The sequence below is a fragment of the Benincasa hispida genome, chromosome 11 (genome assembly GCF_027475165.1).
Source record: "Benincasa hispida cultivar pf3 chromosome 11, pf3_genome.v1.1, whole genome shotgun sequence".
NCBI lineage: Eukaryota > Viridiplantae > Streptophyta > Magnoliopsida > Cucurbitales > Cucurbitaceae > Benincasa > Benincasa hispida.
Window position 1 is genome coordinate 88,890,058 of NC_143488.1, and position 72,089 is coordinate 88,962,146.

Genomic DNA, 72,089 nt, shown 5'->3' on the forward strand with positions numbered 1-72,089 from the left:
CAAGATGATGGGAATATTTGCGTCGACCTCGTAGTTTAGGATGATAAAGTCAACGAGGAAAATAAACTTATCAACTTGCATGAGTACATCTTCAATCTTTCCTTCGAGATGCTAATAGGACCCCAATTATATGGCAATATCAAGAAAGAAAGAATAGAGGAGAGGTGGTTGAATTGGTTAAGGATGACTTCCAATGTCGTTGGGAGAAGTGGATGTTTAAAAGAAGAAGGAAACGGAAAGAGGGGGATAGGGAATTCTGAATATCAAAAATGAGGAAGATGAGCTCTCAAGAGTGGGAGTTTGGAAGATGTTGTCATGGAGAAGCATCATAATGTGTCGCTCATCGTTTACTTCCACTAGTCGATCGTGTAGAAGAGCTCAACGATCGTGTAGCATTTGGTAGGCAACCGTATAACATTTGGTAGGCGATCGTATAGCAATTGGTAGATGATCATATAATGACTGGTAAGCGATCGTGTAATAGTTTATAAGCAATCGTGTAGGAGTTGGTGAGCGATTACGGAGGATTTAGTAAGCGATTGTTTAGTAATATTGAGCGATCATGTGAAACTTGTAAATGATCGTTTAGCGTTTGGTAAGCGATTGAGTATCAATTGTAAGCGACCGATTAGTCTCGTTTGATTCTTATCGTTTAATAAAGAAGGGGTTCATCGTTTAATTGCTTTTCGGGAAGATTGTACCAACCTGTGACGTTAATAAAGAATTTCAAGAATCAGTTTCTTAACAAATTGGTATCAGAGTAATCACCTGGGTGAGCATGGTTTAGAAACGTTTTGAAGAGAAACTGGAGTTACTAGAACAAGAAATCTTTGAATATAGAGTCGAAATACAGAAGGTGTCAATCATAAAGGAGAAGTTGGCGTTGATAGCGAAGAGCATTGAAAGATTGGAATTGCAAGCAGAGAAACATCAAGAAATGTTCGTTTTTTTATGTGGGAATGGCCAAAGAAAAAGCAAAGGTGACGGAAGAGGCAGAAGGATCGAATGCCAAAAAGGTGTGCGGAACAAACAATTCGGTGGAAACATCCGGTGAAGAAGCAAATGGCGACCAGAGTGAATTCAAGAAAGTGGAAATGTCGATGTTTAGCGGAAGCGATCTAGACACGTGGATATACAAAGTAGACCACTATTTTCAAGTTCATAAGTTGGCAGAATCTAAGAAGATGACGGTGGCGAATATGAATTTCGATGGCATCACATTAGACTAGTACCGGTCGGAGGTAGGCAGAGAGCTGTTTGAAGATTGGGAAGACTTGAAAAAAAGAATGATGGCATGATTTTGATCTTTAAGAAAGGGATCAATCAATGGGAGATTCGTGACGACTAAACAAGAAACGAAAATGGAAGTGTATCGATTTGTGGAGGTGCCGAAGTCCATTGTCTCGGACCAAGACAAGAAATTTGTGAATCACTTTTGACAAGAGTCGTTTCGACTGTCGGGTACCAAACTCCATCACAGCTCAGTTTCTCAACCTCAGTCGAATGGTCAAACAGAGGTAGTGAATCACAGTGTGGAAGTGAATGGGAAGTGTTGCTGTGGTGAGCGATTGAAAGAATGGATGAACTGGTGGCATTGGGCGAACTATTGGAGTAACACTATGTTTCTACTGGTTTGACCCTTTTTCAGATTGTGTATGGACAACGACCTCCAATGTTGATTTATTATGGGAATGATCGTACGGCCAACACAATTTTGGGCTAAAAAATGTGAGATAGAGATGCGGCATGGCGTGTGCTTAGGGAGCACTTGAGGGTGGCTCCAAATAAAGTGAGGAAGTTTGTTGAGAAGGAGTGACATGATATTGGAGTTCTACAAAAGCAGAATGTGAAATTATCTCCCAAGAATTACAGAGCACATTAGTTAGTGGACAAAGTCGGATCAGTAGCTTACAAGCTGAACCCTCAGACAGTAGTGTCGATACACTCAGAGTTTCATGTGACACAGCTAAAGAAATGGGGTGGACAACCAGAGCTAAAGAAAGGTAAAAGTAGAGGGGAGAGATAATGATACGACCCCAATTATGTGGCAATATCAAGAAAGAAAGAATAGAAGAGAGGTGGTTGAATCGATTAAGGATGACTTCCAATTCTGTTGGGAGAAGTGGAGATTTAAAAGAAGAAGAAAACGGAAAGATAGGGACATGGAATTTTGGATATTAAAAGTGAGGAAGAGAAGCTCTTGAGAGTGGGAGTTCAGAAGACGCTATCGTGGAGAAGCCATCGCAGTGTACCGCTCATCATCTACTTCCACTAGGCGATCGAGTAGCAGAGCTCAGCGATCGTGCAACATTTGGTAGGCGATCGTATAGTAACTGGTAAGCGATCGTGTAATGGTTTGTAAGCGATTGTGTAGGAGTTGGTGAGCAATTTCGGAGGAATTAGTAAGCGATTGTTTAGTAATACTGATTGATCATGTGGAACTTGTAAACGATCGTTTAGCGTTTGGTAAGCGATTGAGTATCAATTGTAAGTGACTGATTAGTCTCCTTTGATTCTTATCGTTTAATAAAGAAGGGGTTCATCGTTTAATTACTTTTCGGGAAGATTGTACCAACCTGTGATGTTAATAAAGAATTTAAAGAATCAGTTTCCTAACAAATGCGTTATCGACCTATCAGCAAGTTGCAAGGTTATGGTGGTGGGCCTAGCCTCACCGATCCCTAAATTCTTGAAAATAGAGAGCGACATCAAGTTGATGCTTGCCCCAAGATCACATAACGCGTGGCCGACTTCTTTTCCCTCGATTGAACATGAAAAGGTGAAACTGCCCAGATCCTTCAACATTTCAGGAATATTGTTCTTGAATAATGTGCTACACTCATGTGTTAGTGAGACAGTTTCATACTCACCCAACCTTCGTTTCTTTGCGAGGATGTCTTTTAAGAACTTCACGTAGCTAGGCATCTGTTCTAATGCTTCAACGAGAGGTGTATTGATGTGAAGTTACTCTAAGACTTCTAGAAATCTTTTAAATTGCCTGTTGTCATCTTTTTTTTTCAGCCTGCTGAGGAATGACGGTGGGACCTATAAGATTTCTCTTGCTTGATTTTTTTCATTGGACGCACCAATTGCTTGTGACGCAAGCTCTGATGGTTTGGGAAGAATTTTTCTTATGTAGTTGTTTGGGGTGCAGAGTTGAGGTCATATGTCTGTGTTTAGGGTACAGAGTTAAGTTCATATATGGAGTATCTTGTGTAGTGTTTTTAACTCTAAATAATTTATTTTTATGATAACAATTTTTGTTTCGAAACTATTTTATTCAATAATTTTACCTATCTTTTATGTTGAATAAAATATGGATTGCAAATTTTTTTAAAAAAATTAAAAGTTTTTTTTTTTTTTTTTTGTAATGAATAATAATTAACCATTACATTTATTGCAGGAATATAGTTAAATAAAATATGAAATCAAAGAGAAAGCAAAACTTTTGATTCCTAATTTTTCTCCATGAATTTCATCACCATTTTTCTTCTTCTTCTTCTTCTTCTTGCTATATATTTTTATTCTATCGTGATTTTTTTAATTGGATCTCCCTCCAACATCTTAGTAGCCAATGGAATTTCACCACATTTCTTTAACAATTTCACTTTCAATTCCTCCAAATTTGGAGGATCATCAGAGAATAAATATCCATTTTTCAATATTTCTTGCCATAAAATGTTTTAGGAAAAGGATCTCCATTTTATGGTTTTTTTTATGTGATACATACTATTAAACTACACATATAATTTTCCAAATATTATTATACTCATTTGATATGTGAATTCAATTAATAAAAATATACTTTATAAATTTCTACATATAAATATTGCACTTAACATAGACAATCCTATTAATTATATAATAAATAAACCTATAACATACTTTAACAGTCATCGACCTTATACTAGTCGAAAGTGGTTGTCTAAGTTGATTATCGAAGATGATTTTCGTTGGAGTTGTAGTTAGAGGTGATTGTCAGAGCCTAAAGTTGGTTGCATGTAGGTGGTATTGGATTTCATAGCTAGAATTTTTCGTCGGAGGTGGTTTTTGGAGCCCGAAGTTAGTCGTCGAAGTTGGTCGCAGAAGGTGGGAGTTGAAGTTGTTCATCAAAGATGATTTTTGCTTAAGTTTGTAGTCAGAGGTGGTTGTCCAAGCTCGAAGTTGGTTGCATGCGGTGGTATTGCAATCGGTTGTCAGAGTTTTGTTGTAATAAGTGGTTGTTGAAGCTCGGAGTTGGTTGTCGGAGTTGCATGCTCGAAGATGGTCATCGAAGGTGATTTCGTCGAAGTTTTTGTAGTCGGAGGTGGTTTTTAGAACTACAAAGATAGTTGTTGGAGTTAGTTACCAAAGTTTGTCATTGAAGGTGGTTGCCGGAACCTAAAATTGATCGTCAGAGTTGGTCGTGCAAAGGTAGTCGTTGGAGTTGGATCACCAGAGTTGTTATTGGAGGTGGTTGCCAGAGTTCGAAATTGGTCACTGGAGTTGTCATTGGAGGTGATTGTTAGAGCTTGGAGTTGGTTCCCAGAGTGTGGCAACGATAGTTGTCGACGGTGGTTGATGAGTGGAGCCATTGAAAACTTTGGAAAAAGAGAGTTGGGGTGAGTTGGTAAAATATGCCAACTCAACTCCACCAATATTTAAAGTTGGTAAGCCTAACATTAAGTTGGTATATTGGTTGACTCATGAACTTTAGAGGTGAATTCAAACGTTTTTGGATTGAATGAGTTCAACTAAATGAAAACTTTATAGGCTGGATTGGTTTTGTGTTTACCTAAAATAACTCAAACCAACAGAAACTTGTTGTTAATTTTGAAAAGTAGATTTTATTAAAATACAATTATATATATGTATATTTGTTTCAATTTTACTTTACCTTCAAGATTTTTTTAATTATTTACTCTTCAACAACTATTGAAAAAAACTTTTTTAACACTGTGGAATGAAAATCTTCTTAATATAAATTAAAATTGAGTTACTAATCTTGATTCTCAACTATGAAAATGATTAAATAATCTTTTACATATTTACATTTTATCTCTGCAAAAATTTAAACAATGAGCCGAGTAACCATAATCAACCCTATTCAAAGGATTTATGGTTGGGTCAGGTTGGATTCATTATTAATAAGGGTTGAAAAGACGTACAATTTAAACAATTAGATTTGATCAAAAAAATGTTTCAACCCAACCTAACCCAACCCACGAACACCCGTTAATGCACTCATTGAAACCTTTTAGTATCATGCTACTCTAAGCATCGAGATTTCATTGGACATGTTCATCAAGAATTAACCCATGTGCTATCTTCATGTTCAAGACTTTTCGGATATCCATCCACCGAGGCATCTTGAGGTATGATAGTTTAAGAATCCATGTCGAGTTACTTATGCATACGAGGTGGCAACTTGACCCTTTATATAAAATTTTGGCCAATGTGAAAGGGTGTAGGGATAGTACACCCATGTTGTCCAACATTGTTCATGAAATTTCATTCTTGTTGGAAGATGCCTAAGACATTCGTTGCTCTCCCACGACATGACATACACATAACACATGTGTCATAGTGTGACTCACTTTGATCTAAAGGTAGATCCAAATAGTAATGTTTGGTGGGCCAAAAATTATGTTATATAAATAAAATTAAAAAAATCCACTACAAAAAAGGTCAAAGGCCTAAAACCCTATTCACCTCTACATCGCTTTCAACTCAAAGAAAGTAATTGCTGATAAGAATAGGTTATATTGAAGTTACCTTTATCATTGGGTTAGCCCGACCCAACCCTAGAAAGCGAAAATCCAAGCTCGGCTCAGGCCTAAGTCAAAGCCTTAGTCATTGTTTGGGTGACCAAATCTTTAATAGTTAAACCCATGGGCCAGCCCTTGGGTTGGACTCATTGGATCAAAGCTTGAACCAAAACATTCGATTGACCCATTGAATATTAATTATTTAATTATTTAAAAAATTATATATATATATATAATTTTCTTTATATTTATAGATATTATAAAATTTTATTTAATATTTAATTTTATTAGTTTTTAACCCTTAAAAAAGTTTATGTTAATTAAGAAATATTAAATATCTAAATATATTTAAAAATAGTACCCAAAAAAATTAATATATCAAATATTATATATGAAAACTATACATATACATGGATATTTGGGTTAGCCCATTGATAAAGTCCAATGGTCAGCCCAACACGCTGATCCAAATATGGCCAAAACGAGTCGATCCATGACTAGTCCGATTCTTTAAAATGGTGAGTTGGGCTGGTCACACATTGACTTTAGATTGAGTTGGATCGGACCTAGGCTACGCTTGGGTAGACCTTAGGGCTTCGGATCCTTAATGAGGTTGATATTCAGACTTCCTAACTAAATTCAAATAACTTTTTTTTCAACTCAAATTCGAATAACCTTAATATCAGCATAGTTATCTCAACTCGGATGTCTTGTCAAATAGAGGAAAAAATAATGAGAGTTCTCATGAACTTTTAAGTTTATATCTATAAGACCTCCAAATGTTAAAAACTGTTTAATGGATCTCTAGACTTTCAATCTCAACCTAATATGTCTCTAAACTTTAAACATGTTCAATACATCTCTAAATTTACCATTTTGTGTCTAATGAAACTTTAAACTTTTAATTTTGTGTCAAAAGAATTCCTCAATTTTTTTATAAAGATGTTGAATATGTAAGTAATATATTATAAACAAAATTGAAAATTTGAGGACCTATAATATATAAAAGTGAAAAGTGAAAGATATATATCACACACTCTTAAAAGTTAAGTATTCTATTAGACAAAAATTTTTTTTTAAGACCTATTAGACGCTTTAGAAATATCATAAGTTCTATCTAAGAAAAGAGACAAGGTGAATATATTCCAAAATTTATAGATGGAAGGTTAACAGAGACATTTTTATTTATTTAAAAATTTTAAAAATAAACTAATAGTAAGAATTAGTTTGAAATTTACTGAAAGTATTGAGGATTAAATTTCAACATTGAGTACAAAGAATAAATAAAGCATGTCTCAAATAGAGGACCTAACCACATTTGAATCTATCAATGGTTTCTGTTTTCATTTTTAATAATAATAATAATAACAAAACAACAATATATGAAATATAATCTGTTTCCAATTGAGATGTACATAGAAATTTGATTTGTATATTTATATTTTTAGTATATTGAGTACAATTTCTAATAAAGGATCTTTTATGTTTTTTTATCAAACGTATAAACTTTAATTTCTAAACTTATCGATCTTCTTAGATGATTGGTCCATGGATTTGTTAACTTTCTTGGAGGATCAACCTTTGGACTTATTAATCTTGTTGCTTAGTTTGCATCAGACTCTGACTTGTTGAGAGGCTTGGACCGGCCTTTGGTTTGTTAATTGATTTCGATCGACCTTTAGTTTATTGATCGTTTGGATCAACCTTTGGTTCGTTGATTGACTTGAATCGGCCTATGGCTTGTTGATCTATTTAGATCACCCTTTGACTTGTTGATTGACTTGGATCTGCCTGTAGCTTGTTGATCGACTTAGGTTGACTTCTAGCTTGTTGATCAATTTGGATCAACCTTATGACTTATAAATCGACTTGTATTGGCCTTTGACTTTTTGATTGACTTGGATCAAACTCTGACTGGTTGATTGACTTGGTCAGCCTCTGGCTTATTGATCATCTTGGATCGGCCTCTTATTTTTAGGGTTTGGAAGTCATCTAATCCTCAAAGCTTTAAAAGAGTTATATCCTCGGTTTTTAGTGGAACGACCAACAGTTAATGGATGTTGAGTAATTTAACTAAAGAGTTTAATTAATTATCCAAGTACCATTAAAGCTTCAATCTACAGGTCCATAAGATCTCCTTTGTAGCTTAACAGATATTATTGAGAATTAATTTTGGATTAATTTGAATTGTTCAAATTAATTAAGGGAATTAATTATATATGATATAATTAAATTAATTATATATATGATATAATTAATACAATGTATATGATACATTATAATATAAAGCTTATTTGAGAAAAAATAAATATTTGAATATGATTTAAATCTTAATTATATGGATTGGATTCATATAATTAAATTTAGTATAAATATGATTTATATTAAATACCACAAATTAATGAGAGAATTAAAACTATAGGTTATATTGTATTTGATACAATATAAAACTATAGGTTATGTGTTATATATGTTTGTGTATATATATGTGTGTGTGATATATTTATTTAAACTAAAATTAATTTAATTTAATTTTAAATTTAAATTTAAAGGGAGGGAAATAACTTCCGTGTACTTAATTCTTTTTAGATCCTGAGTAGAGAGTGGGAAATGGGTGACAGAGGTGGTTTTCATGCAGAGATTTTTCTTCAGTTTTCCATCTTCTTCACAGAGAAAAAAGTGTGAAAAAAAAGCTCATGTTTTTTTTTTTTCCAAAAAAATTCCCGTCTCTCAAACTCTATCCCTCTTCCAAAATTCTGCAAAGCCCACACCTCTTGCACATTCTCACCCTATCCTAGGGAGAATACAGAGGATGATTTTATGGTAGTATCCTCACAAATTGTTCAAGACCAGTTCAAGGTTTTTTTTTATTCGTGGAGAAGGAGATTTCGTGAATATTTGTAATCTTCAAGGGTATGTAATTTCTTCTCCCTTTTTCTTTCTTATGCATGTTGTAAGTTTTTCCAATTAATGCATAATTTCTATTTGAATTCTGTAATTTCATTGTTCTGTAAAAAGTCAATAATTGGGCTGATCCCCACTTTCGCTACAGAACTTTACAGTTCCTTCAATTGGTATCAGAGCAGAGGTTTTTAGTCTCAATTTTTCAATTTTTTTTACAGAATTGGTGGGTTTTTGCATTCTGTATATTGATGAATGTATTGAATAAATAGTTTGAGATTATTGGATGTTGCAATGTTGTGAAGAACGGAACGAGATGATCTTTCGTAACATTGCGACGTTAGGTCACAGTGTTGCAATACTCCAAGACGGAAAGAACGAATCAGTTCACGTGCAATTTAGTTCGTGGCTTGGTTGGTTCGTGTCTGGTTCACTTGGTTCGAGTGTTTTGTGGCCGGACTAGGTGCTGGATGATCCGATTCGTGCGATTCAAGACCCAGTTTGCTTGTTTTGAATTGATTGACTATTATTTATTTAATAGTTATTTTTAAATTAATTAAATTAGTTTCATTGTTATATTAATTTAACTAATTGTTTAGGAGTCCAATTCTAGTCCAATAATGGTTTTTAAATTATGCATATGATGTATGATTTATTTTATATATTTATATATGTCATAATGTACGTCATATAGTAAAATCCCACCATAGGTTATGCATTATTCATGCATCATTTATATTATAAATATTATAATATATAGTTGCATGATTTAATTTATAGCATGCTCATGCATCATTAATATAAATGTTATAATATAAGGTTGCATGCATTAATAACATAGCCATACATCATTTATATTATAAGTGTTATAATATATAGTTTGAATATATGGATGGATGTATGTTATTAATTATTTCATTACTTTATTATATAAGTATTATTTATGTTAAGTAATGAATTGGAATTGCATAAAGCATATCATTACTTTAGGTTATTTTATAATTGTTATAATTTACCTAAATATGCATTCAATTTCAATAATTGGTTTAAATTTATTTCATTTATTTTATAAAAGTTATAATTAAATAAAATCAGGATTAAAATCAATAATTCAAATTTGTATGCAAACCTTAGGTTAAAATCATTTTTAAAAATAGTTTTAAAACATGATTCACATAGACTAAAAATCACATTTCTAATGAGATTAGAGATTAGTTTAATCTTTTAATCAGTTTAATAGAATTAAATTAGTTTTAATTAAAAGATAAAATTTGTAGCAAATGTATCTTGGACTTTTTGTTTAAGGCTAGTTTTGTCTAGGCTGGGGTATTTAAGCTGATGAAAACGGAACACCCCTACTTGAAAACTACGATTGGCAAAAGTCTCCACAAGTTTTCGCCCTGATCGGGGTGGGAAATCTCGAATTTGACTGAGGATGATGGTCAAACCAGGGATTCTAACCGAGTCCCCATCCCCAACCTTGATAATTTTTTTCAACATACATACATACATTCACACATACATACATATAAAAAAAGAACAAGGGGTATGGGGACCCATTTCCCTCAGTGGGGAATCCCCATCCCCACTCCCGCCTTCAATTGGCGGGGATGGGGGGAAATACCCCCCGTGGAGACGGGAATGGAGAATCCCCTGGCCCAGCCCTACTGGGAACTAACCTAGAAAGGTGAATTAGATAGATTTGTCACAAGTATGCAATTATTGATTAAGGTTTATTAAAGTATTTAATGAACATTAATCAACTATCCAAAATAAGTACTACTTTTGGACAAATTTAATCAATCACTTAAAAAAATAATTAGCTGTATTTTTCTAAGTTAAATTAACCCTAGGTAAAACACTCAGTGGGAGGAAAATGAGGTATGTGATACTTTATTTTCCATTTCACATATCTCCCTAAAATTTCACACCGTGAGATCTATACTCGGCCTCGAGGAACCTTTGCTTGTGCCCCCTATGGATGGTGTTTATATAGGTCAATACCAAAGTGAATGGAGAAAATGTTTATAGTAAGTGGGAGCGAGATGTGTGTCAACACATCTCTCGGTCTCTTTCATTAGTTTGTAGTAAATTTTCATGCTCGACCTCGAGGCACCTTTGCTGGTGTCCCCCTACGGATGACATTTGCATGACCTTTTACTCAAACTCAAAAAATGGATAGGATTGCTTTAGTTTTTGCCTTAATCGGTTTTTCCCTACAGTTGGCTCATTGGGGCGGAACTCTATAATCTAAAATGAGGGCTTACACTTACAAGAAAATGTTAAGTAAGTTAACAGTTTTTGGACTGAAGAATGGTGAGTGATATTTACAGTAACAAGGAGTTGTTCTTTATATTGGTTGAGATGGTCTCATTTCATTGAGGAGGTATCTGATCACCTTACGGTGGCTTTTACCCTGCCTCATTGAAACATCATTGCAAAATAGATGTCACATAAGATGCATTATATTATTTTGCTAAATTTGATTGATTTTTCAAATGGATAATGCTAAAATCCTATTATAAATAATTTATATGTTTCAGCAAATTCATTAGCAAATTCATTATGACTTCTGCAACGTTAAATTCACTTATTGCCGACAAACTTATCGATGAAAATTACACAACTTGGAAAAGAACAATCAATACGATTTTAATTATTGATGACCTAAGATTTGTCTTTATGGAGGATTGTCCTTCTATTCCTACTCAAAATGCTACTCGAAACGTTCGAGAGGCATATGAGCGTTGGATGAAAGCACATAAGAAAGCTCGAGTATATATCTTGGCAAGCCTTTCTGAAGACTTGGCCAAACAACATGAGCCCATAATCACTGTCTGTGAGATCATGGAGTCCCTGTGGGGGATGTACGGACAATCGTCTGCACAACTCAGGCATGACGCTCTAAAAAACATCTTCAACGCCTATATGCAAGAAGGGGCATTAGTTAGAGAATACTTCTCAACATGATGGTCTACTTTAACGTGGCAGAGATGAATTAGTCTGTCATCGATGAAGCCAGTCAGGTTAGCTTTATACTGGAATCTTTACCTGAAAGTTTCTTGCAGTTCTGTAACAATGTTGTTATGAACAAAATTGACTATAACTTGCACTTTGCTTAATGAGCTAGAAACCTTCCAATCTTTGATGAAAACCAATGAACAGAAGAGTAAGGCAAATATTTCTTTATCCTCTAAGAAGTTCGACAAAGGTTTGACCTTTGGAACTAAGTATGCGCCTTCTTCTTTTAGCACCAAAAAGTGGAAAAAGAAGAAAGGTGGAAAGGGGAAAGCTAACCCACTAGCTGCTACCTAGAAGAACAAGAAGGCCAAGGCTACAAAGGGAATCTACTTTCATTGCAACCATGAGGGACACTTGAAGAGGAATTGTCCCAAATATTTGGCAGAAAAAAAGAAGACCAAGCAAGGTAAATATGATTTACATTTTTTGAAGACTTGTTTAATGGATAATGATGATTCAGCCTGAATAATAGATTCAGGAGCCACTAACCATGTTTGTTCTTCATTTTAGGGAATTAGTTCCTAGTGGCAATTGGAGACTGTGGAGATGATGATGCATGTTGAAACTGGACATGTCTCTTTATGGCAGTGGGAGGACTCTGACTTACTTTACATAATAGATTGTATTAGAAAATGTATTTGTTGTTCCTGATTTAAAGAGTAACTTAATTTCTGTAAAGTATTTGATTGAACAACAATACTATGTACATTTTTCTATGAATAAAGCGTTTATTTATAAGAATGGTATAGAACTTTGTTCTGCAAAGCTGGAAGACAATCTTTATATGCTAAGACTGTTAGTAACTAAAGCCCTCCTAAATACTAAACTTTTTAAAACTATGATAACTCAGAATAAAAGACTTAAAATTTCTCCTAAGGAAAATGTCCATCTTTAACAATTGAGATTAGAACACATAAATCTCAATAAGATTGAGAAACTGGTCAAGCATGAACTTCTAAGCGAGTTAAAATAAAATTATTTACCTTTGTGTGAGTCATGCCTTGAAGGAAAAATGACTAAAAGATCTTTTACTGGAAAAGGTTACAGGGCCAAAGAACCTTTAGAACTTGCACATTCGTACCTTTGTGGTCTGATGAATGTTAAGGCAAGATAAGGGTTTGAATATTTCATCACTTTTACTAATGATTATTCTAGATATGGGTATGTTTATTTAATGTAACATAAGTCTGAAGTCCTTGAAAAGTTCAAAGAGTACAAGACTGAAGTTGAAAATGCATTAAATAAGACCAATGAAACATTTCGATTTGATCGAGGTGGAGAGTATTTGAATCTAAAATTCCAAGACTACTTAATAGAACATAGGATTGTATCCCAACTCTCGGTACCTGGTACATCTCAACAGAATGGTGTATCTGTTAGAGTTAGCGTACAATTAGCGGAAGCAAACAGAATCATTAAGCACTCTAATTCATTAATTTTAGCAACTAAGAAAGCATGTGCATAAGAGAAAAATATGGTTTGAAAATATACATTTGAAGACCTCATCTTCAACTTCGAATTCAGCTTGAGTCTTTACTCCAAAAGTTTATGGACCACCACTTGATCTTCCCTACTAAATAGGATCATAAATTGGAAGGTGGGTTCCAAAATGATACAGAATTGGAGGGAATTTAGGTGAAGTTTTCCAAAATGATACAAAAATGAAGAACAACTTTTCTACAATTCTCTGATTTTGCATGACCCTTTTTTGAATGATAAAACCATCCTTATATCAAATAACCTCATGCAAATTTAATCTCACAAGATTAACACCAAATAACCAAGAAGCTTATAAGGATAGGAAATTAGGAGGTGGAAGATATGGTGGAAGAAATGGGAAAACCCACTTTCTGTGGAGATGATGTTCTAAAGTCTCATGTCCTGTAGTTTGTAAGCACAGTTTCGAACACTAATGATGTATAATATATGATTTTTATTTCACTACTTATCTTTGAACATTGGATGTTTTATTTGCTTTACCACAAACCAATAAACTAAAATCCCTGGTTATCATTACATAACTTAAGCATGTATGTGGTGACATACAAGTGGATCATGTCTTAAGTGATAACCAAAATGGTCTGTAGTATAAGGATATAGGAGGGAAACCTTATCCTGATAACGTTACAGATGTGGCTTGCTTTGTGGAATAGTTACAAGTGTTGTGACTTGCTACAGATGGTTTGATCCTAATCATTCGTGTGGGGACATGCGAGCGGGGGCGTCTTATACAAAGAGATTGTATAAGACCTGACCACGAAGTGTTAATTTCTCGTTATACAACGTCGTTCATGACAAAGACTTCACTTCATTAGGATGACCATAGGTATCAATCCTGAGTAAGTTGGGAACTCCTGCCTTTGAAGGCGGTCCTTTGATTTGCATGGGTGCGAGTGGCCAGGTCGCCAACTCAAACCTATCACTTTGGGGATTCGTCTGATTTGGGAGCTGGGAACTCAGTTACACAAGATGGAATTCACTCATTCCCCAAAGCAAGGGTAAGTAGATATATTGCTCCCTTAAGAGCTGATCCCGGGGCTTGAACGATGTGGCGCAACACACCTTCTCATGTCTCGAGAGGTGTCCACACATAGTAGGACTATGTTGTATTGTTCATTAGAGAGATCAGTGGTACTTAAGGAGTTAGATGTAACTACATGGGCAAAACGGTAAATTAGTCCAACTGTACTTACGAGCATCAATAAAGGGTCATCGTACTATTGATTGGTTATATCTAATGGACACAGAAATATATATGTGGTAAGGAGAGTTCAGCTATCGGTCTTTAGTAAAATATCTGACAGTTAACGGATGGTGGATCTCGTGGCTAAAGAGTTTAGTCAGCTATTCACGTACCATTGGAGCTTTGAGCCATAGGTTCATAAGGTCCCCTTGGTAGCTCAATGGATTCAAGTTGAGAATCATTTTTTGGGTCAGTTTGAAATGTTCAGATTGACAAGAGGGAGTTCAATTATATATGATATGATTGAACTAGTTAATTATATTTGATATGATTGACTTTATGTATGAGATACATTAATTGGAGGAAATTGGATATAAATATGATTTATATCTAGTGTAGGAGAAAACACTATGGTTGATATATGATATTAAACTATAGGTTAATGAATATAATATGATTATATTTATTTTTTATTTTGACAATTATGGGATAACTGTGTATGTCGTTTTCTCTATAACTTTGCGTTAGTGGGAAGTTCCATTTAGTTTAACTGAAGAATAAAATGAAAATTATTTTCATTTTGCAAAGATCACGGTTAATTGCTCAACAAAGTGTTTGTTGTCCATCGCTTAGTAAAATCAAAGACTATATGCTGGCTCGCTTTTATTACATGATCGCATATACGTGCACACATCTTCTAAACGATCGCCTACTTTTTCCTAAACGATCGTCTAGCACCTGATCATTTACTAAACGATCGTATAGACGATCGTTGCCTATTTGCTACATGATTGTGTACTTCACCTAGACGATCAAACATTTTGTCTATACGATAGACGCAACTTTCTCCCACTTGCTTGATCGTTGTATATGATCTCAATTCCTCCTCCCCTCTACCAAATCCGAACAGAGCCCACTCTTTGAATTCTCACACCGAGAATACTAAGGGTCCCAAGTGGTGATGTCTTCCCCATTCTTCGTCTGTTCGTGTGGTGGTCGTTCTTGGTAGACGACCGGAGTTTTGGTGAATGATAGCTTGACGTTCCAGCGAGAGCGAGAGCACCCGTTCCTTGGAGAGAGAAAGATTTGCCAAGGAGAAAAGTTCTTCAACTGGTAAGTTTTTTTGTTCTCGTGTTTGTTAATTTTTAAGCATGCCGGTAATTTTACAATATGATGTGTATCTGTTTGTTTGAATGTAAATGTAGTAATTCTATCACAATACTTTTGGAAAGATCCGCTTCCACTCAGAGGTACTCTTGTATAAGAGTTCCTTCACTTTCTTACTACTTTGAATTAAATTGAAAAAATTAAATGTAAAATCAATTTTAATTTGAAATCAAATTTCAAAAATTAAAATAAATTTATATTCAATTTAAATAATTAATTTTAACCATAATTTATTCTAATAATTAATTTTAAATAAACTTAATTCCAATTAATTAAACTATTTTAATTAATTAAAATTTGATATCAAAGATCAAATTATTCAACCACCGATTCCTAATACATGAATCCCTATTCATGTAAATAATATTTAAATAATATTTAAATATTAATATAAATATTATTCAATTCTCCTATTTCGATAATTAAATATTTAATTATATTTACATATAATTAATGGTTCCCTCAATTCAAATTTGAACGTTTCAAATTCTCTCATCACGTTATTCTAAGTTAATTCATTTTTGAGCTAGTAGAGGGACCTAATGAACCTACAGATCATGGGCTCCAACGATCTGAGATTAACCGACTAAATTTTTTAACCTAATTAACCAACATTATAGTAATTATATCATATATAATTAACTTAATTATATCACATATAATTAATGGTTCCCTCAATTCAAATTTGAACGTTTCAAATTCTCTCATCACGTTATTCTAAGGTTTAATTCGTTTTTGAGCTAGTAGGGGGACCTAATGAACCTACAGATCATGGGCTCCAACGATATGAGATTAACCGACTAAATTTTTTAACCTAATTAACCAACATTATAGTAATTATATCATATATAATTAACTTAATTATATCACATATAATTAATTCTCTTAATTAATTTGAACAATTCAAATTAATCCAAAAACTGATCATCATTAAATCCCATTGAGCTACCGAAGGGACCTCATGGACCTGTAGTTGAAGCTCCAACGGTACGTGAATAATTAATCAAACTTTTTAATTAAATTATTCACCATCTGTTAACTGTCGGACACTCCACTAAAGATCAACAGTTACACTCTTTACACTACAGATATATTTCTGTGCTCATTAGATATAACCAGTCAACAGTACAACGACCCTTCACAAATTGCTCGTAAGTACAGCTAGGCAAAAATTACTGCTTTGCCCCTGTAGTTACATCTAACTCCTTAAGTACCACTTATTCCTTTAATGAACAATAAATCATAGTCCTACTATGACTAATCTCTCTCGGGCCAAGAGAGGGTGTGGTGCCATATCGTTTAAGCCCCGAAATTAGCCCTTAAGAGAACAATTTATCTATTTACCCAATTTATCTACTTACCCCGACATTGGGGAAGAAGTGAATTCCATTTTGTGTAGTTGTGTTCTAAACTCCCCAATCAGATGAATCCCTAAAGTGGTAGGCTTGTTGAGTCGGTGATTTGGCCACTCTCACCCATACAAATCAAAGAACCACCTTCATAAGCAGGAGTTCATAACTCACTCAAGGTTCAGGTCATGTTACTTATGGTCATCCTGATGAAATATAAGTCTCTATTAAGAATGGTGTTATATAATGAGACTACACATTTCGTGGTCCAGTCTTATACAAACTCCTTTGTATAGAATATCCCCGTTCACATGTTTCTACATGAATGATCAAGACCAGATCATTTTAGTACTTTACAACAATTATAACATCTACAAAGCAGGTCATACTCGTAGTGTCACCAGGATAAGGTATCTAGCCTTATCTATCTACTACAGATCATTTAGGTTATCACTTAAGACATGATCCATCCGTATGTCTCTAAATACATGTTTAAGCTACGAGATAACCTTGGAACTTAGTTTATTGGTTTGTGATTAATGCAACAAACTTCAGAATAAAATATCATATATTTTATTAAATAAATAATGAGTTTGTACAATACATTTACAAACTATAGGACCTTACGAGATTTAGGATATCAACTCCAACAACACCCTATGTCCCTAGCTATCTGCCCGATCTTACCCCTGAAATGGGAGGCTTATTGAGCTGGCGCTGTTGAGCCAACCCTCACTCATGCAAATCTAAGGATAATCCCGAATAAACAGGAGTTCATAGTTAGCTCAAGATTAAGGTCAAGTTACCTAGGTCATCGCTTTGAAATAGTCGGTCTTTAAATAGTAAATAACGTTATAAAGTAAGAGCAATTTATTTCTTGGTCCAATCTTATACAAACTCTTTGCATAGGATTCCTCCACTCGCATGTCTTCATATGAACGGATCAGGATCACTTCATTTGTAGCATTTTACAACAATTGTAACATCTACAAAGTGGGTCGCATTCGATAGTGTCCCTAGAATAAGGTATCCAACCTTATCTATATACTATAGACCATTTTGGCTATTTACTCGAACTCGATCCACTTTGTGTCTCCACATAAAGTTCAAGTATTCATGTAATAGCCATGGATCTTAGTTTATTGGATTTAGGTTATTTCTTAAACGAAATGAGCAATTTAAACATTCAATAACAACTTTATTGAATCAAACTTCAATAACATCTATATTGATTAATAGAATAAGTTTATTATTTACAAACCATGAGTTTTAAGACATAAAACCCAACAATATCAGAAAATAGAAATCAAATCCTGTTGGACATGGTTTGTTCTACGATGTATGCTTCCCTACCAGACTCGTTTTGAAGTTATGCAGTACAGACAGCAACTTACATTTTGAATTGTGTTCGTCCAAAAGTGTTACTGGGACACTTTTGGAACTATGGAATGTTCGAAAAGGTAGTTTACGTCATTTTAGGATCTGGGATTGCCTAGCACATGTACTTGAGGCAAATTCTAAGAAATTGGAACCTCGTTCAAAATTGTGCCTATTCTTAGGTTACCTTAAAGGAACAAGAGGTGGTTACTTCTATGATCCTAAGGATAATAAGGTATTTGTGTCAACAAACGCTACCTTTTTAGAAGAGGACCACATAAGGGAGCATAAACCCCGTAGTAAGATTGTGTTGATTGAACTTTCCAATGAAACTACTGAACCTTCATTAAAGGAACCTTGACGTGGTGGGAGGGTTGTGAACCCATCTATTCATTATATGGGTTTAACAGAAACCCTAGTTATCGTAGCTGGCGGAGATGTTAAGGATCTATTATCTTACAAGAAGGTAATGGAGAATGTTAACAAAAATGAATGGATCAAAACTATGGATCTTGAAATATAGTCTATGTACTTCAATTCAGTTTGGGATCTTGTATATCAACCTGATGAGGTTAAACCTATAGATTGCAAGTGGATCTATAAGAGAAAAAGGGGTGCTGATGGGAAGGTGTAAACCTTCAAGGCTATACTTTTGGCAAAGGGTTATACCCAAGTTGAGGGAGTCGACTATGAGGAGACTTTCTCACTTGTTGCCATGTTGAAATCTATCTAGATCCTCTGGTCCATTGCCTCATATTATGACTATAAGAATTGGAAAATGGACGTCAATACTACATTTCTGAATGAAAATCTTGAGGAGTCCATTTATATGGAGCAGCCTGAGGGATTCATAACCCAAGGTCAAGAGCAAAATATTTGCAAGCTTAATCGATCCATTTATGGATTGAAGGAAGCTTCTCGATCTTGGAATATAGGATTTGATATAGCGATCAAATCTTATGGCTTTAATCAAAATGTTGATGAGCCTTGTGTATACAAGAGAATCATCATCCGTTCAGTAGCTTTTCTAGTGTTGTATGTAGACAATATCATAATCATTGAAAATGATGTAGGTCTACTGACTAAAATTAAGAATTGGCTAGCGATCCAATTCCAAGTGAAAGATTTGGGAACGGCGTAGATTTGGGAGAGGTGCAGAGGTCGAAAGAATAAATCGCTAGTCCTGTCTCAGGCATCATACATTGACAAGATGTTTGTCAAGTTTTCGATGTAAAACTCCAAGAAAGGTTTACTCTCTTTCAGGCATAGAGTTATATTGTTTAAGGAACAGTGTCCTAAAACACTTTAAGAAGTGAGGAAATGAGACAGATCCTCTATGCATTAACTGTTGGTAGCCTGATGTATGTGATGTTATGTACTAAACCTGACATCTATTAAGTAGTAGGGATAGTCAGTAGGTATCAATCTAATCCAAGATTTGATCACTGGACCGCCGTTAAGAACATCATCAAGTATCTACAGAGAACAAGGGACTACATGCTCATATATGGTTCTAAGGATCTGATCCTTACAGGATACACGGACTCTGATTTTCAGACTGAAAAGGATTCTAGGAAATTCACATCAAGATCAGTGTTCACTCTTAAAGGAGGGGTAATAGTCTGAAGAAGCACCAAACAGGAGTGCATTGTTGACTCCACTATGGAGGTTGAGTACGTGGCGACTTGTGAAGCTGCTAAGAAAGCTATGTGGCTCAGAAAATTCCTAATAGATCTGGAAGTAGTTCTAGACATGTCAAAGTCCATTACCCTTTATTATGATAATAATAGTGTTGTGGCTAATTCCCGAGAGCTTAGGAGTTACAAGCGCGGGAAGCACATAGAGTGAAAGTATCATCTCATCTGAGAGATTATGCATCGATGGAACGTGATTGTCACGTAGATAGTTACGGAGCACAACGTTGCTGATTCATTTACAAAGGCACTCATGGGTAAGGTGTTTGAAGATCATCTGTAGATCATGGGTCTATGGGACAAGCCATATTTAGTATAGGGCAAGTGGTAGATTTTGTATTGGGCATGTATTATGCCCCAGTTTATTGTTTTACATGTACTTTTATATCTGTATGACTTTTATGATATGCTCCACTAGTTTTAGGACAAGTGAAAGATTGTTGGGGTTGATGCTCTAAATCTCATGGGTCCTGTAGTTTGTAATTGTAATATACAAATATTAGATGTTTTATTCAATATTTAGTAGCATTAGCTCAAAAACTAATAAATCAACTTCCAAGGTTATCATCTGTAGCTTAAACATGTATGTAGAAATAATCAGGTGGATCATGTTTAAGTGATTACTCAAATGGTCTATAGTAGATGGATAAGACTATGTACATTATCCTTGTGACATTATGAATACGACCCGTTTTGTAGATGTTACAATTGTTGTAAAGTGCTACAAATAATCTGATCCTCATCATTGATGTAGAGACATGTGAGTGGGAATGTTCTATACAAAGGAGTTTGTATAAGACCAGACCACGATATGACTAGTCTCAGTATGTAACACTGTTCATAATAGAGACTTACACTTCACCAGGATGACCATAGGTGACATGACCTAAATCCTAAGTGAGTTGTAAACTATTGCCTATGAAGGCGGTCCTTTGTTGTATGGATGCGAGTGATCAAATGGCCAACTCAATAAGCTTATCATTTTGGGTTCGTCTAATTAGGGAGCTGGGAACACAACTACACAAGACAAAATTCACTCCTTCCCTAACGTCTGGGTAAGTAGATAAATTGTTCTCTTAAAGGCTGATTCTGGGGCTTGAACAATGTGAGATTTGGTCATAGTTGGACTATGACTTATTATTCATTAGAGGGATTAGTGGTACTTAAGGACTTAGATGTAACAACAGGAGAAAAATGGTAATTTTGATTCAACTGTACTTACGAGTAATTTGTGAAGGGTTATTGCACGGTTGATTGGTTATATCCAATGGACACAGAAATATATCTGTAGTGCGAAGAGTGTAGCTATCAGTCTTTAGTGGAGTAATTGAAAATTAATGGATGAGTAATTTAATTTAAGAGATAATTGTCAAGTAAGCTTTGATGTCTATAAGGTCCCCTCTATAGCTCAACAAGAATTATTGAGAATTAATTTTGGATTAATTTAAATTATTTTTAATTGAGAGAATTAAATATATATGATATAATTAAATTACATATGTGATATAATTAATATAATGCATTTGATACATTATAATATAAAGTTTGTTTGGGAGGAAATAAATATTTAAATATGATTCAAATATTAATTATATGGATTGGATTTATATAATTAAATTTAGTATAAATGTGATTTATATTAAATACCACAAATTAATGAGAGAATCATAACTATAGGTTATATTGTATATTTAATTTAATTTAATTTTAATTTTAAATCTAAAGGGAGGGAAATAACTTTCCTCCCCTTAATTCTCGTTGGATCTCACGTAGAGAGTGGGAAGTGGGTGACAGAGGTGGTTTTCACGCAGAAATTTTTTCTTCAGTTTTCCATCTTCTTCTTCACAGAGAAAAAAAATGTATGTGAAAAAAATGCTTACTTTTTTTTTTTTTTTTTTTTCCAGAAAACATTCCCCTCTCTCAAACTCTCTCTTTCTTCCAAAATTTTGCAAAGTCCACACATTTTGCACATTCTCACCCTACCCTAAAGAGAATATAGAGGAAGATTTTGTGCTAGTGTCCTCACGAATTGTTCTTGACCGGTTCAAGGTTTTCTTATTCGTGGAGAAGGGGATTTCGTGAAGATTTGTGATCTTCAAGGGTATGTAATTTCTTCTCCATTTTTCCTTATACATGTTGTAAGTTTTTCCAATTAATGCATAATTTTTGTTTGAATTCTGTAATTTCATTGTTCTATAAGAAATTAAAAATTGGACTGATCCCCGCTTCTATTATAGAACTTCACAACTCCTTTATTTATATATATATATATATTAGAAGAGGTTGTTCTTAGAATAGTTCTCTCGGTTTTTTTAATTACGAAATGGCAATCCATGTTTTCTCATGAACTAAACACGACATTGACTTTCTGCCTTTTCTTTTTCATGTCAACTATTTAGATCTTACTTTAGTTTTAAATAAGGGAAATTACAATGGGTGTCAAAATAAATTAATAAAATTACAACCATGACTTTGAACTTTTTGATTCTGGTTTAATATGTGTTCCAATTTTACTCTTTTTTCAATACTTTTTAATTTTTTTTCATGCGTTTCTAGCTGATTTTTCTCCCACATTTTCTCCTTAGCTAGTGAATTTAAGAAAATTTGTTTAAAGACAGAGAAAAAGATGAATAGAGATTAGTGAGAGAAGTTCTTTTTTTTTTAAAAAAAAAAAAGTTATTTATTATTATTATTGTTTTTGACGATGATTTACAATTTACTTCCAAATTATTCTCTCTTTTCTTTTTGTAATTATTATTTTAAACAGCTTTGTGTGGCTTGAAACATGTGTAAATACCGATATACATGATTTTAGGGTATATCAGTTAGTTGATATATCTCAAATCAAATTTTGATTCTTTTGTAATGTATGTATTTTCAAATTTTGAATCTTATTTCTTCTCTCTCAATCACCATTGTTTTCTCTCTTCAACATCATCACACGATTTTATTTGCATGCCAATTTTTTTTATCTTCACCATATATTACATTTTATTTTTGTTTAATTCATTTTATATTTTTTTATTTGTTTTTGTTCGATTACTCAAAATCTTTGTGTTTCTTTTTAATTTTTTTCTTTGACTTATGTTTTGATGAATCATATTGTCTCTATGTTCAAGTTTTAATGGTATATCAAATGTAAAATTAATATACCAATTTTAAATTTAAATAAAAGTTTTAATTATTTTGTTTACTTTAAATTTGATGTATCAACATTTTATCTAACAACAATCTATATTCCAACTGTATCAATAATATATCTAACAACAATCAATATTCAACCAGTAATTTATTTTAAAGTAAAGTATGTGTGCTTCATTTGTAAACATAGTATTCCAAATGTATCGACAATATATCAAATATAAGATATGAGTATGTATTAGACATCAATTAGTAAATATATAATGTATGAATGAGGATATCAATAATATATTCAACAACAATTAACATTTCAAGTATATCAACATTACATTCAAAATTCAGTTAGTAACTTATTTGAAGTAAAACATGCACACTTTAATTTATCATCATGATATTTCAAGCATATTGGTATATCAATCATATATCATTAAGATGATTATCTTATTAGTTAATAATGTGGTGTATCAATGACAACTAGAAATAAAGTGTATAAAGTAAACTAATGTACTTGGTCCATTATTAATGAAGTATATCAAATATACTTTGAAAAACTTGTGTGTTTTTCCTTTAATGCTCTCATGATTTTGGGGTATATAAGAACATTTTACTATATTTGCAAAAGAAAAATACCATGGATAGGCTTGCAATATTTTTATTTTTTATTTTTTTTTATTAAATCTGAAGCCCCCTTTAAAAAATCTTCATAAATAGCATGTCTTTTAAATTATTCTTCTTCTTCTTCTTCTTCTTCTTCTTTTTTTTGGTTTTTTAAAGCTCTTGAATAAATTCATCAATGGAGATAATAAAATCTTGAGATCATTGAAATTAAACACTCAGATATGCCTTTATGCTAAGGAAAAATAAGAGAGAAATCAGTAAATATAATATTTTCCCTCCCATGCAAAATTCAGTTTAATATTTAGCTACTATTTTTTTAATAATAATTTAAATAGTTAGTTCTAATAATGTAATATTGAAAAATGATTTATTTTACCTATGTAATATTTTGTGTAATATAATTTATTATTATCTCTGTGTTCAACTAATTTAATGCTGGACCAACACAAAATAAACCGTATCCGAAACCAAATTTGACTTCATATTATGTCACATTAAGTCTTGTTCGATATAATTCATTTTTAATTTTTAATTTTTAAAATTTATGTTTGTTTCATTATTATTTTTTTATTTATTTAAAATTAGGCACAAATTGAAATTATAAAATGTCAACAGAGGACTTGTCATCAAGAACAAGTTGAATTAACCACAAGCCACATAGGAACTCAATCTCTCATTGTTGCATCCAACATAAAACATATACTTTTAATCCATAGGTCATATATTTAAATCTCCAACATGATGTGCTACTACTTCTCTCTTAATATCACAAGAATCTAATATTTTATTTAAAGGTTTATTTGATTGACAACTCTCACATATTTGTTTGGCAATCAACTTGAAATTGTTTTCGGATTATGTGATCTAAATAATACAAAATTTGAAAACAATATTTTTATGCTTTTATTGTATCCAGATTTTGAATTTTAAATTTTAAAACACATAATTATATTAAATAAAGATAAAAACATTTAGAAATATTGTATGTCGTGTTATAAATTTCATTTTTTAAAAGTAAAAAATTTATTATGTAATGCATTATAAATTCAAAATGATAATTAAAAAAAATTAACATAAAACTTGTTAATACACAAATTAATAAGAGTTTCTATCAACTAATATTTAGTGGATAACAGTTTTATGATTGATGAATATAGCATAGTATCGATTCTGTACTGGAGAAGCTCTCAAAACCTTCCTATACACCTGAGAGGAGCACTTTGACGAGAGGTCGTTTACAAACCTTCCTCGACTGCCATCATCTCGAGTTGTAACAAGTTTCAAAGTATCCAATACCAGGTTGACTCATGTAAAAAAATGCTTATTATAGTTTTCACTTTTTTATATAAAAAATATGAAATTTTAGTCAAATATGAACAACAAAAAGTACCATTTATGACAAATTACAAAAACTATTGTTAAAGTATGACGGTAGCTGTAATTATATTCTCAAAACTTTCAATTGTAAAATCAACCTCTAATACTTATACAAGTGTTGAAATTAAACTTTCAAACTTACATAAATGTAGACACTACACTAAAGATAGTGTTATTAAAGCCTCAAACTTAAATAAATGTAGACACTACACTAAAGATAGTATTATTAAAGCCCTTTAATCGGTTGTCTTTAATGTTGGTTTTAAACCGACATTAAAGGACTTTAATAACATTGTCTTTAATGTCAGTTGCAACCGACATTAAAGCCCTTTAATGAAATTTGCAACCGACATTAAAAGGCTTTAATGCCAATTGCAACCGACATGAAAGCCCTTTAATGTCGGTTGCAACTGATGCCCAAGAATCAATTAAAGCCCTTTAAACCGACATTGAAACCCATAATCTATCCGTTTTATCAATAATTGTTCGGTTTTTTTTTAAAAAAAAATTTCGTTGTTGAATCCAATTTTTTGGTCAAAAAGTTAAAAACAACATTATATGTCTCGTGTTGGGTTAGGAAATGTCCATCATTGTTTTTTTATTAAAAAGTATAAAAAAATTTGCAGGGCAAGCCATCAATATTTGTCTTCCACCTATGAATTTATCCACAAACAATAATTAATATTTCCAATCCATTACATATACTCATCAAATATGAAATAAACACACTAATCACCAAAATTTGTATAACAATAACAAACTTTCATAGAATACTTACACCAAGCCATCATTTCTCTCATTCACAAATATTAATTAGTACGAATTCCATGAATACTTAACACCAAATACCCCATAAACACAAAAATATTATACATAAATCTTCCAATAAACATATCATGGTTAGATAAATTTGCATTCATTCTACGCTAGCATTTACATTCTATTGAAACAAAAAACAAGAATTACATCTTTACACAAATCAGCCAACAAAACTTGCCCATTGGGTTCGAATTACGTCAATCTCTCCTTGGATATATGCATTTTTTGTATTGAACTACAAAGAGAGAAAAAATATAAATTCAACATAAGTTTACATCCATTTATTAAATTAAAGCTAGTATATAAAAAATAAATAATTTACGTACGAGGCTAGTAATGGGAGTAGTAGAATTATGCACTATTTCGTGTATATACTTTTGCACATAGTACCCGCATTCTACAGAATCTAATTGAAGGGGGCACTGCATATAAAGAAGTTGAAAACAATTATTCTTGTGTTCGAATGAACATAAATTGTTAAAAAAGGAATGCAAAATTACCTTTACAGGTTTCCATTTTGAAGATGATCGATGGTGTTGGAGATCGTGTTTGGCTTGCCATGTTTTTAATCCACTAAATAGTTTGAAAACATTAGTTAAACATAAATACTTCAATTAAGAGCTAAGAAAGTTCAATTACACTTACATATTTTTAACTCCATGAAAATCCTCTTGAACCTTACTTCGAAGAGAGTCCAAAACATAAGCACAATTTTCTTGTAGATTGATTACAATCAATATCCAATGATAACTATAATAAGTGACAATTTTGAAATATTAGTATGCGTATAATGCAAATTAAAAATAACTTGTATTAAAATTCTCCTATTCCATTTTAATTCTCAAATTAAACATGTAACTATATCTCATGTAATTACTAATTATCTTAATTCTAATTTGAATGTTTTAAATTAACTTATCACGCTATTCTAGAGCTAGTAAGTTACGAGCTAGTAGGGGGACCTTGCAGACCTATAGATCATGGGCTCCTACGATCCGAGATTAATTGGTTGAACTCATTAGACCAAATTAATCCCCATTCATTAACTAATGGGTCACTCCATTAAAGACCGTAGTTGCACTCTCCTTACTATAGATATGTTATGTTCACATGATTTAACCATAATCAGCAAGTCGACCCTTCACAGGTTGTTCGTAATAATGGTTGGGTCAAATATTTGTTTTACCCCCGAGATTACATCTTATTCCTCAAGTTCTTACTGATCCTCTAATGAACAACTGGTTTGTGATCCAATCACTAAACCAAACCCTCTCAACCTAGTGAGATGGTGGGGCCCCTTGTTCAAGACATGGATTCAGTACTTGAGAGAACAACCTTTCTTCTATCCCTAAATCGAGTAGGCGTGAACTCTGTCTTGCACCCTATGTCCCTAGCTATCTATTCGGTCTTACCCCTGAAATGGGAGTCTTATTGAATCGGCATTGTTGAGCCAACCTTTACCTATGCAAATCTAAGGGCAATCTCGAATAAACAGAAGTTCATAGTTAGCTCAGGATTAAGATCGAGTTACCTAGATCATCTAGGTGAAATAGTCAGTCTTATATAGTAAACAACGTTATAAAGTAAGAGTGACTATTTCTTGGTCCTGATCTTATGCAAACTTATTGCATATGACGCCCTCATTCCTCATGTCATAACATGTACGAATTAGGATCACATCGTATGTAGCACTTTACAACTCTTTTTAACAACTACAGAGTAGACCGCATCCAATGGTGTTACCAGAATAAGGTACCCAACCTTATCCATGTACCATAGATCATTTTGACTATTTACTCGAACTTGATCCACTCTTATGTCTCCACATAAAGTTCAAATACTCATACAATATTCATGGGTCTTAGTTTATTGTATTTAGACTTTCATACAATTTATGAAATCAATAATAAGTATATTGATTATAGAAAATGTTTATCATTTTACAAACTGCGAGTTTTAGGACATAAAACCCACCAATACTCTCACTTGGACTAAAACTCCAGTGGATCAATATATACAATGTTGAGCTTACATGGAGAGAATAAAATGTATAAATACAATAAAATAGGGCATAAAAATACCAAAAAAATCTCCCACTTGCCCTAGTGATACAAAACTCGTAGACCTAGTCCTACTAGGTGACCCTCGAACACTTTAGCCTAGAGGGTCTTCGTAAACGGATTAGCTAAGTTTTCTTGGGAAGAAATCTGGGTGACGATTATGTCTCCTCTGTGTACAATCTCCCCGATGAGATGGTACGTCCGTTCAATATGCTTTCCCCTGACAGTTCATTACTTCCAGATCAGTATTCAATCTAAATCTGGGTGACGATTATGTCTCCTCTGTGTACAATCTCCCCGATGATATGGTACAACTCTGCTTGATGCTTCCCCACACAACTGCTCCTCTGTTTAGATTGAATACTGATCCCAAAGTTGATTTCCTCGAATCAATATCGGTTTGAAAGTTAGCATTAGTGTATCTAGTAAGGATCAGATATTTAGTACCATACACGAGCATATAATCTCTCGTTCTCCGAAGATACTTGAGAATGTTTTTAACAACAGTCCAATGATCAAGACTAGGATTGGACTAAAATTTGCTGACAATTCCTACGACATAGCATATATCAGGACGAGTACACAACATTGCATACATCAAACTCTTAACTGCAGATGCATATGGAATTCGATTCATCTCCTCAAGCTCTTGAGGTATCTTAGGACTCTGTTCCTTAGACAGGTGAATTCCATGCCTGAAAGGTAAAAATCCTTTCTTAGAATTTTGCATTTTATACCTAGACAACATCTTGTCTATATAAGATGCTTGAGAGAATGTTAGTGTTTTGTTCTTGTGATTCCGAACTATTTGGATTCCAAGAACATATTGTGCTTCTTCCAAATATTTCATTTGGAATTGCGAAGCCAGCCATCTCTTAACGTCAGCTAGATATTCTACTTCATTCCCAAAAAGTAGAATATCATCAACATACAACACCAGAAAAGTGACAGTTTTGTTGATGATTTTCTTGTATACATAGGGTTCGTCAACATTTTGTTCAAAGTCATAAGATTTCATTGCAGAGTCAAATCTCATATTCCAGGATCTAGAAGCTTGTTTTAATCCATAAATGGATTGATTAAGTTTGCAAACTTTTTCTCTTGACCTTGCTATATAAACCCTTCTGTTTGAGACATATAAATACTCTCTTCAAGATAGCCATTCAGAAAAATTGTCGTGACATCCATTTGCCATATTTCATAATCATAAAATGTGGCTATGGAAAAGAGTATTATAATAGACTTTATCATGGAAACTGGAGAGAATGTTTCCTTAAAATCTACCTCCTCTCTTTGGATAAACCCTTTTGCCACAAGTCTAGCTTTGTAGGTCTGTACCTTACCAGCTTGGTCTCATTTTCTCTTATAGATCCATTTGCAACCGATGGGTTTTACCCCTTCAGGTTGATCTACAAGATCCCAGACAGAATTGAAATACATAGATTCTATTTCAAGGTCCATGACTTTAATCTACTAGTCTTTGTCCACATCTTTCATTGCTTGGTTAAAAGACAATGGGTCCTCTAAACCATCATCTGGTATGATGACTTGAGTTTCAGTTAAACCCATGTACCGGTCAGGCTATTGCACAACCCTCCCACTACGACGAGGCGTTCTCAATTCTTGAGAAGGATGTGAAGCCTCAATATCATCAACAACTCTTGTTAATAGACCTGCTCTATCAATAACTCTTGTTGAAGGACCTGCTTGATCAACAACTCTTGTTGATGCATTTGTTGTTTCTCTAGACATTTTATCTATTACTAGCTTACTGCGAGGTTGATGATTCTTTATATAATCTTCCTCTAGGAAGGTTACATTTGTCGACATAAAAACCTTATCTTCTTGAGGATCATAAAAGAAATTACCTTTTGTTTCTTTTGGGTAGCCTACAAATAGGCATACTTTTGAATGGTGTTCCAATTTTTTAGGATTTTACACCAACACATGTGTTGGACAACCCCAAATCCTAAAATGACGTAACTTTCATTTACGTCCTATCCAAAGCTCGTAAGATGTTTTAGAAACACTTTTCGAGGGAACTATGTTCAAAATATACACCGCAGTCTCAACTGTATATCCCCAAAAAGAATTTTGTAACTGAGCATAACTCATCATGGAACGAACCATGTCCAACAAGGTTTTGTTTCTCCTTTCTACCACACCGTTCTACTGAGGTGTGCTAGGGGTTGTGAGTTGAGACTGAATTCCATGTTCTATCAAATAGTTCTGAAATTCCATGTCCATTATACTCACCACCTCGATCCAATCGAAGTGTTTTAATCTTTTTACCTAATTGGTTCTCAAGCTCAGTCTTATACTCTTTGAAATTTTCAAAAGTTTCAGACTTTTAGTGCATTAGGTAAATATGCCCATACCTAGAATAATCATCTATAAAACTGACGAAATATTCATACCCTCCTCTTGCTCTAACATTTAGAGGCCCACAAAGGTCTGCGTGAATCAGCTCTAGAGGTTCTTCGGCTCTAAGACCTTTTCCAGAAAAAAATCTTTTCGTCATTTTACCCTCGAGACAGGACTCATATGGTGGTAATAAACTGTCTTCCAACTTATTTAGATGACCATTCTTAACCAATCTCTCAATCTTGTTGAGATTTATGTGACTCAGTCTCAAATGCCAAAGATAGGCATTTGGAGAAATCTTTCTCTTCTTGTGATTCCTAGAAGTATTGAACATCTCTATGTTCAAAACGTCTTTGACCTCAGTTGGTTTTAACATATACAAGTTATTTTCTAATTTTGCAGAGCAAATCTGTTTATTTTCCATATTGATGAACAGTTCATCATTTTCGAAATAAACTTTATAATTTATGTAACGAACCGACCTCCAGGACTCAAGTTAGGTCATTACTAAACACATGCATGCATGGAACTTAAAATGACATCCTTTTATAGTGAAATAAATGCTAAATAAATAAGTTGAACTCAAAAGACCTTCATTAAGTTCAGATATTAAAAACAGGCGATAGGGTACCCATAAATCATAAATGATAATAAATAGGTCCGAAAACAAATTTTAATAGTAAGTTTCAAACATCAAATTGAAAGTTGAAAAACATGGAAAGAAATCTAAATTCATGAGCGGAAGCATAAAACTAGTCCCTAGTGGCTCGTTCAAGGATTCCTATTGTCATCTGCCAGTGTGTCCTTGCCCTTACCTGAAACATAAACATGAGAAAGGGTGAGTATAAAATACTCAGTAAATAACCCCACTACCGGGGTCAGGATAAGTATTTATGTCCAATAAATGCAACATGAACTGAAGCTTTCTACTAGTGGGACATGAAAATTTCCCTTACATGGCTCACTCTTTTTCCATTCCTCTAGAATGCACCTTCTACGTACACTCCAGGTCATCTCTATGAATGTAGGGACGTGTACCTCTTTTGTATACATGGTTATGCATACACCTCTTTCGTATACATATAACCCACTGAATGTGTACTTCTTATATACACATAGTTATGCATACACCTCTTTCGTATACACATAACCCACTGAGTGTGTACCTCTTTCGTACACATGGTTATGTATACACCTCTTTCGTATACACATAACCCACTGAGTGTGTATCTCTTTCGTACACCCTAGATACTTTCTATGAATATAGGGATGCATACCTCTTTCGTACACATGGTTATGTATACACCTCTTTCGTATACACATAACTCACTGAGCATGTACCTCTTTCGTACACATGGTTATGTATACACCTCTTTCGTATACACATAACCTAATGAGCATGTACCTCTTTCATACATATGGTTATGTATACACCTCTTTCGTATACACATAACCCACTGAGTGTGTACCTCTTTCGTACACCCCAGATCCTTGCTATGAATGTAGGGATGCATACCTCTTTCGTACACATGGTTATGTATACACCTCTTTCATATACACATAACCCACTGAGCGTGTACCTCTTTCGCACACATGGTTATGTATACACCTCTTTTGTATACACATAACCCACTAAGTGTGTACCTCTTTCGTACATCCCAGATCCTTTCTATAAATATAGGGATGCATACCTCTTTCATACACATGGTTATGTATACACCTCTTTCGTGTACACATAACCCACTGAGCGTGCACCTCTGACGTACACCCCAGTACCCTCTAGGTGTGTATCAATTTCATATACACCAACCTTAGTACATCCTTTTCATGTACTAGCGCCCTCGGACATACATCACTTTCATGCAATCACATAATCTAGAAAGGAAAAGAGATTACATTTAACTTCACATTACATATAACATTCACATAATCATGAGTCCTCTAAAATCTCCTCATCGAGGTCATATTAATTAACCTCAACGTACTCGTTTAATCTAGTTTTAATGGTTCAACTCTAGTACATCACTTTCATGCACTAACTCATGTAAACAATCAAACATTTGAAATTTCATAATACATTATATAGCCTACACACTTTCATGATAAATCATATAAATATGTACATCAACAAATGCTCCAACTTTCACCTAGCTTTAAGACATTCCAGTAGTAGTGCCGCTTAACTCATAATTTAGGGTCATGCTCAATCGTACTTGTAATATGTTTCATAAAATTCTAAACCATGCTCATACATTAACATGCTTCAGACATATTATCACATGCTCATATATCTTTTCTAAACAGTCCATTAAATCTCGGAACAATCAAAATTATCCTTGTAACTAATCTTAAAATCCTCAAAATAAATCGTAAATTTATTGCCTGACACAAAGGCGGTTCCAGTAGTAAGATTACTTACCTCAATATGAAACTGAAATAATAATGTTACACTCAAGCAAACTCTCCAATCCCACTTCACAAAGCAAACTCTCCAATCCCATTTCACAAAGCAAACTCTCCAATCCCACTTCACAACCTTTAGTCCAATCCTAGGGCATGAAGAAAATTAATTTTAGTCTTCAAGCTCGATTCCATACATAAAGCAATTTTAAAAGCCAACAAAATTCTTATCCAACTAGCACTTTAATCTTAAATCATCTCCAAAACCCAAGTCAAAATCCAACCAGGAACTCCTAATTCAATCTTGTGTTGAATAACGTGATCCCGACTTCAAACTTCAGTCTAAATTTCCAACACAATGGGCTACCGTTAGATTAACTCAAAAGTCAAAACCCCAAAACCCAAAGAGCCTTGGAGGGGGGAGTGTTGTCACGTGAGAGGGAGAAGAAGGGGTATTTTTTTTTCTTTCTTTTTAATTCTCCACTATACAAAAGTATAAATAATATATATATATATATTATTTCTTTTTCCTTTCCTTAATAAACATATCACATCAAACTCAAATCTTTCACCTCTTCTCCAATTAATTAAATAAACTTCAAAATAAATTCACCAACTTTAAATTACTTATTTCCAAAAATCCTAAATCCCAAAATTAAATTCTAACTTTCCAAATTAACTTAAATTCAAATTAAAATATGTTTAGATAATTGATTTAATAACTTCCAAATAAACCAATTATCTTTTCCTAATTCTTTACTTTAATTTTGGATCCGAATTCCAAAATTAAAGAGGGTAAAATTTTAAAACCACAATTTCCCCTTTTCCCTTTCAAATTTCACAAAAACTCAAAATTTCTTATCCAAATAATTCAATTATCCCTTCCAATTAATTTAAAACTCCACTCAAAGAATCCACATAACCAATAAAACTTCTTCAACAGTAACAATTTGATTCCAAATTCCAAAGATTACAAAAACCAAAACTCAATAATTTGCGATAATTAATTTAAATTTTCATAAAAACTCGGGATGTTACAATTTTGTTTTAGCAAACAAGAGGCAGATATTAGATTCCTTTTTATAGAAGGAATATAATATACATTTTTCAAATAAATGTACTTATCTCCTATAAATAACTTCATATCTCCCATTGCTTTGGCTGAAACAATCTTCTGATCCCTATCTTAAAGATTGTTTCACCTTCTGTCAACTATCTCCAGAAACTTGATTCATATGAGATAGTGCATGAGATAGTACAAACATGATTAGTGGCACCTGAATCAATTATCTAGATTTTATCGTTTTTCACAAAACATACATCGATAACTAGTAAATCATATTTATCTTATTGTTTGAATTCTGCACTCTCATCTACATAATTTATAATTTAATATGAGTTAGGAGATAGAGGACAATCCTCTGTTAAAACTCTTTCGGTATAATTAATTGCTAGTAATTTGTTTGTTGATTTGATTTTACTGTTATGTACATCGGAAGTAAGTATTCTAGAAGAATTTGACATGCTGATAAAATTGAAACAAATTCTAATTAGCAAATTGTAATTAAATCCAAAATCAAGTTTTAGCAAAAAGTAATAATGTACCCATAACCATTATTTAATTGCAACTATATTTTAGTGAGTCAGAATATGTGCTACCGTGGGACAGTCAGATACTCCTTCATTAAAGCAAAAAATTTTGACCAAACACTATCTTTGGAATAACTCTTATTCCTATTATCATGAAACAAAATATATGTTATGAAGCATATGCTATGTCGTAGGAATTATCAGCAGATTTCAGTCAAATCCTGGTCTCGATCATTGGACTGTTATTAAAAACATTCTCAAGTATCTTCGGAGAACGAAAGATTATATGCTTGTGTATGGTACTAAGGATCTGATCCTTATTGGATACATTGATTCTGACTTTCAGACCAATATTGATTTGAGAAAATCAACTTCGGGGTAAGTATTCACTCTAAATGGAGGAGCACAAGGATCATCTAGGCACTCTAATTCATTAATTTTGCCAAAACAAAGTATCATCTAGATTCACTAATCTAATACACTCATGAAACAAAGTATATATGAGTGTATCAGCAATAGTGGAAGCACAAGGATCATCTAAGCACTCTAATTCACTAATTTTGGCAAAATATAAAACATGTTCTTGCATATAACAAGTGAGTTTCAAGACATACCTCTTGTAGAACTTCTTCAAAGCTCCTTCTTCACCTGCTATCTTCCAAAACTTGTTGCAGACCATCTCAAGATCTTCCCAACTATTCTCTTGGTGCTCTAGATTGAGTTGTGAGACCCAAAACAAGTTTGAATCAAGGGACGAAGGAGAAAAACTCACAACAGCAATCTTGGTGAAGAACTCTTTCTTCAACCCAAATTTTCTATGAAATTCTCTATAGATTGTATGCCCAAATTCCACTCCAATCTCTTCATTATATTGCAGATCAACATGTAAAGGAGAGAGTTGCATGAGTTATAACTCATGCTTAGAGAAGACAAGGCAAAGATGAAAGCTTTTGTGTGAGCAAGTTGAAAGATGAATAATGAAAAATCAACTTTTTTCATTTGTGTTTTGCTTTTATAAATTTCCAATTTTATCATAAAATAAAAAATGATATTTCCAAAATCCATTTTGATTTTAAAAATTGAAAAAAGAAATTACTTTCATAAATTAATTTTTTTTAAAATAAAACTTAATTAATTTAATATCAAATAATAAATTAATTTTTACACACATCCATCTTTATATATTTAAATATAAATTCTCCTATTCCGTTTAATTCTCAAATTAAACACGTAATTATATCTTATATGATTATCAACTGAAAACGACCGGAGAACACCCATGACGATGACCCACCATCGGAAGAAGCCCACGGCGACGGAGATCTAAGGAAAACCGGTGACGACTACCCACGGGAACACCCAAGCGCCGATGAAAACCAACTGAAAACTCACGAATACCGGTGATGACAACCCACGAACTGAGGTACACGACCAAGCTGAGAGCACCGGTGACAAAAACCCAGGAATGGAAGGCAACCGACCAGTTGAGAGAGGAGAGAGTTATGTTTGGTAAAGTGAAGAGAGCACCACGCCGAGAGGATTCTGTTTTGGTAAAGTGAAATGAAAGGATCGAGCTCGCTGAAAGAAGAGGGAAATGAATTTTTAATAAAGTTAAAAAAATGAGAGACCTTTAATGTCAGTTTTAAACTGACATTAAAGATCTTTTTTTTTTTTAATTAACATTATACATCTGAGACCACTATTGTCAACCGACATTGAAGCCCAAAATTGTTGTAGTGAGAAATTGTAACAATTATATACATTTGAGACTTTAACTTTTATCATTTAGGGAGTTTAATTTCTATAATTATTGTAAGTTTCAGGATGTAACTACAACTACCATCTTGAGGGCTAATTTTTGTAATTTGTCTTAAAAGCTACTAGTCTATAAACTACTATATATATACATATATAAAAGTAATATTTATAAGTTTAATTCTAAAAAACTAAAAACAAACAAAATTAAGGGTTGGTTTGTAAATCATTTAATACTTTTTCCAATTCTTTTTTTTTTTTATAATTATCAGAAATAAGTAGAAATTAAGGCGATGTTTGGTAATATTTGATTTTTTATTTTTTGTTTTTTGAAAATTAAGTCTATAGACATTACTTCCATCTTCAAATTTCTTCATTTGTTATCTACTTTTTATCAGAAACAAAGTTGAACTTTGAAAACTAAAAAAAAAAATAGCTTTTAAAATCTTGTTATTGTTTTTAGAATTTGACTAAAAATTTAATTATTGTATCTAAGAAATATGCAAATTATTGTAAAAAAAGGGAGAGAAAATAATTTAATTTTTAAAAATTAATAACAAAAAATGAAATGGTTATCGAAAAGAGTCTAAATTAATTCAATAAAATTAGTTCCATTTTTATTTGGACTTGTTACCCTCTTAATTCGACCAAACAATTTTGTGATAGGTATGGTTGGTTGGTTGGTTTTTTTTTTTTTTTTTTTTTTTTTTTTTTTTTTTTTTTTTTTTTAAAAAGAAGGTAAGGAATTTTAAAGTTTAAGAAGTTAAAGCTTAAAAGCACGACATCAAAGTCATCCAATTAAAAATAGGCCCATTTACAAAATCAAAGTTCCGAGAACCAAAAAGTAATTTTCTTTTTCTTTTTCTTTTTTTCGTTAGTACAGACAAAGAGGTAGGCAGGTTTAGCAAAAAAAAAAAAAGTTAAAATAATTAAAAACAGACATAATCAAGAATAAAAGTTAGTTTGCAACTTTTGTTACCATTTAATTTGCATTTTTTTAAATATAATAATTGAATTTTTAGTTAAATTAAAAAAAAATTAAAACTACTTTTTTTAGTTCTTAAAATATGATTTGATTTTCTATACTATTGGTGAAAAGTATATTAGAAAGAAATTTGAAAGTGGGAGTAATATCTATAAATTTAATTTTAAAAACAAAAACAAAAGATTATCAAAACGGTTAAAACTTATTAAGTTTTCTAATCCATTTCACTCTTTATATAATATTAAGAATTAAGAAAAGAAATCCGTTTGAAAGAAAGCTTACCAGATAGATTTGTTGTAATCACCAAACCCTAGATAAAACATTCTCTCTCTTCGTGAATAAAGTTATATTGTGACATTGAATAAATTAATCTTGGTCTTAAGTGGATAATTATTTATTTAATCAGCCAAAAGATTCCCGGAAAATTTTAATTAACAAAAAACAATTTGTTACTCAGATTTTTTTTTTTGTTTATTTTCTTATTATATTTTTTCCACGGGCACAAAATTCTTGAGAGGGACACTGCTTACTGTTGGGAGCCAAAAATCGTAGATCGAACGATATGGAAATTATTCTGTATTTAATCTTGACTATTGAGTAATTGACTCGGTTGATTTTTCACGATGAAATGTTGATGGTTACTGAATTTCAATCAACGCAGATCCATTTCCTCATCTTCTTCAATTGAATGAGAAATCGAAGCCGGTGCTTAAGTTTCTGATCCTGGTCAGAGTAAGGAATTAGCTTTAATGGCCTTCTCCTCCTTCACCGGCGGCAGTGGCGGCCGTCGTGGAGGTTGGGCTAGTTCTATTCTTCCTTTTTCTTCTGTTTCACCCAGTGCTAAACCGAAGCACAACCGGAAGTATCGCCGGCGGTTGGCTATTCGTGACTTCATCTTTTCTAATTTCTTTACCATCGGGCTTTTGATATCCTTCTTCTTCTTCTTCATTGTTCTTCTCCGCTACGGCGTTCCAAAGCCGATTTCGTCTCCCTTCAAATCGCATGCTATCAGATCTCATAGACCGCGCAAGCCGATCGTGTCCGAGAATTGGAACAGTGAGGTCTTGAGTTCTAATGTGGATATTACGACCAAGGAATTGTATGACAAGATTGAGTTTCTCGACATCGATGGCGGTCCTTGGAAGCAAGGATGGAGAGTGACCTACAAAGGAGATGAGTGGGATTCGGAGAAATTGAAGGTTTTCGTGGTGCCTCACTCTCATAACGATCCAGGTTGGAAGCTGACTGTGGACGAGTACTACGAGAGGCAGTCTCGTCATATACTTGATACCATTGTTGAAGCGCTTTCACAGGTGAATTTATAAGTTTTAACGTCTTCATCAATAGTTCTTTCTTCTTCTTTTTTTTAATCTTTTTTCTTGAGTGTCTATTGAATTAGGATGATAATGATGATTTTGGCGTTTTCTTTGACTGAGTTTCTGGCTTATGTTTTCGTTTCTCATGCTGAATATTGGTGAAATTCGCCATAATGAAGACTGATAGGAAATGACTTAGCTATTGAATATGAATTTTTAATATGTCAATCTTGTTAGTACAGAGGACTGTATTAGAGAGAGTTGCTCCGCCGTGAAATTGTGAAAAGGGAGAATGGGTATTAACAGTGGTAACCCTGGAAATTGAAGTTTCTGGAGACATTTTTTTTTGGAGGAAACTATGCTCTGCCTCAGTAAATTGGAAAGATATTATGATTTGAAATCAAATCAAACAACACCACACCACCAGCACAACCATATTCAATTCAATCTCCACCGAACGTGAAATCCGAACTTGCTGCATGTTTGAATGACTGAATCCCAGCAAACTAAACATGGTAACAAGCTATAAGTCGTTTTGGTTTGGAAAAATGTTCTGATATCTAGAGGAAGTGGTATTTTCCTGGTTCAAGTAATCCTGGCAAACCTTTGTGTGATAGCATAGAGAATAAGATATGATCCCTGGAGACTGTTTTTTATGTGGAAGTGCAAATCCGGAGGCATTCTTTCATTAGTTCAACTGGTATCTCTGCTTTTTGACCGGGATGGTTTAAGTTTTGGCAATTATGGAAGAAGGATGACACTGCTGAGTGCTGACCAAGAAATTTATGGCAAATTGCTATTTGAAAAACTTAATTCAATCAAATTTGGTGCTGGAAGCGGAGATTGTTCTAAGATTGACTTCTAAGTTTAGTGGTGGATTTGATTCTCTAGACCTTTTTTTCCCCGTGCTTTCCTGAAGTTTAAGCTAGCAGAAATTAAAAATAAAATTATCGAGGAAGTTTGGGACAAAGAAAATTCCAAAGGAGCTTCAATTAGAAGACCTATAAATGATGGGGAAGTTGGTGAATGGACTGAGCTCCATTCCTTCATTAGCAGTTATTTTTTGCATCCCCCTTATAATCTTGCTTGACAAATAGATATATCTGGAGGAATTTTCAGTGGAAACTCTTTTCTATTTGAATCTCTTTTCTATGTTTTGCCAGTGGAAATAAACATACTTTGGCCTCCATTGTAAAGCGATTTTTTAATAGAAAATGCATAAGAAGTGTGATGGGGTACGTTTATCTTGGTGGTATTAGTGCTAATGATGGATTCAACTTAGGAATCCTGCAAGAAGCCTCTAGCCATGTTCTTTGTAGGAGTAGCTGTGAGGAGTTGGACCATATTTTCTAATCCTTGCCTGGCTGCCCTTTTACTACTCTGCACTGTTAGGCACTTCCAATTACTAGTTTCTTTGAACTTATCCAATTACTAGTCTGTCAATCCAATTTACCTTTAAATTTTATGCGTTCACAAATCCAAAGAAGAATTCAAAGTTTGAATAGGAAGTAGATGTGCCGTTCGTTAGAAAAGATAGATGGAGAGAAATAGAGGAATGTCTAAGAATTATAAGTGGAACTTAGAAAATTACTTTTGAGGTTGTACTCAATAATCATTGCCCCTTCTCTTGGTGTACTTTGTTAAAGCACTTTTGTAATTATTCTCTGTTCCTCTTTTCCAATTGGAGATCCAAACTTTGGATAGAACGTTGGTGTGCTGTCCAACTGAAAACGTAGATGGAACGAAATAGAGGAATGTCTAATAATTATAAGAGGAACTTTGAAGATTTTTTTGGAGGTTGTACTCATTGCCCCATCTCTTGGCGTACTTTGTTAATGCACTTCCACAATATATTCTCTGTTCTGCTTTTTCAATTGCAGTTCCATTTAACTCTTTGGTTTTATTCCTTTTTTTTACTACAGATTATTTCTTATGTTAACAAAATATTGCACCTTGTATAAAATATATAGACCCTGTTAACCTAGGCAAAGTTGGTTAAGACGTCCCAACCTCTTAGAAGAGGTTGTCGGTTTGAACTCCCACTCCCATAGTTGTGATGTAATATTTTAACACATCATAATCACCTATGATCTTGGATATACTATTTGGTTTAGATTTTTACATTTTTCTCCTGTTGTTTAGTTTATTAATTAGAAGAAAAGGGTAAATTGATTTTTCTGGGCTTTAAATTGTTCTGGAAATTGGCAGTGCAAAATTTCAAATGTAGCTGAACTGAATGAGAGTGAAATCCTTCTTAATTGCTTTAAATTTCCACTTTAATCTGTAGGACTCTCGGCGGAAGTTTATATGGGAAGAGATGTCTTATCTGGAGAAATGGTGGAGGGATGCTTCAGAAGAAAAAAAAGAATCATTTGCTACTTTAGTTAAAAATGGGCAGCTAGAAATCGTTGGAGGTGGCTGGGTGATGAACGATGAGGTAATGTGCTCACTTGCATGTGAGGCTTTTTGGTCATTTGAACAGTGGGTGTGAGTATTTCTAATGCTACATGTGTTCAATATTTTTTATTATTATATTGATCGAGGAAAGTTCTGTTAAGTGCTTGGTAACTGGGATTTTCTGATAATTTTTTTTTTAATTCATCCTTCTAAACTTTTAATCTGCAAAAGCTTAACACCAAAATGCAAATATGTAAAGAGTAGTCAATCAGGCAGACATATTTGTTGTAGGATTGAGGTTCAATTGAATGCCTTTAGGCGATGCTCTAGATATTTAAGTTTTCGTGAAGCTAACAATTACTAAACACCTCTGGCGTTCATTTGATATTAGACAAGTTATAATCTAAAAACAAGTCTGTGCTATATGTTTCTTGCTCATTCCTTCGAAAGATTTTACTGCTTATGGGGCACTATTATTCATTTTGATCTTCTGTTCTACCTCTTCCATACTTATATAACTTTTTTAGGTTAGGAATCTAAAATCTGTTTCTATATATATAGAAATTACCGTCAGTATTTTTGTTTGGAAATTAACATGCCAGCCCCTTTCCTTTGCAGGCCAATTCTCATTATTTTGCTATAATTGAGCAGGTAAAGTAAAATCTTCTTCTTAGATAATACAAGTGTAGTTGTTCTTATGTTTAACCAGAACTCTTTGCTAATTATGCGTTGGAATCATGAACTGTATTTAGTTCAACTAATAAACATAACTTGTCTATGATATGATTTGGTCTCCATCATGTGTAATCTATTATGTTTATTATTATGCATAGAATAATTCATAATTTATATTTCTGTTAGTTTTTATCATAATGAACAACAATGCTGACGTATTCCTATTCCTAAATGCCGACATATTCTAAGTAATTTCTTTAGCATTTACATTCAGCAGCAACAGAATTTTGTATTCTTCTATTGTAAAAAAAGGGCGCTTATTTGCCAACTAGTAGCTATGCTTTCCTTTTTGGAGTATCTTTACTGAAATTATTTTCATTGAAACTAGATGGCAGAGGGGAATATGTGGTTGAATGAGACCATTGGCATTGTTCCAAAAAACTCTTGGGCAATAGATCCATTTGGTTATTCACCCACAATGGCATATCTTCTCCGTCGCATGGGCTTTGAGAACATGCTTATACAAAGGACCCATTATGAACTGAAGAAGGAACTTGCACAGCACAAAAATCTAGAATTCATTTGGAGACAGAGCTGGGATGCTGAAGAAACTACCGACATTTTTGTGCACATGATGCCGTTTTATTCTTATGATATTCCACATACTTGTGGACCAGAGCCAGCAATTTGTTGTCAGTTTGACTTTGCTCGATCTCGTGGTTCTTTATATGAACTATGTCCCTGGAGACAAGATCCTGTTGAGATCAACAAGGAAAATGTTCAAGAGAGGGCAATGACGTTACTTGATCAGTATAGAAAGAAATCAGTACTGTATAGGACAAATACCCTTCTTATTCCACTTGGAGATGATTTTCGATATATTAGCATTGATGAAGCAGAGGCTCAGTTTAAGAACTATCAGTTGTTATTTGATTATATTAATTCCAATCCAAGTTTAAATGCTGAGACAAAGTTCGGCACCTTGGAAGACTACTTTCAAACTCTACGTGATGAGGCTGAAAAGATAAATTATTCACTTCCTGGTGAAGTTGGCTCTAGTCAAGTCAGTGGTTTTCCCTCTTTGTCCGGTGATTTCTTCACTTATGCTGATAGACAGGAGGACTATTGGAGTGGGTACTATGTGTCTAGGCCTTTCTTTAAGGCTGTTGACCGTGTACTGGAGCGAACACTTCGGGCTGCAGAAATGATATTAGCTTTATTGCTTGGTCCTTGCCAGAGGCCTCAATGTGAGAAGTTGCCTCTTGGGTTTTCTTACAAGTTGACTGCTGCAAGAAGAAACCTGGCTCTTTTTCAGCATCATGATGGGGTCACTGGTACTGCAAAAGATCATGTAGTACGTGATTATGGGCTTCGGATGCATACTTCTTTACAAGACCTGCACATTTTCATGTCTAAAGGTATTGAAGTACTACTTGGAATTCGCCATGATAAATCTGATCAGAATCCTTCACAGTTTGAACCAGAACAGACGAGATCTAAATACGATGCCCAACCTGTACATAAAGCTATCGATCTTCAAGAAGGAACTTATCAATCAGTGGTCTTTTTTAATCCTATAGAGCAGACAAGAGAAGAGGTTGCAATGATTATTGTTAACTGGACAGATGTTACAGTATTGGACTCAAACTGGATGTGTGTTCAAAGCCAAATTTCTCCCGAATTTCAGCACGATAAAGCCAAGGTTTTTACTGGGAGGCATCGTATCCACTGGAAAATTTCAGTTCCTGCCTTGGGGTTGCAAACATATTATATTGCAAATGGATTATTTGATTGTGAAAAGCCAAAACCTGCCAAACTAAAACTCTTCACAACGTCTACTTCAATTCCTTGTCCTACTCCTTATGTATGCTCAAAGGCTGACGGTGACATGGCTGAAATCGAGAACGAGCATCAGTCTCTCGTATTTGATGTCAAGCATGGTTTGTTGCAGAAAATAATTAATAAAAATGGTTCAGAAAATGTTGTGAATGAAGAAATTTCGTTGTACTCAAGCTGGGGTAGTGGGGCCTACCTATTCAAACCCACTGGTGATGCTAAATCTATCATTGAAGCAGGTGGATTGACCGTTATCACCGAGGGTCCTCTGATGCAGGAAGTTTTCTCTTATCCAAAGACAGAATGGGTAAATTCCCCCATCTCCCATAGCACTCGTTTATATAGTGGGGCCAATACAATGCAGGAGCACCTCATTGAGATGGAATATCATGTCGAGCTACTCGGCAGGGAATTTGACGATAGGGAACTGATAGTCAGATACAAGACCGATATTGACAACAAGCGGATATTTTATTCTGATTTAAACGGTCTCCAAATGAGTCGAAGAGAGTCGTATGATAAAATCCCCCTGCAGGGAAATTATTATCCAATGCCATCTCTAGCATTCATGCAAGGATCCAATGGTCAAAGGTTCTCAGTCCATTCTAAACAGTCTCTGGGTGTGGCAAGTCTCAAAGATGGATGGTTAGAGATTATGCTCGACCGTCGTTTGGTCAGGGATGATGGACGTGGCCTAGGGCAAGGAGTGACGGATAATCGTGCAATGAATGTCGCTTTCCATATCCTTCTTGAGTCGAATGTTTCAACCAAACTAAATCCTGTTTCCAATTACTTTCCTTTAAGCCCTTCTCTTCTTTCCCACTGCATTGGTGCTCGCTTGAACTATCCCTTGCACACATTTATTGCTAAAAAACCACAGGCTTCATCTGTGCAGCCAACCCTTAGATCATTCTCTCCTTTAGCAGCTCCTTTGCCATGTGACTTGCATGTTGTCAGCTTTAAAGTTCCACGTCCTCTGAAATACTCTCAACAATCGCCAGAAGATCCACGATTTCTTTTAATATTTCATAGGAGACACTGGGATTCATCATACTGCAAGACAGCCAGATCAAATTGTACTAGGGTCGCTGATGAGCCTTTCAATATATTCAACATGTTTAAGGGGCTTGCAGTATCGAAGGCTCAAGCAACTTCCTTAAATCTGCTGCATGAAGACTCAGAAATGCTTGGATATAATGAACAGTCGGGGGATGTTGCTCATGAAGGGCAGCTACATATCCCTCCCATGGAAGTACGAGCTTACAAATTGGAACTGAAACCACGTTAATAAATTTGCGTAAATGCCAGTTTTTGGAGATTTAACAATGCTGATAGACTCCAAATGAGCATCAATGAAGAACCGATTCCTGCGTCCGAGATCAATAGATCTAGCAGAGTTATATCTAATGCCATGTAAAGATGCCAGAATGAGGGGTATGCTAAATATTTCTGGAACTGGGCAATGCCGACAATTACGTCTTTTACCCTTTTGAATTCTCAGGTCTCATGCTCTGGAAGACTTGTTTTTGCTTTGCTTGGCTTGGCATTGTTCCAATGGAAGGTTGGTAAATGTGGACTGAGGATTCTTACATTTTCGAAACAGCTCATTTGGCTGATGCTTAGAAATAGACAGAAGAGAGACATACTAGTTTGAAAGTAATGATCGGAAGGAACTACACGGTTTTGTGAATTGTAATTGTGTTCTTTAGAATTTTGCTCTATTATCTGAATTATCTCACTGACTATTCCGCAATCTCAATGGGATTAAGTCGATTCAACCGTTTAACTTTGATCAAATGGATAAGTCTCTTTGTGAGAATTGAAAGCATTCTTATTTATCTATTTTCGACACACCATAAAAAAAACATCATTCTTTCCCCTAGAAAGTTACACTGCAGCCAATATCATTCAACCAAAGTTTTTTAAAGGAAATATTGAATTTTTAATTTTTGATATTTCTAGAAAAATTAAAGAACAAAAACTTCAAAAAAAAATAAATTTAAATTAGTACATAAATATGACGATTATTTATAATAAATTTATATTAGCGACATTTTATTACTTATTTTTTAAGATCTTCGAAAATAAAAAAATAATAAAAACTATTTACACAGAATAATAAAATTTTAATCTTCTTTGATAAGAGACGGATAGAAATCTATCAGTATCTATCGATATTTTTTTTTATTCTTATAAATAGTTTTGACATTTTTTATATCTATAAAATTTCCCTACTTTTTATGTTTCGTAAATTTTTCTATGATATAATGAAAATATCGATTCCCTCCTTATGTCAATATCAAGCCCTTGAAAACATGAGAATATCAATGGAAGTATTCGACCGGTTGATGAAAATTTAATACTATGTATCCATCTCCCAATGAACCATTTGACTGGAATATTGAGTAATGACAAGAAAAGTCATATATTTGGGGATTTAACACCCTGCAAGTTAAAAAAACATTGCAAAATAATGCATCAGTAGCCTGAAGTTAGACCGCATGGAATGGCAAAATTGTTGTTATTTTGGTACAGAGAATGGTGTAAAAGGAATATGTTATAAAATAATTTCTTCAAGTACGCTAAGGTTGAGAGTTTTATTTGGGAGCACTATGCTGTTGGTCACCACAACTTCGTCTTCAACAATCACAGCTTCTCCTGCAAAACACAGCGAAGGGTGGTTGGTTCTTTCTAAGCACTTGACTGTCCCCGCAGGCCTTTAGTCGATAAACCGAGCTCAGTGAAAATAAATTTTAAAAAATAACTGAAACGAAACAAGTAGAGGATACATACCGAGGATTGTAATTCCAAGCTTATCATTGTAATCGCCATTTGCCTGAAACAGTTCATTGCATAAATTCAGCCTTGGAGTTCTAAATTTGTTTTTTTTCTCTTTCCTTTGGTCTCAGCAAAGGTATTTAAAAGAGAAGAGAATAGAAAGCACTCTAAAGCTAATTACATGAAATTTGGGAAGTCTAAAGGGTTGTTTGGTTGTTATATAAGAAGACCAAAATTTCTATAAATGTTTCGCTACCTATTTTTATTTAATTTTGCTCTTATTCTTACAAGTGATCTAGTTTTTAGGAAAAATGACTTCTTGGCGTTTTCAAAATCACAGATTCACCTGAGTCTAAAAGAATTACAAAAGGATTCTCCACTTCGATTGAAGAGGTTGGTAGGTCCAAATCAAGATTTGGAAAATAAATAAACGAAGACAAGCTAGAGAAGAAAAAGCGGTTCATTGACTTGAAGGCACTCAGACTACTTCAATCTTTAGATTAACCATCATCCATCTAAAGAACACGAAGTAAACTGAAAATATAAGAACATGACAATTCTAAGTTACTGCACTTGCCTGGACACGCGACCATTTCCCGACTGATGATTTCCATCCAATAATAGAATTTATGACAACAGCATTTTCCTGGCGAAGAGAATTGCATGATTCTCTAAGTTTAATGTAAAACGAATATCTTATTATTATTCTCCATGATAGCTAAATTGCTTGGGTACCATAATTTCAACATCATCCAAGATGATGCAGCTTATAAGCCTCACACCAGCAGCTACACGAACATTAGCAGAAATAGAAACATTGGGGCCAATCTGTTCAGCAGACCATTTTAGAGCAGTCAGGGTTGTGCATAAGACCAAGAAACTACCATTAGAAACAAAAATGATTTACGGTAGCTGCCAGTGTAGTTACCTCTCATAACGGTTAGATACATGAAAAAGATAATAGTAACAAAAATAAAAAATAAAAAATACAGTTTTTAACTTTTCTCTCATAGATCACATAGCGTAAAAGTGACAGCCATTTCCCCTAGTAGGTAAAAGCAATAGCCACACACCACATTGTGCTAGCTCCGTTAAATAACTTTTTAATAGAAGAATTGGAAGTTTGGTGTAAAGTTCATGAAAGTATGAAATAAAAAACCATACATCATATAATCTATTTAATTATAAATGCAATAATATTGCCAATAAATTATTTACAACTATGGTCATTTTCTGCCTACTTCGGTGATACATAATATTGATATGATCAAAATGCGTGCTTAGGTGACACCTAGGTTTCGGAAACAAGAGGTGTAAGGATAACATGGGGAGACCAAGTGAACCAACGCATGATGATGAACTTTGGAATTCAACATTTAACTACCAAAGTAAAGAATAAAATCAAAATAATAAAAAAAATGGAACATCTTAAAAGCAGAATACAGGTAAGCATTATTGATTGTGAAGAAGAAAAAATCACCTTTGCAGTGGGGTGTACTTTTGCTGACGGATGAATGTAGACATCGCCAATAATAGTAGCACTCTTGGTACCATTTCCACTAGCCAAAAGATGGGGAGAGGTTAATTGAAACTGAGCAAGATAAAGTGCCGAACACTTCAAAGACATCCTGCAATGTTAATACAGATTCATAAGGCTTTGATAACACAAGTTAGAAAATAATTACAACAGTGAAAAGGGCCAGGAGGGCAGGAGACAACAAATGCCAAAGTAGTTACTCTACCCTGGTGTCTTGATTTGTTCCCAAAACTCCATGGTCTCATATGTATATAAGCGTTTCTTTCCAGCAAGAGGAGTCAGAATATCTTGATCTAATCTTACAAAATCAGTTGGAAGGTTCCTGTTGGTAGAGATAGAATGGAAGGGAAAATAAAGGTTACCTAAGAATCAAGAGGTGTTAAAAAAACTGACCAAGAGAAGTATAATTTTATTTTAAAAATAAACCTACAAAATTTGGGTCATGTACTCAAATCTAAATAAAGTTCCTGCTTTTAAACATAATCTTATAAGTGATAACCAGATATATATATATATATAGTGTGTGTGTGTGTGTGTGTATAACAATAAGCAAATTCAGTATGAAATTTGTATAAAATTTAGAGATTTTCAAATTAGAAAAGCAGACAATGTGGCTAACCTAGTTGCAGATTGTAGAGCTTCAAAGCTGGAGACACGCCGTAGATTAGCTGCAACAAATAAAAATATCATACCCTATATTTAGAATTGAAAATAATATTGGAAAAACTACAAGTATTACATAAAATTTATGCCTGAAAAACAGCATTTTCCGTCAATTTTGCACAAGATGGCAAACGGTTAAAGTAAAATTCAAAATATGGCATCAATTGACACTACAACCTCTGCCTTCCCGATGAACTGAGACATCTTGGATGAAATCAAAAATTTCTGAGGTAAATACATATACACCACAATTTATTAAATCACTCACCTGCAATGAATGAAATATCAGTCAACATAGATATTGAAGAACTTGAGCAACTGATTAGTAGATTAGGTTTGATAAACTGAAGTAAAAAAAGCACCACGTCATACAAAAGTCTCAGGTTTCTCTGTGTAATGCAACAGTTCATTTGTGACGGGATCAGCAACCAGTGCACCAAACTGATTAGCCGATTCGGCAGAAACCTGTACAGGAAGCCAAATAAGAACATATATCCAACAAAAACTGCAGTAAAATGAATATAATGACAACATGCGTTTCTTTTTGGCTTCATAACCTTTTCTTTTGAAAGCCATAGATCATACACCAACCTTGTTTACTAATATAGTTCCCATCCCACCGTATCTTTTATGTGCCTCTGTAGAGTAAGAAAAGAAGAACACCACTTACTTTACTATAAATACTTCAGTTAAGGCAGAGGATGAACAAATTGGTTCCTAGGAAAGATTACAAGTAATGAAACTAACCAAGCATGTCTGGAAGTGGAAAATTGCAGCAAACATCACAATTTAGTAGAAAGATGTACGACTGCGAAATATACATAAAAAATGTGTGAGAAGAGAACTTAGGTTAAATATAAGTTTTTATCCGTAAACTGTCAAAAATTGCATCCATTCCACCCCAGCGCTTTAGAAATTTTCTAATGAGTTCCTAAACTTTTTATATGTCAATATCTATTAGTCTCTATACTTAAAAATGAATTTTTTAAAAAAAATCAAGTCAATAATACGTTTTGTCTCCATTAGTTTAACAAGTTTTTCACATGCTGATTACATTATTTAGGGATTACGCTTGAAATCAACTCACCATGAGATTCTTAACTAATACACCATTAGGGAACGATGTGTGTGTTAAATAAATTAGTGGAAAGAACTTATTAACTTCTAAAATTGCAAGAACTAAATAGACACAATATTGAAAACTTAGACGAAATATATAATTTAACCAAGAAGTTATATATAAAAAAGTTCATTTCTCGTGGATTGAGAAACAAAAACAGAGACTAGCTACTCCATCTCCGTATAACACAACATGAACTACAGAAAGAGCAAAGGTTACGAACTGGGCTATCTTCCAAGATAATATCTCTGAAGTAATAAATACCCCCGGCTGAGCCATGTGGTTTATCCTCCTTCAAGTACCTAAAAGCCAACACAATCAAACAAGCCCCCACCACCACTTCAGAACAATATAATTACAAGCCATAACTAAAATCAAGTAGATTGGATTATCCGCAGTCACCTCACAGGCAGTCGCAACTCATTGGACAAAGAAGAAACGTAAAGAGCGAATTCCCTCTCCTCATAAAATCCAATAAGAAAAATTTGAGCTAAATTGGGTATCTACAAACACCCAACAATTCATAAGTACTGATCCAGACTAAGCAAAAATAAGAGCCAACTGAAGGTTAACACCATAATTATTTCAATCAGGTCAGATATCTAACCCGTTTGCAAGCAGAGATAGGATGATGAACCATTGGTTGGCCAGCCAAAGGGAAGAGAGGCTTCGGAGTATTGAATGAAAGAGGCCGAAATCTAGTACCTACAGAAAAACACAATAAAATCAAGTCAAAGAGGAGAGAATTTTTCACATCACCAGAATGAGAAACGGAGACGGGAAATTCTGTTCGTACCTTTAGTTGGGCCGCCGACCATGATAACGGCAACCACTTTCTCCGAGCTCTCCATGCTGAAACAAAAAACCCTAGATCTTGTGCTTCAAATCTGTAGGTTTAAATCAGTGAACCTCCGCATTTGACTGCAAATTGATTGACTCTAAATTGAAAGAGAATGAAGAAAGAAAGTGGAAATTAATTGGTAGAGTAAGGGAAAAGAAAAGTGAATAAGCTAAAATCCCAATCTTCTTCTCCAATTTTTTTTTTGGTTCAAATTTTAGTTTGAAGAGAAACAGATCGGAAATCGGAGCAACGGTGCCAAGTAATATTACCGCCACTCTCAAAATCATAATTATCCGTTTAATAACCTTTCGTTTTTTATTTTTAGATTTTAAAAACCAAGTCAACAAATATCCCTTTCGTATCTAAATTTATTAGATTTTTGTCTACCTTTTTACTCATATTTTTAGAAATCAAACCAAAATTTGAAAATTTAATATCCACATTTGATAATCATTTTATTTTTTATTTTTTATTTTTAAAAATTAAATCTATTTCTTACCTATTTCCTACAATAATTTGCATTTTGCTTGAGTACATTATTGAATTCATAGCTAAATTCCAACAACAAAAATAAGTTTTTAAAAGCTACTTTTTTAGTTTTTAAAATTTTGTTGATTTTTTAAACCATTGGTAAAGAGAATATAATAAAGGAACAAATTTGGAGATAGAAATAATGTCTATAAACTTAATTTTCAAAAACAAAAAATCAAATGGTTGTCAAATGGGGCCTAAAATAGTAGTTTTTGAAATTTGAAATTTCGCTAAAAATTTAATTCTTTTACTCATGAAAGTTGAAAACCATTGTAAAAAATTGTGAGAAAATAGGCTTAATTTTCAAAAACCAAAAACCAAAAACAAAATGGTTATCAAAGGAAACCTTAGTTTAAGTTAAACTATTTTTGTTTTTAACATTAAGTCCATTTCTTTCGGTTTCTTAGAATTGTTTGCATGGTTGACTTTTTAGCTAAATTTAAAAAACAATAACAAAATTTTAAAATATATCAATTTTTTTTAGTTTTTTAAAATTTGGTTTGATTTTGAAAACCATGATAAAAATAGATAACTCGGATGGAAGAAGTATTTATAGGCTTACTTTTCAAAAATTTAAAAATAAAAAAATCAAATGGTTACTAAAGAAGTCTTAAATGTCAACAAAAATGTTGAGATCTCAATCTATCTATACTATCTAAAAGGAGGCTATAGGGGAGAAATACTCGTTTTCCCCTTTTGCTCCTTTTAAATATGGATATGGGGTTATCTTGGGTAATTTGACGATTAAATCAATTAAAAAATCTCATTTTAAAATCTTAACTTTATCATTCACATGGATTTGGTTTCAATTTGGGTTTTATTTGATTTTTTTATTTAAAAAATTTATCAAACTTGGGTTTTTATGTTTTTTTTTTTCTAGATTTAAAAGAAGAAATCATGTTATCTAAAGGTTAAAAATTTAAAAAAAAAAACTAAATCAAATTAAGATTTGAAATCGTAACGATCTAGTTCCCTAGGGCTTATTCTAGGCCACTACATGCATGCATATATTTCAAATCGACACATTTTCATGTATTGGCGAAAATCAAGCAAATATCATGAAATAATTAAGTTTTATTACAACTAAATAACAGAAATTCATTTAATGAGGTAGCATTAATTAAATAAAAGAAAATTAAATATCACTAGAAAATATCATCCAAAACAACCAAAAGTGCAAAAATTGAAAATTTTCCAAATTCAACAACTGATTAATTTTAAAATCATGAAAACATAGAAAAGACATGAGCAGAAGCATTCGACTGATCCCAGTGGCTCGATCACGGATTTCGCTTGTTATTCATCGATGTGTTCCTACCTTTTCCTGAAAAAGAACCATGAGAAAGAATGTGTATAACATACTCAGTAAGTAACCCCACTACTGAGGTCAAACTAAGCCTTTATGTCCAATAAATGCAACATTAACTGAAAATCTATACTGGTGGGACCTGAAGATTTCTCTTACGTGGCTCTTTCTATTATCTTTCCCCTAGATGTGCGTCACTTTCACATCCATCAAGTACGATGTTATCTCTTTCATATACATTGAACCCTCTAGAAATGCATCACTTTTATATACCCCAATTCTTCTCTAAGAATGTAAGGATGTGCACCTCTTTCGTACACATGGCTATGTATACACCTCTCCGGTATTCACATAACCTACTGAGTGTGCACCACTTTCATGCACCTCAGGCCTCTTTGGTTATGTTGGGATGTGCACCCCTTTTGTATACATGATTATGTATACACCTCTCTCGTATACACATAACCCACTAAGCGTGCACTACTTTCGTACACCCCAGGCTTGTTTAGTTCTGTCGAGATGTGCACCCCTTTCGTATACATGGTTATGTATATACCTATTTTGTATGCACATAATCCATTGAGTGTGCACCTCTTTCATACACCTCAGTCCCCACTAGGTATTGTTGGATTTTATGCCCTAAAACTCATAGATAGTAAATGTAAATAATTTATTGACATAAATAAAGAGTTATCGATGTTATTTCAGTGGGAGTTATTGATTGTGTTGTATTAGTTTTGTCTTAATAACCTTAAATCCAATAAACTAACATCCTAGGCTATGTTATGAGTCTTGAACAGTATGTATAGATATACGGAGATTAATGTTCAAGATGCAGCCTAAAGGGTCTATAGTATAGGGATAAGGTTGGTTGCCTTATCCTTGTGACACTATAGAAACAACCTACTTTGTATTTAATACATTCATATAGGTGACATGCGAGTGGGGGTATCCTATGCAATGAGTTTGCATAAGACCAGACCGTGAAATAGTAATCACTAGATGTAACTTCGTTGACTAGTTAGATTTTTATTTCAACAAGATGACTTAGGCAACTTGATCTTAATCCTAAGTATATTATGGACTCCTGTTCACGAGGAATTGTTCTTTAATTTATATGAGTGAGAGTGACCAGTTCATTGACTCAATAAGCCTACCATTTTAGGGACAAGATCAAGGTCAAAGCTAGGAACATAATAACACAAGATGGATTTCACTCCTTCCTTACTTTAAGGTAAGTAGATGAGTGTTCCCTTAAGTAGTGTCTCTGGGACTTGAACAAAGGGTCATACCTTCTCACTGGTCCGAGAAAGATTTCTATTTAATGGTTGGACAATAAAGAGGTTGCTCATTAGAGGAGCATTGGCACTTAAGGGTATAAAGGTAACCCAGGGGTAAAACGATAATTTGACCCAACTGGGGTTACGAACACTCGTGAAGGACTAAATTATTGTTATCGGTTTATGTCCATGGACATAGAAATATATTGAGTTTAGCCAATTAATCTCGTATCGTTAGAGTTAACGACTATTGATTAATGTACCCACAGTTAATGACTATTGATTAATGTGACTAATGAGTTTAGCCAATTAATCTCATATCGTTAGAGCTTCTGATCTCTGAGTCTATTAGGTCCCCTTCCTAGCTCGTAAAGGGAATTGAGGTAATTATGTCTTGAATGAAATTTGAAATGTTCAAATTCACTTAGGGAAATAGTATAAGATATGGTGATTGTTGAGGTTGATGCCCTAAGTCTCGTAAGGTCTTGTAGTTTGTAAACACCTGTATGAATAAATATTTGGTGATTTACAATGTGAGATATTTTACTCACTTCTGTCTATGAAATATGTGTTTTTTAGTTGCATTAACCACAAATCAATAAATTAAGATCCTTGGTTATCGTTGTAACTTAAGCATGTATGTGGAGACATAAAAGTGAATCGTGCTTTAAGTGATAACCTAAATGGTTTGTAGTATATAGATAAAGGAGGGAAATCTTATCTTGGTGATGCTACGAGTGTGGCCCACTTTGTAGATGTTACAAGTGTTGTAAATTTTGGGGTTGATGCCTTAAAGTCTCGTATCCTGTAGTTTGTAAATAGTTTGTACGAATGCTTATGATGTATAATATATGATATTTACTTCACTTCTTGATTTTGCTCATCTGAATGTTTTATTTGCTTGCACAAACCAATAAACTAAAATCTCTGGTTGTCTTTATGTAACTTAAACATGTACGTGGTGACATACAAGTGGATCATGTCTTAAGTGATAACCAAAATGATCTGTAGTATATGGATATAGGAGGGAAACCTTATCCTAGTAACGCTACGGATGCAGCCCGCTTTGTGGAATAGTTACAAGTGTTGTTACTTGTCACAGATGGTCTGATTCTCATCATTCGTGTAGGAGACATGCGAGCGATAGCGTCCTATAAAAAGAGTTTGTATAAGACCTAACCACGAAGTGTTAACGTCTAGTTATATAACACCGTTCATGGCAGGGACTTCACTTCACTAGGATAACCATAGATAACATGACCTTAATTCTAAGTGAGTTGGGAATTCTTGTCATTGAGGGCGGTCATTTGATTTGCATGGGTACGAGTGGCCAGGCCGCCGACTCAAACCTACCACTTTGGGGATTCGTTTGATTTGGGAGTTGGAAACTTAACTACTTTACAAGATGAGATTCACTCCTTCTCCAAAGTAGGGGTAAGTAGATAGATAGCTCCCTTAAAGGCTGATTCCAGGACTTGAACGATGTGGCACCACACACCTTCTCATGGCCCGAGAGGTGTTTACACATAGTTGAACTATGTTGTATTGTTCATTAGAGGGATCAGTGGTACTTAAAGAGTGAGATGTAACTACAGGGGCAAAACGATAAATTGGCCCAACTGTACTTACGAGCATCTGTAAAGGGTTATCGTACTTATGATTGGTTATATATGATGGACACAGAAATATATATGTGGTAAGAAGAGTTCAATTGTCGGTTTTTAGTGGAATGTCTGGCAGTTAACGGATGGTGGATCTCATGGCTAAAGAGTTTAGTTAGCTATTCACGTACCGTTGGAGCGTCAAGCCATAGGTCCATAAGGTCCCCTTGGTAGTTTGGATACAAGTTAAGAATAAGTTTTTGGGTCAGTTTGACATGTTCAAATTGACAAGAGGAAGTCCGATTATATATGATATAATTGAACTGGTTAATTATATATGATATGATTGACTAAATGTATGAGATACGTTATTTTGGAGGAAATTGGATATAAACATGATTTATATCAAGTAGAGGAGAAAACACTATAGTTGATATATGATATCAAACTATAGGTTAAGAATATAATATGATTATATTCATTATTTTATTAATTAGGCGGTTATGAGATAATTGGCCGAAGTTCTCTCCGGATTCGTGTGAAAGTGGGAAGTTGAATTCAGTTCTAATAACTAAAGAATAAAATGAAAATAGTTTTCATTTTGCAAAAGACATGAAAGATCGCTCATGGTGTGAAAGCCTTGCATCGCTTAGTGTTAAGAGCCTATACGATAGAGCCCACCTAACTAAACGATCGTTTACTTTTTGATAGACGATCGCTTAGCAATTACTACACGATCGTGTACCTTGACCTAAACGACCAAGCACCCGACTATACGATAGTCTTCCTTTTCTCCCACTTGCTTGTTCGTAATACACGATTGCTTTTCCTCCTCCCCTCTACCAATTCCATCAAAGTCCACACTTTGGATTCTCACTCCGAGAATATTGAGGGCTTCGAGTGGTGGTGTCGTCCCCATTACCTTTTGTTTGTGCACTGCTATTCGTGTGGGCGACCATGGTGGTGCTGGCGATTGCTTGCTGGACGAGAAAGAGTGAGAAGAGTTCGTTCATGTTGGGCCGAGTTCTTGTGAAGATTGTCTTCAACTGGTAAGTCTCTCGGTCTTTTAGTTTTATCTTTTCAGCATGCCAGTAATTAGTGTTTTCAATGCATATCTATATGTTAGAATGTATGTGTGGAAATTCTGTCATAATGAAATTGGAAAGATCCGCTTCTGCTCATAGGCACTCTTGTATAAGAGTTCCTTCAGTAAAGTGCTACAAATGGTCTGATCCTGACCATTCATGTATTAGATATGCAAGCGGGGATGCTCTATACAAAGGAGTTTGTATAAGACCGGACCATGAAATGTTTAGTATTGTTATATAACGTCGTTCATGACAGAGACTTTCATTTTACTAGGATGACCATAGGTAACATGAACTTAATCTGAATGAGTTGTGAACTCCTGCCTATGAGGAAAGTCCTTTGATTTGCATGGGTACGAGTGGCCAAATCGCCGACTCAAACCTACACTTTGAGGATTCATCTAATTGGGGAGTTGGAAATTCAGCTACACAAGTTGGAATTCACTTTATCTCCAAAACAGGGGTAAGTAGATAAATTACTTCCTTAAGGGCTGATTCCGGAGCTTGAACAATGTGGCACCACAGCTTCTCTTGGCTCGAGAAGGGTTTACTCATAGTAGGACTATGATGTATCGTTCATTAGAGGAATCAGCGGTACTTAAGGAGTTAGATGTAACTACAGGAGCAAAACAATAAATTGGCTCAGCTGTATTGACGAGCGATTTGTGAAGGGTCATCGTACTGTTGATTGGTTATATCCGATGGACACAAAAATATATCTATAGTGCAAAGAGTGCAGTTGTCAGTCTTTAGTGGAGTGCTCGATAATTGACGGATGGTGGATATCGTGATTGAAGAGTTTAGTCAGTTATTCACGTACCATTGGAGCTTCAAGCTACAGGTCTATAAGGTCCCCTTGGTGGCTCAATGGATTCATGTTGAGAATCAGTTTTCTGGGTTAATTTAAAGTGTTCAAATTAACAAGAGGGTATTTGATTATATATGATATAATTAAATTGATTCAATTATATGTGATATAATTGATTTGATGTATTAGATATATTAATTGGAGGAATTAATATTAAATGTCATAAAGGAGATGGTTTATATATTGCATGAGATGTGATATTAAAATTATAGGTTATAAATATAATATTTATTTATAATTAAATCAATTATGAGATAATTGGTTTCAATTTTTTCTCCTAATAACCAATTTAATGGGCAGTTGATGGATAGAAAATTAAATCAATTATGGTAATTGATGGATAGAAAATCGTTTTCATTTTTTAATAATCGAACGCACATAAAGAAAAAGTTATATGATAGCCTTGAGAGAGTAAACAATCGAGTAAGGAGTATACTATACGATAGTTGCTCGCTGCTACACGATCGAGTACTTAAGTCTACACGATAGACTTCTATCTTCTCCCACTTACTCGATCGTCTACACGATCGTTCAGTTCCTCCTTCCCTCTACCAAATCCATATAGAGCCCATAACTTCTGGATTCTCACACCGAGAATACCAAGGTAGCCTTGTGGTAGGGTCTACTTGCTGTTCGAGGGTCGAGAGTTGATTGTTACTCGATTGTGTTCGAGGATTCTACAGTTTGTGTTGTTTACTAGTTTGCTTGTGTTACGTTCGTACGGTTGGACACTTGGCTGAGTTTGATCGAGGGATACGAGAAGAAAAGTTCTTCAAGGGTATGTTCACTCGATCTCCAGTATTTTCCTTTTTGAAGCATACTGTAATTTAAACTTTATGTATGATTGTTGTTGTAAGATTGTAAGTGTTGATGTTCTTTCACAATAGGGTTTGGAATGATATGCTTCTGCTCATTAGTTCTCTTTGTAAAGTGTTCCTTCAGGTGATACATTATAATATATATATTTTTTTAATTAAACTTTATCATATAAATTTAATTTTGGATATGATTCAAAATTAAATTTATGAGAAAATTAAATATTTGAAGGAGTTCAAATATTAATTTAATATGAATTGGATTTATGTTAAAATTATAGGTTAAAATTTAATGCAGAGTAGGTAGACGTTAAACTATAGGTTACTAGAGAAATACAATTGAATATGATTCAAATGTAGGCTAAATTAAATATGTGATATATAATTTGGTAATTAATTAATTAATTAGATTTAATTAAATTAATTGAATTAAGACTATAAGTTATGTGAGAAATACTCATTTAAATATGATTTAAATAAAATTATTAATTAATTAATTAATATTTTTATTTAGTTTGTTAAATTAAATAATAATAAAATTAAAAATAAATTCATACGTGGGATCTATTAAAGACGTGGAGCACTGCCCACATTTACCACTCTTTCTTCAATAGTCTCTCATGCCTGATATGCCCGTAGAGGTGAAAAAAATTAGGGATCAAGTTTTTTTGAGAAATAATCTCTCTAGAATTTTCTTAGAAAAATCACAACATTCTTGTGGTTTTGAATTCCAAATTTGAGATTGGTTCCACAAACCAATAACCTTAATTTCTCAAAGAATAGGAAGATTTCCAAATGGTGGTGTTCATTTTTTTGGTCACTTCATAATACAGACGGGTTCGTGATTTCCATCCCAAGGAGAATGGGTGATTTCATCTAAGTCATCAACAAGAGTAAATGATGACATTCCCTTCTCTATAAGATTAAATCACAAAAAGATAAAACATGCTTAACTTGAATTATACAGTAGGTTGAGAATTTTAGTTTTCTGCTCTATTCTGTATGTTTCGTCACATATTTTGAATTCTAAATTAATTACGAATTGATTCTTGGTTCTTACGTTGCGTTAGGACTTTTATCCCTATGATTGGTATGAGAGCATCTCGTTTAATTAATTTAGAAATTTCGAAATTTGCACTGGATTGGTGGGTTGAATTGCATTCTAAAATGTGGTTTGCGAATTTGGCCTTAAATTTACATATTTTTTATTTGATCAAATTGTAAATGCTCTTGCATTTTTTTGGGCGTTTTATTATGTAAATCGAGCCTTTTGTAAGTCTAGATTAGGGTTATTTGCGGTGAAGTTCGAGACCAATTTTGACCAAAATGGATGAACAGAATTGCCCAGAATCTACTTCCAGACGTTGTTACATTTTCTTGAGGGTTTACGAAACGCAAGTGGTGACGTGATTTGGGTTGGTTCGCTGTCTAGTTCGATTGGGTTCAAGTTCGTAGTTGGTTGGTTTGGTCTGGTTCTGGAGCGATAGAAGATGTTTTAGGATAATTTTTGCAAAAAATTTTATTTTTATCCTAGGGGCCAAATTACAGGTTCATTTTCTATTTAAATGTTTTATAGATGTCATTTAGAGAAATCCTACAATAGATTAAGCATGTTCATGCATTTTAATATATTATAAGAGTTATAATATATGACATTAATGCGTGCTATATGATTTCATGAGTTATTTAATGTATTTTTTATGTTAAATATATAAAATTAGAAAAGCATGTTGCAATCCTTCATTTGGAATTGCGTAGCATGTCATCTCTTAACATCAGCCAGAAATTCTACTTCATTTCCTATGAATAGAATATCATCAACATACAGAACCAGAAAAGCTGCAGTTTTGTTGACAATCTTCTAAACACAAGGTTCGTCAACATTCTATTCAAAGCCATAAGATTTGATCACACTATCAAATCTCATATTCCAGGATTGAGATGCTTGTTTTAGCCCATAAATGGATCTATTAAGCTTGCAAACCTTTTGCTCTTGACCCTATTCATAACCTCTCTGGTTGAGACATATAGATACTATCTTCAAGATAGTCATTCAAAAAAGCTGTCTTGACATCCATTTGCCAGATTTCATAATTATAAAAGGTGGAAATGGATAAGAATATCCTAATCGACTTGATCATGGCAACCAGAGAGAAGGTTTCTTCATAATATACCCCATTTTTTTGGGTAAATCCTTTTACCACGAGTCTAGTTTTATAGGTCTGTACCTTATCAACTTGATCTTGTTTTCTCTTGTAGATCCATTTGCAACCAATGAGTTTTACCCTTTCTGGTTGATATACAAGATCTCAGACTGAATTGAAGAACATAGACTCCATTTCGAGGTCCATGGATTTTATCCACTGGTCCGTATCCACATCTTCCTTTGCTTGTTTAAAAGTAAATGAATGCTCTAAGCTATCATCGGGTATGACAACTAGAGTTTTGATTAAACCCATGTACCAGTCAGGCTGTTTCATAACCCTCCCACTATGTCGAGGCATTCTCAACTCTTGAAAAGGATGTGAAGTACTAGTTTCATCAACAACTCTTGTTGAAGGACCTGCTCGATTAACAACTCTTGTTGATCTATCTGTAGTTTCTCTGGACATCTCACTTAACACTAGCTTATTGCGATGTTGATGATGTTTAATGTGGTCTTCCTTAAGGAATGTTGCATTTTTCGACACAAATACTTTAGCTTCCTGATGATCATAAAAGTAACCGCCTTTTTGTCTCTTTAGGATAGCCTACAAATAGACATACTTTTGAACGACGTTCTAGCTTCCTTCGATTTTGCACCAACACATGTGTTCGACATCTCCAAATTCTAAAGTGATGTAAACTACCTTTATGTCCTCTCCATAATTTGTAAAGTATTTCTGAAACACTTTTCGAGGGAATCATATTCAATATGTACACCATAGTCTCTACTGCAAGACCCCAAAAAGAACTTGGTAACTGAGCATAACTCATCATAGAATGAACCATGTCCAACAAGGTTCTATTTCTCCTTTCTGTAATATCATTTAGTTGAGGTGTGCCAGGTGCTGTGAGTTGCGACTAAATTCCGTGTTCTATCAATTAGTCCTGGAATTTTAAGTTCATACTCGATCTGATCGAAGTATTTTAATCATTTTACCTAATTGGTTCTCAACCTCTGCCTTATATTCCTTGACCTTTTCAAGTGTTTCAGAATCATGATGCATTAAGTAAAAGTAGCCACATCTTGAATAATCATCAATGAAGCTGATGAAATATTCATACCCTCTTCTCACTTTAACATTCATCGGACCACAAAGATCTGAATCTACTAGCTCTAAGACCTTTTCTAGTAAAAGATCTTCTGGTCATCTTACCCTTAAAACAAGAATCACATGGAGGTAAGAAGCTATCTTCTAACTGGTTTATGATAACGGGTACAAATACAAGTTATTACAGCTCAAATAAGTAAAATAATAAGAGAATGCAACGATAAAATAAGCAATATCATGTCCAAAAGCACTAAACTGAAAGGAATTGTGATCCCATGAGTCCATCGCATAAAAGCAGTTAATTTACTTATTTTGTGTAGGAAAAATGCGATGGCGCAAGTAAAATTGCAATCCAAAGGAACTAGGCGTCAGCACGCTTTAAGATTGCGATCGCAAAGTCATGCGATCGTATGCGATCATGGGAAGTTTCTCAAAAAGGTGGTTGCATAGAAATGCATATCAAGGTGACAACACAATAAATCACGATGGGACGGAAAATTGATAACGGTCAAATCCGAATTTAGTTGACAAGCCGTTAAAGCCATACTGTAGCAAGTACATTCAACTTTCGGTGACCATTAATCGGCGCATCAGAGCAGGGGAATTAATGACTGCCCATAATTGAAATCATTAGCAAGAAAGGCTGCTTCACCTTGAGCTCTATAAATATCGAAGACCACTATTGTAAGACAAGTAAGAAGAAGTTGGAGAGCTGTTAGTCTATTCACACATATACTCATACTTATACTTAGAGGATGGAGACGAGCAAGGAGACGAGAAAGTCGAGAGATCATTCCCGGACAGATCGAGAGACTGCCAGAAAGCTTTACAAAGGAGAGAGGACCAACACTTGCGAGAGCAAGAATATACATCTGGAACAAAGTTGGAGTAAAAAAGAACAGTGTAAAAGGCCACGGGAAGCAAGACATTGCTTACCGGGCTTCTTATCTCTCAATTTCGTTTGTTATTTTGTATTCAGTGCTTTATTTATAGAAAATGGAAATCTTATTTCAATCTATGTTCAATCTCTCCATACTTCGCATGAGTAGCTAAATTTCTGAATGGGTTGAGAAGTACTTAGCTAGTATGACTTAAGATTTACATTTTATGCGATCATCTTGTCTTATGTATGCGTCATTCACCCTTTAGAGATACTTGAGAGAGTAGTCTAAAGATAGAATCTAGACTTGAGAGATTCAGATTAGAATCTAGGCTTGAGAGAGTCAGATTAGAACCGCATAAGTAAGAAATAGAAACTTAGACATAAGTTCTATTGCTATTAACACATCGCATGCACCCTAGAAATAGGAATGATTGTATGCAGTCACCTTGTTTTATGTGTGCATCATTTATCATCGCATAGACAAGAATAGAGGCTTAGATATAAGTCCTATCGACTTTTTCGTATACATCGCATGCGTCCTAGAAATAGAAATTATGGCATTCTACATTGAGAGATGACATGCTGTTATTTGTGTGTAGCATGATCGCATAACTTGTGCATAATCTTAGGAAGTGTTAGCTAAACCCCTTCTCAACCCCTTCATCGCATACTCATTGTAACTCCCGATTTCATCAACTCTACGTTCAACTTTGTCGCATAGGAAAAATCTTAATCAAAACACCATCCAACTCTTTTTTTTTTACTACCGCAAAAGAATCAAAATGACTGTCACATATTTACTTAGTAGTCCCTGTGTTCGACCTTGGACTTACCAGGAAACCTAATGAGGCCTATACTTGGGTCTTGCTAGGAAAACTTTCGTGATCATCGCATATCACTCATTATCACAAACTCACACCATAACACATCACAATTCACACCCATCAAGTTTTTGGCGCCGTTGCTGAACTGCGACAGTATATATCGTGCTAAGAACAATCTCTTTGATTTTCTTTACAGCTTTCGACCTCAATGCACTGCCATTCCTTTAGTAAGGGAAGAAGCAGGTGTCGTGTGAGCAAAGGACACGCTCCTGAGCCTAACTACAACCCAGAGATCGAAAGAACATTCCGAAGAAGACAGAGAAACAACCGCCGATAACAACAAGAAAAAACTCCCAGAATAGCAGAACAACCGGAAGAAAAAGCCACGAATGCAAACAACATAATGGCCAATCCTATCCTCCTGGCGAATGACTGCAATAGACTCATCAAGGACTATGCGTCACCTAACTTGTATGATTTTTCCCCAGGAATCACGAGGCCAGATTTGGACGAGTCAAGGTTTGAAATGAAGCCGGTTATGTTATAGATGATTCAGACAGCCAGACAGTTTGGTGGACAGCGTGGCGAAGATTCACACACATATCTTCGGAGTTTTATTGAAATTTGCAACACTTTTGTATTCTCGAATATCTCTGCTGAAGAAGTTCGACTCACGCTTTTCCCATTTTCGTTTTGCAATAAAGCAAGGAAATAGGTATACTTCCTCGAACTAGGAGAGATAACTTTGTGGGAATAGGTTGTCAAGAAGTTCATGAAGAAATACTCCCTTCCTACAGAGAATGAAAGAAGAAGGAAGTTAATTACAAATTTTTAACAAGAAGAAGACGAATCGCTCAGCGACGCATGGGCGAGGTTTAAGAGATTAGTGCGAGATTTTCTGCACAACGGATTACCAGACTGCCTCCAGATGGAGATCTTCTAACATGGCTTAAATCCTGCATCGCAAACAGCCGCCAATGCGGCAGTAGCAGGTGGTTTGCTAGACAAGACTTATGATGAGGCTAAAAACATTCTTGATCGCATATCGAAAAATCATGAAGATTGGCAGGAAAGCGATCAATGAGTAAAACCAAGAGAAGGTAACATAAACAATGGGGCTATCACATCTTTGAAAAATCAAATGAATGCGAGGATAAATTTGTTACAGGGCATTGCAATTAACAATCCTGGAATGCAAAGAGGGCAAGTCAATGCAATTGAACAGACGAGCACGACTTGTGCTACATGTGGAGAATCACATCCGATTGAAGAGTGTCCACGGAACCCACAGTCAATCTACTTTGTAAAGAACAACCCTTTCTCAAATATATACAACCCCAGGTGGAGAAACCACCCTAATTTTGCTTGGAAAAATAACCAACAACAAGGATATCAACCTATGGCGCAAAAAGAAGGACCATCAGAATTTTTTAGATCAATAGCAACAACAAGCCAGCTACTCGCAAGCACCTCCATAATCCTCTCTAGAGAACCTATTAAAACAGTACATTGAAAAGAATGAGACAGTCCTCCAAAACCAGGTGACTTCCATCCGTAATCTAGAAATCCAAATAGGACAGATTGCGGGAGAGCTGAAAAATAGACTGCAAGGGACGCTGCCGAGCTCAACTGAGCTCCCTCGCAACCCAGGGAATATAGGGAAAGAACAATGCCTAGCAGTCACCGAACAATGCCTAGCAGTCACCCTATGAAGTGGAAAGACGATAGAGGAAGAAAGGAAAGAGCCTAGCAGGACCAATCCGAATGCGATGGAATCCAATAACCCATTGACGCAAAATGAATCAGAAGAGCCCGAGACGATGGAATCGGAAGTTGCGTCCACTTTTAAGCCTCTAGAACATGGAATAGTGAAGGTACAACTACCACCATTCCCACAAAGACTGAAGAAGAAGCAAAATGATGAAGGTCAATGTCATCGCTTTCTGGAAATGTTAAAAAAATTACACATCAACATCTCTTTTACAGAAGCGATAGAACAGATGCCAAAATATGCCAAGTTTTTTAAGAACATGGTGTTAAAGAAAAAAAGCACAGGAAAGTTCGCTACGGTGGCATTAACGCAAACATCAAACACTATAATCCCATCGAAGATGTGCGACCGAGGAAGCTTTACGATACCCTGCTCAATTGGCGGGATCTACATCGGTCAAGCATTATGCGATCTTGGGGCGAGTATAAATTTAATGCCCCACTCAATCTTCAAACAATTGAATGTGGGACAATTGACATCCACGACGGTGACTCTCCAGCTTGCGGATAGGTCCCTAGTACAGCCTGAAGGAAAGTTGAAGGATGTCTTGGTCGCAATTGATAAATTCATTCTACCGACAGACTTCATCATTCTAGACTATGAGGCAGACAAAGATGTGTCTATCATATTGGGATGACCATTTCTATCTATTGGTCGTGCTCAAATTGATGTGCACAAAGGAGAGATCATGATGAGAATCAATGGGAAGAAGCTCAGGCTCGAGGCGATCAAGATCCCTGAGGATCAAGAAAAGGAGAGAAAACCTCCATGGACCTAAGGAATCCTGAATGAAGAAGAAACGAGTAGTCCCTGGGTTGATATGCGACGCAAACTCATTAGGGACGAATTCTTTTTTTTAGTATCCTTTTGATATTTTTCTTTCATGAACTTATCTTACTTTTTGCATAACCACTACTCTTTAAAATTACCAACTCTGTCTTTCATACTTTTTACCCTCTTGATATTTAACAATGATCGTAGTGAACGATTGCGATGGAGCTATGCAATAACCTAAAAACACACGACTAGTTCGAACAGCCCATCGCAATTGAAGAATCAACCCACCGCAAGAAAGGAAGCGATCAAATATGATGCGAACAGAGTAAATTTGGGGGTTGTGTCTTTCCTTGACTCATTTTATTTCAATTTTTGCACTTCTCGCATCTCATTTTAATATTGCTAAATTTTATTATCGCATCCTTTTTAGTTTGACTCAACCATTGAATTTTGATTACTTTATTTAGTCGCCGCATTCTTCCTCGTACCAATTACGACTTCAATGATGAAATTTATGCCTTTATTTCCTACAGCATGTACTAGAGTCAAATTAATTTCAGAACAATCGATTCATAAAACATTTCTAAACATTAGCGGTCCACCAGCTTTCCTTCAAAACGATTTTTACAAAATTTTCTAAGTTCATCGCATGAGTTATCTCGTCCATCAGCAATGATTGTTGTTTATAAATTTGGGAGTGCTAGTATTGTTATTTTCAACCTTGCTACTTTTAGAAATTAAAGAACATATATACACACACACACACACACACACACACACACACACACACACACACACACATATATATATATATTCATAACGTTGAGATCAGATCCTGCTTGTAGTTGGATATCCGCATGACACCCGTGGGGGCAAGCCAAAACGAAGGTGGGAATCGTGATCAACGTATAAACCAAGTGATTGCAACTCTGCTGCCAAATAAAAAAAAATGGGCATGAGTTTAGACTGAGAAAGAGCGGCTTGCTCATAGTTGGATGCTCACATGACACCTGTGGGGGCAAGCCAAAACGAAGGCTGGGCACTTAGATCAATGCAAGATCACAAAAAGAATATCTAAATCGAGCAAGGATAAAAATCACTTGGAAACACCCCGGTTGGAGAAAGTTTGAAATAAATCATGCGATATCTTAGAAATGACTAAAGTTTTTTTTAAGGTTAAACTTACGGTCCCTAAAGATTAGAAATATTTTAGGAAGAGATCAGGATAGAAATTAAGAAGGCATTGGTCATGAAATTTGAATAAAGCACCTTGAGAAGTCTAGGTAGGGTAAATGCAGTTGAATTTTTAAAGAATATCTTTAGTTTATGCTTGAGGGCAAGTATTGTTTTAAATTTGGGGGTGTGATAACGGGTAGAAATACAAGTTATTACAGCTCAAATAAGTAAAACAATGAGAGAATGCGACGATAAAATAAACAATATCATGTCCAAAAGTGCTAAACTGAAAGGAATTGCGATCGCATGCTCCCATCACATAAAAGCAGTTAATTTACTTATTTTTTGCAGAAAAAATGCAATGGCACAAGTAAAATTGCAATCCAAAGGAACTAGGCGTCAGCGCGCTTGAAGATTGCGATCGCAAAGTCATGCGATCATATGCGATCGTCAGAAGTTTCTTAAAAAGGTGGCCGCATAGAAACTGCACATCAAGGTGACAGCACAATAAATCACGATGGGACGGAAAGCTAATAACGGTCGAATCCGAATTTAGTTGACAAGTTGTTAAAGCCACATTGTAGCAAGTACACTCAACTTTTGATGACCATTAATCGGCGCATTAGAGCAGGGGAATTAATGACCGCCCATCATTGCAATCATGAGCAAGAAAGGCTGCTTCACCTTGAGTCTATAAATACCGAAGGCCACCATTGTAAGACAAGTAAGAAGAAGTTAGAGAGTCATTAGTCTGTTCACGTACATACTCATACTTATACTTAGAGGATGAAGACAAGCAAGGAGATGAGGAAGCCGATAGATCATTCCCGGATAGATCGAGAGATTGTCGGAAAGCGTTACAAAGAAGAGAGGGCCAACACTTGCAAGAGCAAGAATATACATTTGGAACAGAGTTGAAGTAAAAAAGAATAGTGTAAAAGGCCACGGGAAGCAAGACATTGCTTACCGGGCTTCTTATCTCTCAATTTCGTTTGTTATTTTGTATTCAGTGCTTTATTTATAGAAAATGGAAATCTCATTTCAATCTATGTTCAATCTCTCCATACTTCGCATGAGTAGCTAAATTTCTGAATAGGTTGAGAAGTACTTAGCTAGTATGACTTAAGATTTATATTTTATGCGATCATCTTGTCTTATGTATGCGTCATTCACCCTTTAGAGATACTTGAGAGAGTAGTCTAAAGATAGAATCTAGACTTGAGAGATTCAGATTAGAATCTAGGCTTGAGAGAGTCAGATTAGAACCGCATAAGTAAGAAATAGAAACTTAGACATAAGTTCTATTGCTATTAACACATCGCATGCACCCTAGAAATAGGAATGATTGTATGCAGTCACCTTGTTTTATGTGTGCATCATTTATCATCGCATAGACAAGAATAGAGGCTTAGACATAAGTCCTATCAAGTTTTTCGTATACATCGCATGCGTCCTAGAAATAGGAATTATGGCATTCTGTATTGAGAGATGACATGTTGTTATTTGTGTGTACCAACTCTATACCCAAATACCTGTTTTCAACGACGGGTTACTCTGGACAAAGAATGCCCTCCGCGGTGTAAACCAAATCACAAGGTCATACGTGCACACAGAGCTGCCTCAAGGCTAAGCATAGATACACACCACAGGCTCAAGTTACTCTGGACTCTCTGATATACTCTAGCCACATCTGACCCCAGTGGTAGCCCCCTGATAGCCTAGGTGGCGCTACAGGCGCAGGTTCCTCTGGACTTTCTGGTATACTTTGGCCACATCTGACCCCGATAGCCCTCTGATCGCCTGAATGATGCTACTGAAACACATTCAAGCAACACGGGAAAATAACCATCTCTCGGGTACAATAATTAGTAGTTTGAAACCATTTTCACAAACATTCAGTATTTTTAAATTCAACATCAAGAGGTTTTCATATAAAACTATACAAGTCAGAATTGTGTAAACTCTAGTTTCAAGCTACATTGATAAATCAAGATCGTATAAAACCATCGAGAGTTTAGAAATTATGCTTTAAACATTTTTGAAATATCAGCCAAGTAAAACAAATCATGCCATCATATTTTATAAATCATAACATATTATAATATATAATTAGTTTCTTTATCAAAACATTTGAAAGTAAACCATTCACTGTTAATCGGCTCCTCCTCATAATTATATTGATAATCCTCTAGTTATCCTCCACATGACCATAATCCAATTATTTGAAAATTAATCTTCAAATATAACCAATTTCACTTAAACTTTTGCCAAATCCCTAATTTGATCCAAGGTAGAGTTTGCTTTGTAATTTGGTCCTTTAGTTGCTCTAAAATTAACTCAAGACCTTAAAATTAATCTTCAATAGGAACTAATTCTATTCCAATTTTTCTTAGTTTTTCTCATTAACCCTAATTAGGGTATACTTCAAGTTAACCCCTTAATCAACTTCAAAGTTGACTTAGGATCCCAATTTCTTCTAATTTCAGGTTTAAAGTATCATAACAATACCAATTGGATCCCTAATTATGCTTGAGAACACCTCAATTAACCTAAAATTGATTTTTCAGCTTTTAATGACGGACAATAGATGACAGACAGAAGTCAAACCAGGAAAGTCAATTCTTTCTTCAACCTCCAGCCCAGAAATTTCCAGATTTGACCTTTGTTTTTCCGATGAGCGATTCAGACTTAAATTCATCATTTTCCGGCCATTTAAAGCTTAATTAGCCTATACAAACCTTTTACCCATCTCTTAATTAACTTACCTCAAAGTTTGGACGTCCGAATTGCCCTAGAACTCCCGGAATCGATCAATCTTTCCACGGTGCCCCTGTTTTCCCGGTTAAAAGTTGCAGAATTTTTAGAGCTTAAAATCAGAAATTCCAGCCAATAACAATCAAATAAAATACCATAGAACTCTGAAGGACCTTATAAGTAATTTACCTTTAAATTCGAAGCTTCAAATTAGCCTCTAACTCCATGAATTTGCTAAAAACCCGAGCATCCTCTGTTTTCGCGATAACTCTAGGGCCACTATTTTTCTTCGTTTTCCTTACTTCTTTGGCCAAATTTCTTCAAATCAAGCCTCCTGCGAGCTTCTTATTTACTTCCTATTTAATTATATTTCATTTTGCCCAATTTTGCCTCTTCAAGAACGACCCTAATTCGAAAATAACTTTTTCCTCTTCTTCGTTCGGTCAAACTCAGAGAATTTGCAATTCCCTTTCTCTCTTCGTTTTCCAGCTTCAATTTCTGGTTTAACACGTGCCCAGATGATTAACCTTTAACCTCAAAGCTATTCAATAAGAAATTTCAATAGAAAGCACCTTAATTTTTCCAAAATCTCTCAAATTCTCTTTTTTCATCCTCCTCTCGGTTCTCATCATGTTTTCCCCCTTAAATTTCCTTTGATTTTCAGCTAGCTTTTCCCAATAAGTCTTAAACAAGCTAATTTTACTTTTAAAACTCATAAATTACCAAAATTTCACCACATTTCAAGATGTTGACTTTTTTACTTTGAATTTTACCATTTGACCGTTGACTTTCTTTGACTTTGACCATTTGACCGTTGACTTTTACAATTGACTTTTACCTATCCCGAGCATGCCAAATTCATCATCGAATTTATTTTACATACTTAACTAGGTTCGTTACCTCAAAGTATTCTTCCAGTCCTTATTTCCTCTTTCTAAATGAAACAAATGTCAATCCAAATATTTTTATTTTTAATTATAAATCTTAACAAGAGATCCACATCAACATTTTTCTCAAGTCCCCGAGTTCAATCTCAACTATGTGCTTTTCTAATATTCTAAGAAAGAGTAGAATAAGGGAGGGCTTACACTTTCACTAAAGCAAGACATTCTTGACTAAATACTGTCTCCAGAATAACTATAGTCATTTAGTTACCATTTTCAATCAAGAACTTACTAACACTTAGTAATTTTGTAAGTGTAACCCTCTATTTTCAGATCTTAGAGATTAGTGGCCCCAACGATGCTATCGAATTAGAGAGTCAAGGTTGGGAATCGATCTAAGAAATCCTATCCATTTCTGAAGTTTGAGTTGTTCTGGATCCTATATTACAACCTTTCGAGGGGATAACCGTGGTTAGCGACTAGCTAATGCCGCCCAAAGGACGAAACAGGCGCAACATAGGAATCTAACAGAAGAGACCGCAAGACACGTTGACACATATCCTTCACCCACTTACTATGAATTACCTCCTTCATTCACCTAGCTATTGACCCACGCAAACACTTTCCGAATGGAGCAATCGAGGTAAAATCGACACAGAGCCGAGCATGGATCTCATGGTGTGAACTCTTGAAGACGTGAGAGCTAAGATCAATATATCGTATATATTTAATCTTTCTATGAACTACTTCCTCTATTCACCTTGATGTTGACCCATGCAAATACTTTTCGAATGAAGGCCACTCTTAGGGTGACACGAAGCCAAGTATGAATCTCATGGTGTGAACTCTCAGGGACGTGAGAGCTAAGAACAACATATTATATATATTATTAATCTCCCACTGAAGTGTTCTAACAACATATCATATATGTTCTTCATCTCCCACTGAAGTGTTCTACTTGTTTGAGTATACTTTTACTTAGGTTTATTCCAGCTAATTAATCAACCTAAGTTTATCTATGTGGTTTATCCAAGTATAACGTTTATAATTGGATTTAACCTACAATGTCTAAGTGATAAACCAATTTTAACACCTCACACCACTCACCTATACTCATAAAACCGGTTAACAATGCTTAATTAATCGACCATAATCCCCAGGTAGGAAGTGTTCCATAGACCGTCAACTTAAGTACCCCCAGTCTTAGATAAGATTATATTCCAGTTGAGTTTGTAACCTAAGTTTTATAAAATAACGACCTATTTTAACTATTTAAAAAATTGGTTATCTTACGTAAGCATGCAACTTATCTTTGTTATGGATTTTAATGTCTAATCCAATTTTATAATAGCTTATAAAATAATAGACATGCTTTCCATCCATAACAACTATCAAAGGCATTCAAACTTTAATAGAACTCTTATATTAAACTTTGGAAACCTTAAACATGTATACTATATATTATAACTCTTTATAATATATTTTCAATGTATGTAACATGCTTCCTATGGTGGGATTTTAAATCTATATGGCATACAATATGCACATAGATGTTTCAATTTAAATATAACATACATCATATGCATAAATATTTAAACAGTACTAATATGGTTCAACTTTGGCATCCTAAGCAAAAAATAATAATAATAATAATAATAATTACAAAATAGCTCAAAAACTACTCCAAAACAATTCTTGACCGCTTGACCTGACTCGATCAGACCCGAACTGCCCGAACCGGCTCTTCAAGACTCCAAATAAGGCTGAACCAGACCCACTTTGGGCTAAACCAGTCAACCGACCACTAACCTGGTCAAACCAGTTTCTTCCTGCGAACTGGCTCCACCAACGCGCCTTTCTGGGCTAGGATGAACAACTTCATGACACTTCATCCCAGCGGTGCAACGCTTCAGGCTTCAAGATGAGCAGCGTCGTGACGTTCTAAAAACAACATCACGATGCTGGGAGTGCAGTAGCTCTAGTCCAATTTCTGCAACTGACCTTGCTTACTTCAATCTTCAATTACAACCTAATTACAAATTAAACTTCATAATGAAAGAGAAATC

General features: G+C 34.4%; 2 protein-coding genes across 4 annotated transcripts; one reads left to right on the forward strand and one right to left on the reverse strand.

Moving 5' to 3' along the window:
* Window positions 1-37,477: 37,477 nt before the first annotated feature.
* Window positions 37,478-45,069, forward strand: GMII (golgi alpha-mannosidase II). Its single transcript, XM_039047712.2, has 4 exons — window positions 37,478-38,361; window positions 40,652-40,801; window positions 41,380-41,412; window positions 41,825-45,069. The coding sequence occupies exons 1-4, from the start codon at window positions 37,798-37,800 to the stop codon at window positions 44,558-44,560; spliced, it is 3,483 nt and encodes a 1,160-aa protein (XP_038903640.1). The 5' UTR covers window positions 37,478-37,797; the 3' UTR covers window positions 44,561-45,069.
* Window positions 45,070-45,678: 609 nt separating this feature from the next.
* LOC120092104 (uncharacterized) lies at window positions 45,679-50,553 on the reverse strand. Of its 3 annotated transcripts, none has more exons than XM_039050309.2 (15): window positions 50,167-50,553; window positions 49,978-50,075; window positions 49,773-49,873; window positions 49,594-49,672; window positions 48,998-49,058; window positions 48,842-48,888; window positions 48,623-48,715; window positions 48,428-48,518; window positions 48,207-48,255; window positions 47,793-47,909; window positions 47,531-47,678; window positions 46,786-46,878; window positions 46,628-46,696; window positions 46,066-46,108; window positions 45,679-45,930 (listed from the first exon to the last, which is right to left on the reverse strand). In XM_039050309.2, the coding sequence occupies exons 1-15, from the start codon at window positions 50,219-50,221 to the stop codon at window positions 45,830-45,832; spliced, it is 1,245 nt and encodes a 414-aa protein (XP_038906237.1). In that variant the 5' UTR covers window positions 50,222-50,553; the 3' UTR covers window positions 45,679-45,829. The 3 variants fall into 3 exon arrangements, with proteins under 3 accessions (XP_038906237.1, XP_038906238.1, XP_038906239.1); XM_039050310.2 differs by having other exon boundaries at window positions 45,679-45,989; XM_039050311.2 differs by lacking the exons at window positions 49,594-49,672; window positions 49,773-49,873 and having other exon boundaries at window positions 50,167-50,500.
* Between the last annotated feature and the right edge of the window lie 21,536 nt (window positions 50,554-72,089).

What these genes read in the sequence shown, in the direction of transcription:
- GMII (XM_039047712.2), top strand. Translation starts at nt 37,798, where the DNA reads ATGGCCTTCTCCTCCTTCACCGGCGGCAGTGGCGGCCGTCGTGGAGGT. An exon ending in TTGTTGAAGCGCTTTCACAG is followed by an intron (nt 38,362 to 40,651) that starts GTGAATTTATAA and finishes TTTAATCTGTAG; the next exon opens with GACTCTCGGCGGAAGTTTAT. An exon ending in ATTTTGCTATAATTGAGCAG is followed by an intron (nt 41,413 to 41,824) that starts GTAAAGTAAAAT and finishes CATTGAAACTAG; the next exon opens with ATGGCAGAGGGGAATATGTG.
- LOC120092104 (XM_039050309.2), bottom strand. Translation starts at nt 50,221, where the DNA reads ATGGAGAGCTCGGAGAAAGTGGTTGCCGTTATCATGGTCGGCGGCCCA. An exon ending in AAGTACACCCCACTGCAAAG is followed by an intron (nt 46,879 to 47,530) that starts GTGATTTTTTCT and finishes TCTGCTGAACAG; the next exon opens with ATTGGCCCCAATGTTTCTAT. An exon ending in GGAAATGGTCGCGTGTCCAG is followed by an intron (nt 46,109 to 46,627) that starts GCAAGTGCAGTA and finishes GAACTGTTTCAG; the next exon opens with GCAAATGGCGATTACAATGA.